This window comes from Lissotriton vulgaris, chromosome 5 (assembly GCF_964263255.1).
Source record: "Lissotriton vulgaris chromosome 5, aLisVul1.2, whole genome shotgun sequence".
In the NCBI taxonomy this organism is placed as follows: Eukaryota; Metazoa; Chordata; class Amphibia; order Caudata; family Salamandridae; genus Lissotriton; species Lissotriton vulgaris.
In genome coordinates this window covers 443,265,134-443,337,222 of record NC_141693.1, presented here as the reverse complement: position 1 = coordinate 443,337,222, position 72,089 = coordinate 443,265,134, and the positions used below count along the sequence as shown (strand labels likewise).

At 44.4% G+C, this 72,089-nt stretch overlaps 1 protein-coding gene across 1 annotated transcript; it reads left to right on the top strand.

Moving 5' to 3' along the window:
- Positions 1-27,870: 27,870 nt before the first annotated feature.
- On the top strand, positions 27,871-70,804 carry PPCS (phosphopantothenoylcysteine synthetase). Its single transcript, XM_086921872.1, has 3 exons — positions 27,871-28,426; positions 35,156-35,259; positions 68,451-70,804. Exons 1-3 carry the CDS (start codon positions 27,913-27,915, stop codon positions 68,769-68,771), a joined length of 939 nt encoding a protein of 312 aa, XP_086777998.1. The 5' UTR covers positions 27,871-27,912; the 3' UTR covers positions 68,772-70,804.
- Positions 70,805-72,089: the final 1,285 nt, after the last annotated feature.

The window sequence follows — 72,089 nt, the reverse complement described above, 5'->3', positions numbered from 1 at the left end:
AAAAGGCAAATGACGAAAAGGATAGAGTCCCTAGGTGGGCAGAACACATGGACAACACCTCGCAAAGCGAAGCTACTCCTGCTTTGTTGCTGGATTTTGAACGGAAAGGGAAACTTTGTCTCCATAGAGAAAGGACAGAATATTATAACAATGTATTCATCGGTTCCAGCGAGTGTGAACATAATTACAAGGTATTTGGAGGTTGGGGTTTCAAAAATGGGTCAGAACCTGTGTTTCCCGGAATTTATTATATATGTGGGAACAAGGCTTATTTCAAATTGCCGGATCACTGGTATGGAAGCTGCTACTTTGGCATTGTTTTCCCGAAAGTATACCATGTGAATAATGCTGCTGGAAGCAATGAAGAAACTAATGACTTAGCGCGTAGAAAACGTGAAAGTGTAGGAGAAATTATAGGTGATATTTTTAGTGCACTGATACCTGGAATGGGGGTAGTTCTGAATACTCACAGAATCTGCAAATTGTCTACAGTAGTGGATCGGTTATCAACTGACACTGCTGCTGGATTCCTGCAGGTCAATACTGAGATGGTTGCGATCAGATCAATGGTTTTACAGAATCGCCTTGCTCTTGACACCTTATTGGCAAAAGAGGGCGGAGTCTGTAGAATGCTGAAGGCGCAACATTGTTGCACCTACATGCCTGACAAAAGTATCGAACTTAAGAAATATGTAAGGAACATAACTAATTTGGAAAAAGAACTCAAACCATTAGAGGTTGACAGTGCCTGGACGAGACTGACTGGAGATCTCTCCTCTATAGGTAGTTGGTTTTCTAACTTAGGTAAAAATCTTCTATGGAAAATACTGATGCCAATAGCTGGAATAGGTGTGGTTGCACTGATCATATTCATTTGCTGTAAATGTCAAAAATGCAAAAAGTACACTGTAAATAAGAGAGGAGTAAAACGTAATATTGATGAGTTAGAATTAGAAGAATTGAGGAATCAAATCTATAAAAAGGCCAAGAATCACCACTCTCATAGAGAAGCCGAGAGAAAACTCAACAATAAGTCAGTTCAAATTGAGATGGATGATATGGAAGAATGAAGTTGGCATCTGTTTCCTTTTAGTGATGATAGTAAATATCATCAAAGAGGGGATTGATGGAGCAAGGATTCGCACGTAAAGCGACTTGCTCTGATTCAAGAACCTCGCCTAACTTGTAATCATATTAATTCAACCTGTCCGTCATTTATTTAGCATTTTCCCCAACACACGGGTGTCACCAGGAGGCTTGCCTGTGTGTCTTTTCATCCTAACAATGCTTGCACTACGGAAATGGCTGCTTTGCAGAAATCCAGTCTGCGCATGCGTCGGTCATACTCGCGTGATGTGACGCACTCGCATTCTGGAGGGATTTTGTTGCTCATGCGCATTATTGCAAACATGGCCGCTTGTCTCTCACCACGCTCTCTGCTTGCCACCGCTGCTTCTGCATATCTGTCATTTTGCACTAAACGTTAATGCTATAGATATTATAAAGTAAGGGGTGCAGTGAAGTCTATAACGGTATACAGTGTAATCATTTTTTTCGTATGATTCTAATTTGTTTTCGCTTACTTTTCATGTACCGCGTATCTATGGGCCCGGGGATGGGGAGCTGCGCCATACTTGAAGCTCTTCTGAACCCTGTCACGTGACATGGGAGAAACCCCACTGCGCAGAAGCTAAATCAAGCCAGCTGGCTCCTGAAGCACGATCGCCTGGGAACCCACCTCGAAGATGCTGCAGTCTACCTTGACCGCGCTACATTGTTGCTATATACTGTGCACTTGCATTGTCTTCTATATTCCTATGCCTGGGAACGTGAACCCAAGGGGCGGGTATGCAAAATTTAATATTAATGATGTGAACACTGAATTCTAGGAGGTGACAATGAGAAAGTCACCTCTCCTGACCAATCATAATGTGGGAAACTGTCACTTGCAACATTTGTGGGTGGTCTAGGGGTCCCCAAACCGTATAACTGGCCCAGTGTAGCTTAGAGAAATTGTCCGACTTGTCCGAGTAGCAGACCTGTCACTGACCCTACGAACTCTATAGGTGATCAATCTAGAGTGCTGCGGAGCACTCTGTCCATACTTTCCACAAGCTCCTAGGGGTGGAAATAGTCCTAAGTGCTGGCGAAGCACTTTGCTGGGGAAATTCGAAAACCCAATCGGGGTTACTGGTGGATTACTTGCAGAGAGGGGTAACGCAGGCGTTGCATCCGAAGCTGTAGGTGTTGGTCGTACCTTGGTGAGCCCAGTCCTGACCCAAATCCTGAGGGGTATCCTGTCCTGACTGTCCGTGAGCTGTACCTGCTCGCATTCTGGTATTCCAATCCTTGAGGGTCCTTGTCCCCGTCTTTCCAAACTGACCCGTGGCCAGGGTTAGTCCTCATTCCTATCTAGGTAATTATTAATCTGTGGGTTTACGTCTTTCTATCTCTCTTTCTTCTCTTCTTAATAAAGCACTCTTGCCTGTGATATTGCCCTATCACCTTTTTGAAAGCAACTTATATGCAATTGTTTATTAGAAATGTTCCACTTCTCTCCCTACCTGTAGGATATTATTAAATTGTCATATTATATTAGTTTGTTCCAATTTTTCCCTTACCTTTAGCATGGTTGCTGTGAATTTAGTAAGAATAGCATAAGTAGCCTAGTTTAAGTACTCATTTTAAGTCCCGTTCATGTCCCATGCCCTAGTTTAAACTTGTGGTGAATAGCTCATTACCTTGTAGTGTTCTCAATTACTCTAATGGTACTTGCCCTAATCCATAGTTACATTGTGGCATTAGTTTTAATAATTGATGTGTTGATTTGTCTTTGTCTCATTATCTTGGCATATTCATTCTGAAATTTCTTGATAAATCTTTAAAACTCATCAGGTGTCTGTGGTCATTTTACAGTATAAAGTGTGGATAAATGTACTAGGTTTATAAAAGTTTTTACTCCTTCTGGGAATCTTGTCACCTATCCACTGCTAGCTCCTGATCCGTCAGGAGTAATGTGCCTGTGGTAAGTCAGGTACATGAACCGTAAGTGGTGTAAGAGTCACCCCCCGAATTACTCATAGTAGCGTGCAGAGGATTTCACCCGGTTCACGCAAACACTGGCAGTCATATGCACGCCAGGGCCCAGTGCGTGGAAAATTGGTAAACTCCGTGACTCGGGTGACCTGCGCGCTCTATCAACAAAACCTAGGAATGTGATCAAGCGAGTGAGATGGAGGCAAGACTTCGACTGGTTTAGAACAAACCCCAAGGACTGTAGGAGAAGAATCGCCGACCGAAGCTAATTCGACAGGGTTTGTGGGCAATCATTCTGACTCCCTGCTCTCTTAAATTCTCCACCACCGGATGCATGACCTTGGTGAAACACCAGGGTGCCGACGACAGGCCAAAGGGAAAAGAGGTGAACTCGAAAGTTTGGCCTTGCACTGGAACTGCAGGAAACGACTGAGGGGAGGAATCATAGGGACTGTCAGGTAGGCATCATAGGGACTGTCAGGTAGGCATCCTTGAGATCCAAACAGACCATCCAGTCGTTGAGACGCAACAAGTCTCGAAGGAGGTGAATTTTTTCCATCTTGAAATGGCAGTGGACCGGTCATTCGTTGAAGTCCCGGAGGTTTATCACCGGGTGCTGACTCCCAAATGCATGTCAAATTGCTCTTTTGTGTTGTCCAAACAAAAAGAGAGGCAGGGAGAGTAGTGTGACACTCTTATTCCCCGGTAATAGTCAATAAACAAGAAAAGAGTGTCCAATGGTAGTATTCGACCACTGTCAGGAGCAAGTAAACGGCTTCACTAAAGGCGTTAAAGAAAGCCCTCACTCACCACCTAGTGATGACATGCTTCATCACTTTAGTGAAGCCGTTTACTTGCAAATTGCTCTTTTGTCCAGGAGTTCCTGGACCTCCTGATCTATCAAAACCGCTTCCCTGCCAGAGAACCTGATCGGTGTCGGGGGATAGGCCTGGACGGGAGAACCAAAACATTCTATGTGAAAACCCTGTACGGTCTGCCATATCCAAGCGTTGGATGTGAGGGACTGCCAATTGTCGATAAAGTGGGCCAGCGTGACCCCCAAGCAATGACAGGAGATGATGATTGAACTTACCATGAGCGGGGGAGGCATCTCCACCTCTTGTTCCATTACACTGGCCTCTGCGGCGGGAACGACCTCTAGAGGGGTATAATCCACTGAATCTCAAGGAGTCCTGGTACTGTCCCCTCTGTGACTGCTGTCCTCTGCTGGAGGGTGACTGGGAGATCTGGCCAGCGAGGGCCCCTGCCACGACCGGCCCCGCTGAAAACCCGCGCGTTAAAAATGCACTTGACGGTGGACTGAGCCTTATCTAAGGAATTGAACTTCGATACAAATTTGCTCAATTCCTTCACAAAATGGTCCCCGAAAAGGCCACCCTCGGCCACTTGGCCTGCCTCTGATGTGGCCAGCTCACCCAGTTTCGGGTCCAGTTTGATGAGGAGCGACCTGCGCCTCGCTGTAGAGATGGCACAGTTCATATTCCCCAGAAAATAATTGCCCTTTGGGCCCAGCTAGACAAGACCTCTAGAGGAATAAGGGCTCCCAATGCCTTGGCGTCCTCAGCCATGTTAAAAACCTTACTAAAGGATCTGTGATGTCCAGTAACTTGTCTTGGCATGCGTGCCAGGACCTGTCAATGCCCTTCTTCGGGTCTTTGATCATTTTAGTGCAGAAGGTCGCCATTTTCGCATCGATTTCTGGCGTTTCGGCTACCTTAACCTCCAGGGACGGGCGATGGCATTCCGCCCTGAGGTGGGAGCGGATCTCTTGGTCAAGGAGTTTCCGCAAACGACTCGCCACATATTTGGCCACCTTATTACATGGCACCCACTCTAAGGAGCAGGGGTGCAACAAATCCTCCGGATCCAGGAGGTCAGCCTGGGAGTCGCTCCGAGGAGTTGGGGCCAGGAGGCGTCCACCGACCGAGAGGGGGAGGGGCACCAAGATCATCCCAGATAGGAATTCCCGTCCAAAACACCCTGGTATATGTCAGATTGATGCGGTAAAGCCACAGGCTCCTGCAGGTGGAGGGTCCAAAGGGGAAGGACCCAATGGCGTAGGTGGAACCTTGGTGTCCAAAAACGCTTGCTTCAGTCTGTCAAACACGTCCAAATCCACCCCTTCGGGATGGAGGCGTTTGCATGGTTTCTCAAGAGGGGCAGCGGGGCTCAACTCAGGAGGTTGGGAGCCCAAAGGTCCCGGAGTCTCTTCCCTCGCAGGGAGGGGTTGAAGGCACCTCTGCGCCAGGTCAATTAACCTCTTCTCCAAAGGTGCCAACCATCTGAGACCGCCCTGTCAATGGAGGCATCAACCACGTCGCAGAAGTAGTCTATGAGCAGGAAATATTGGGTTTTCTCCTCCTTCTCATAATAATAGTCAAACTCCTCCATGTTGTTAAACCGGAGCAGCTGAGGATCTGAGGTAGGTGTCAGGTAAGTAAGGTCAATATGTAGGTAAGTATGTAGGTGGCCACCCACCAGGTGTAAGAGTGCTTATTAAATTGGGACAGAGCCCAGACAGAGAACAGGGAAGAACAGTGACCCCGGGGAGGTGGGAATTCAAGTGAGGGTCAGACCAACCTGAAGGTCTCTCACAGAAGGCCCAAACAGAGAGCAGCACAAAACGCCCTTATTTATCACACGGGCCTCGGAGACAACAGTGCTGCTCAGCACAGTTATGCACAAATCCCACCCCCCAGGGGGTGTAAACTCTCCACTCAATAACCGGCAGAGGCATGTGAACAGCACAGATGCTTCCCGCTGAGAAGACAATGCGCCTGAGGGGAAAAAAGGGAGGCGCGCCCCCTAACGGTCGGCGGACCATTGCGCACTCCTGCCAGTGACTCACCACACACTTGAGGCCTCGCAAGAGTGGGCAAAATGTTCCTGCGGCCTTACCTAAGGAGCGGAGGCTCCAACAACCAAAAATCCAAACAGGCACAACTTAAAGAGAAAAACAGCAAGGAGAAACTGAGCAGAGGCTCCAAAGCGCCTAATTAACCTTAACAGCAATATTAAATAAACAACACAAAACACCGGCATAAATAATGAGCTAGAGCATGAAAGGGAGCAAAGGCTCCTATTATGATCAAGAAACAATCTATAAAACTATCCAGAACCACCCAGCACAAAGTAACTGAGGGAAGTGGAAACTTATCTGAAGGAGGCTGCTAGCAGCGAAGTAAGTTCAAGTTCAAGTTCAGGAATTTGTATAGCGCACTACTCACCCAGAGGGTCTCAAGGCGCTTGAGGGAGGCAGTGCGCATTACTTATCGAAAAGCCAGGTTTTTAGCTGCTTTCTGAAGGAGAGGTGGTTCTGTGTAAGGCGGAGGTGAGTGGGGAGAGATTTCCCGGTTTTGGCCGCTAAGTAGGAGAAGGATCTTCCTCCCATGGTGGATCTATGGATGCGCGGAATTGCGGCGAGGGCTAGATTGGATGATCGTAGTTGGCGGGTGGGTGTGTAGAAGGACAGTCGTGTGTTGAGGCATTCGGGTCCTAGGTCATAGAGGGCCTTGTGTGCGTGGGTGAGGAGGCAGAACGTTATTCTCTTGTTGACGGGAAGCCAGTGGAGGTCTTTCAGGTGACCGGAAATGTGAGCTTGACGGGGGATGTCCAATATGAGTCTGGCTGAGGCGTTTTGGATGCGTTGGAGTTTTTTCTGATGTTTGGCTGTGGTTCCGGCGTAGAGGGTATTTCCATATCCAGTCGGCTAGTGACCAGAGCGTGGGTGACTGTCTTTCTTGTTTCGGTGGGGATCCAATGGAAGATTTTTTTAAGCATGCGAAGGATGTTGAAGCATGAAGATGAGACGCCGTTGACTTCATCGAGAGGGAGGAATCTAGGATGAAGCCCAGGTTACGTGCATGATCTGTAGGAATGGGTGCTGTACCCAGGGCCGGTGGCCACCATGAGTCGTTCCAGGCAGAGGGGGATGATCCTAAGATGAGGACTTCCGTTTTGTCCGAGTTTAGTTTTAGACGGCTGTTCTTCATCCATTCGGCTACTTCTTTCATTCCTTCGTGTAGATTGGTTTTGGCGGTGTTTGGGTCTTTGGTGAGGAGAGGATCAGTTGGGTGTCGTCTGCGTAGGAGATGATGTTGAGGTTGTGTTGTCGCGCGATGGAAGCGAGGGGACTCATGTAAACGTTGAAGAGGGTGGGACTGAGTGATGATCCTTGTGGTACGCCGCAGATGACTTCGGTGGCCTCTGATTTGAATGGGGGGAGGCGGACTCTCTGGGTTCTCCCGGCGAGGATCGAGATGATCCAGTCCAGAGCTTTTCCTTGTATTCCGACGTTGCTGAGGCGTTGAATGAGGGTGCTATGACACACTTTGTCGAAGGCGGCCGAGAGGTCAAGTAGGATGAGGGCAACTGTTTCTCCGTTGTCCAGTAGCGTTCGGATGTCGTCTGTAGCTGCGATAAGGGCGGTTTCGGTGCTGTGTTTGGCTCGGAAGCCGGACTGTGAGGGGTCGAGGGAATTGTTGGATTCAAGGAAGGTGGCGAGCTGGCTATTGACGGCTTTCTCAATGACTTTGGCAGGGAATGGGAGGAGTGAGATGGGGCGGTAGTTTTTGAGTTCAGAGGGGTCTGCTGTGGGTTTCTTCAGAAGGGCGCTGAGTTCGGCATGTTTCCAGCTTTCTGGGAAGGTAGCGGAGTTGAAGGAACAGTTGATGACATCGCGGAGATGGGGTGCGATGATGGAGTCTGCTTTGTTGAAAATGTGGTGGGGGCATGGGTCGGTTGGCGATCCTGAGTGGATGGAATTCATCAGGCGGATGGTGTCTTCAGTAGTGATTGGGTTCCAGGCTCAAAGGTTGTGAGGGTGTTGTTTTGGTTCGGAGGTGGGTGAAGTGGACTGTTCTTCGGACTGGTTTTCAAAGCTGTTATGTATGCCGGCGATTTTGTTGTGAAAGAAAGAGGATAGAGAGTCGCAGAGGTCTTGGGAGGGAGTGATGTCGTTGGTGCCGGCGGTGGTGTTGGTATGTTGAATAGTTCCTTGCTGTTGTGGGCGTTATTGTGGAGTCGATCCTTGAATGCTGATTTCTTGGTGGATCGGATCAATTGGTGGTGTTTGCGGGTGGAGTCCTTGAAGGTGGTCAGGTTGTCAGTGGTTGGGTTTTTTCTCCAGGTTTTCTCGAGAGTACGACATAACTTCTTGGATTTCTTAAGGTCGTCCTTGAACCAGGGGGCCTTTTTGCTACCTTGTTTGATCTGGTGGTTTTTCAAGGGTGCTAATTCGTTAGCGCTGTGGGTGATCCATTGTGTGAGTTTGGTGGCAGCTTGGTTTGGGTCTGATGACATGGCAGGAGGGTTTTGGTTAAGCAAATTGAAGAGTTGGTCGGTGGTGATTTTGTTCCAGTTTCTTCGAGGAATAGGTTGTGGGTCAAGGTCTTTTTGTAACTGAAGTGAACGCGGCTGTGGTCCGTCTAATGGAGAGCTGTGGTGTGATCGAAGGAGATGTGTTTGCTGGAGGTGAAGATAGGGTCGAGCGTGTGTCCGGCAAGGTGGGTGGGGGTGTCAACAAGTTGTTTCAGTCCGAGATTGGCCAGGTTATCCAGAAGGGAGGTGGTGTTGCAGGCGTTTTTCTTTTCCAGGTGGAAGTTGAGGTCTCCCAGTAGAATGTAGTTCTCGGAGGTGAGAGCATGTGGGCTGACGAAGTCAGTGATGTCTTCGTTAAATTGTGTGCAGGTTCCTGGTGGTCTGTAGATGAAGGTGCCTCTAAGTGTGGTCCTGGGGTCGGTGTGGATCTGGAAGTGAAGGTGTTCGGCGGTAGCGAGGTTATCGTCGGAGCTGGTCGTGATTCGGATGATGTTCTTGTGGACGATGGCGATGCCTCCTCCTGTTTGGTTGGTGCGGTCTTTTCGGATGATCTTGTAAGCGTGCGGGATGGCTATGGCGATGTCGGTCGCTGATGAAGCGTTCATCCAGGTTTCTGTAAGGAAGGCGACGTCCGGCGAAGCAGTGTCGAGTAGGTCCCAGAGTTCAGTTGCGTGTTTGTGGACCGAGCGGGTGTTCAGCAGGATACACTTCAGGTGGTTAGAGTCGGAGTTGTGTTTGGAGTTAGTGGGTTTGGTGGGGGTCCTGATGTAGGCGAACTTGCAGGAGTGGCAGGCGAAGGGTCCATGGGTGTGTCCTGGGGCAGCTTCGCAGCATTGTGGTGTGCGTCCGGGGTTAAGGGCAAAGAGGGTAGCGGCTTCATACGTTATGCGGGTGGGGTGGGTTTTGCGAGGACGAGGGGATCTGGCGCTGGGCGCGGTCCAGGCGTGGACGGGCATAGAGGGGCTTACCTTTGGCGCACCTTCAGCGTGCATGGGGCACGACCGCTGCGCATGAATGCTGCGCGTGGAATGTGGAGAGGGGAGGGGCGAGGGGGGGGATCAGCTGGGAGGCGGGAGCGGGGCGGAGAGCCGGGCTGGGGGGCACAACAACAACAACAAAATGGCTGCAAGCCAAAAGGTGACCAGGACGAGATTGGGGCACAGGTAAGGCTAATGGCGGTCAAAACACCAGTGAAATCGGCACAATCAGGCACAAATCGGCAAGCAGGCAAAGGCAGCAATGTGCAATTAATAAATAAACAATGCGCAGTCTAGCGGCACAGCGGGACTATGAGATCGAAAGGCAGAGGCAGCAATGTGTAATTAATAAATAAACAATGCGCAGTCTCGAATTAGGCAATGGCAGTGCGAGGACGATGCTTCCAGGTCACAGAGCAGAGCAGCTTAACCCAAACGAGTACAGCAGTAGCAGTGCGAGCAGCGCTACGATACCAGGTCAGGGCTGGGAGCAGCGTGGGGAGCGACCGCCTTCAAGGAGCTCAGGACGGTCAGGAAGTAAGAGGACGTTCAGCAGGGATCATGGTCTATTATTATCCCAGGAGGCGCCTGATTGGCTGATGGACTGCATTGTGAACTTGATTGTTTTTCTATAAGCTTCATGGAAAATGAAGTCCTATCTTTGGTTTACTGTTATTGTTGTTAAGGCTGCTGGTCAAATAAATGAAGAAAGAAAAGCCTAATCCTCGCCTCCGGGTCCTGACATAAAATACACATTCTATTTTTTTATTTTTTTATTAGTTTTCATGTATCACAATGAAAATGAATTAACAGTGAGGAACAAGGCTGCCTGTTTCATATTTGTGAGCACAAGACTATGCCAGTTCTTTTTGATGTGCATTGTTATTCTTATGACATATATCATACTACATTATAAATTACGCCTCTGCTCCATACTTATATATATGCTCCTTTGTGTGGCAACTCTACTGACATCCCCGTCTACCATTCAGAGTCCCAGAAGATCCTACTTAATAATATCTTCACTTAGAGATTTTCCAGACTATCCCTCATCAGCGCCATATCACTCAGTCCATGCGTCACTATCCTGTAGTTCAGTCACACTTCTCATTCGCCAGGAATGCAACCAAATGGGTGCAAATGTCTAGCGTTGTTGCTGAAATTGGCACTGTCATATTGTATAAATCAAACATTTCTCCAATATAAATAAATTCTTTATTCCAGTTTTTTACCTTCAAAACCAGCTTTATGCTTCAGCATAGCAATACCCTCCTCATTGTTAACAAGTTTACAGGTGTCCCTATTTTTCAGACCCCTACTGGAATCTTAGCCACATTATATATTTACCCTCAGACATTATTACTCAAGTGGATCACGTGCACTGCAATTCGTACATCTCTCATTCTCACACAATCCTGCGTGAGATATATTGGATAGTTAACCAACAATGGTTCTGCTACCTATATCTCTAGGAATTCTTAAACACTTGAATCTAACCCACCAACCGGGGGATAACCATTCAATTTTCAAAAGTCTCCCGATTAACTCAAATAATCATACATAAGCCAATCAAACAATTCATATGTATTATAGTATGTACACACACATAAACACAAAAATATTTACACAATCAATACAAAAAACAATACAAATACAGTGTATAAATGATTACAGATATCAATCACAACACATTGAAATACACAGAAAATAATCCCATATAAAAATTATTGGTTCATATAACGTCATGTTCCTAGAAGGCAGTCATGTGTCAAATATAGCAGTTGAATTCCACAATCTCCTATTCAACACTAACTACGACGTTTCGTTTTTCATATACGTCGACGTTTCGACCCATCCTTATCTCGCAAAATATTGATTCATCAATATGGGGCCTTCATCAGGACTATACAAAGTGTGTGCAACCGTAGAAAATCGACAGGTGACAACTAAGATGGATTGGTGTGGGCAGAGTTTAGAAACAGACGCCCCTTTTCGGGAGCGGGACTGCACAGGTACTTGTGCACATGTACAAAACATTAGCCTGAGCTGCAAGTAGTGGTTTTTTTGTTGTTCTTTTTGTGACTTGCGGTACAGTCGGTGGGGGATGCGCACTGACAGAGACACTAGATACATTACCGATTTGATAGAAGTAGAAAAAAAGCTATTTCTGAAAACTGTTATCAGTCTTTACCTCTGGGTCTCAGAGATAAACTTTCAGCGGCCTGTCGCCCCCTCTCGACACAGGCTGTTATCAATAAAGCGAGTACGCATTACAATGCCACTAAAAATAGGTTAAGTCCTGGGAACCATCAATTCGGTCATTTCTTCATTAACATTAAAACAACGGCAAACATACGGTTTGGGTTACAACAGTGGACTGGGTTATGGCTGAATGTGAGATGCAATGGAAAGCCTACTTATTTCCACCCAACGGTATCCAGCAAGTGTTATCACCACTAACATGTACCCTTAAGATGTGCTTAGCCCTACAAAAAATAAACACATAAAAATTCACCATCTTGATTCATGAAACACGGTTTGGTGTAATTTCACGCTGTTAAGGGAGCACTTACAAATACAAAAACTCATGCGGGGGCACACGAGTTCAGGGAGAGGGCATTTTCTTGGTAGAATATTTTCTTATAAGACGGTGAATACCTCAAAACTCGCACCTTTTTTGGAATTCACGTACCTCTTGCAGGACGTTTCTGCCAATTAAGACATGCAGTTCTGCCCCAGGGGGCAATAGGTAAATAGCCCTCTCATGTATAATGCTGCGTATAATATGATGGTGTATGGTCACCTTTATTTAAATTAGTTGCACTGAGGTGTATCGCATGCAAATATATCTCCTGTAAATATCCTGAAACTCTAGGGTAGATTCAGCCCACATGGACACCCCAGATCTTTGCTCATCATGGCTCAGAAACCTTCGCTATTAAATGGCACAACCATAACGGTCTGATTCCTCTAAATTTTCATCTTAAAAATTAGTTCTGGTTTAACAACCGGAGGTCCTATGTTTTACAACAGATGTCTCATATTTGATTACGATTGAATCCAGGTTAGGAAACTTGACAAATGTTATAAGGGATGGGAATGATTATATGCACATACATTAGCTTGTTTAAGTGCCATGACAGAAGAGTCAAAATTATTTATGTATTTCATGAAGCTATTATTCAAGTTTGCTCTACTGTTGACCAAACCAGAGACTAAGCAACATTTCACTGAACACTCCAAAAAACTGCTTGCATTTGCAATGCAACAGGTCTTGCAGAGAGTCTGAGGTATTGGCATTGTAAATGGCAATGCCTTTTATTTATGTGTTGGTTTTTAAAGCATAAATAAAAGGCATTGTCATTTACAATGCCAATAGCTTAAACTCTCGCAAATGCAAGGCCTATTGCTTTGCAAATGCTTGTTGTCATTTTTGCAGGTTCCTGCTTTCACCTTTTGCGACAAATTTTGCATCCTTACGATCTGTGCGTTTTTTCTTCTTCTGCACTCAGCAAATATCAGATGTGGATAAATAGGTGCCAGTGGCTGCCACTGGAACCCACAAGCTCAGATTAAGAACTGGTCATACCCAGTGCTTAATTTGAGCCAGCGGTTACTGGACGGGCCCGCCAGCACTCATTATCACCTTTTTTCACTTTTTCATCAGTCATTAACCATTGAGTGAATACTTAATGATCACAGAGTAAATAAAAAATGTTTCCCAATCCTTCCTTGAGGCTTACCACTACTTCCTGTTACATGGTATAAAACAGTAAGCATATTGACCTCAAATACAGTTTTATCCTTTCGACTCCAGGTGGGTCACCAGTATCCAAGGTAAGTAGAAAAATTGATATTAAAAAGCTTGAAGAGTGTCTGCTGAGCCGGCCTCATTTTACCCTTAGTAAGAGGTCCACCTTGAGGGGAATCCGTTATGGAGTTGACCAGGATATAAGAGCTTCTGCGGAGCAAAGCCATTTCTTTTTAAATTAGTTTTTCGTTTTTATAAATTATTTGGTGGGAAAAGGGTCCTTGTTGGCCACCTGAAAGCCTTGTTCTCTTGCAAACAGATAGAGTTCCTGACTTCTCTGGTTGTTTTAAAGCAGTGGGGCAGGGCTTTTGGGTAGCCGCTCAGCTATTTGGGCTGCACCATTGCTGTTCATGGATTATTTCATGTGTTGCCTGGCAGCGCAAGGTTGCAGAAAGCGGGTTCTCAGCTGGCTTTTCCTGCTAGGTGATTGGGAGACTGGTTACCAGGCAATGCAAAAGTTTCAGGAAGTGGAAGGAAGGGTTCCCAGATAGTCTATTTTACGCATTTTCATTGGTTGCTCGTTTCCAAGGAACCAATTATTTAAGGAAGGAAGTGCAAAGCCTTCATTTAGTGATAAGATGGAGGAAGGCAAGAGTATTTCTAAGAAGAAGAATGTAGATCAAGAAGTCGGGGAGTACTCTCAAGTTATTCCTACCATGGCAAATTTGCAGCTTATGATCAAGGAAGCTGTAGCAGCCACATCTAAAGCTACAGATTCTCCTGCTTCTCCCAAGAGACCTAAAATGGACACCCAAGACTTCAAGACTCTGATGATTAGACTTAGATGAGGAGGTCAATGGGAGATTCATCCAAGGGTCAGATCTTCAACAGGTGTTGCAACACATCCAAGACAATATGGCTTTTTCAGATGCCTCAGTTGTTTTCTAGCCAACTACTAGAGAAAGGAGGATGAATCACTACCATTAGATGAGGCAATTCAAAATGTGACTGAAGGAGAAAGGAAGGACATTTGTAAACAATGTATTCCTCGTCTTGTATCCAAATGTTATCCTTTGCAGGGATTTGGGGATGATTTCCCTACTTTGGTTGAGGTAGATTCATAAATAGCAGGATTGTCCATGCAGTGGACATTATTTCTGAAGATTTGAAGACATAGGTCCATCTAACCCCGTAGATAAGAGAAATGATATGATAATTAAGAGGTCATATGTGGCATCGAACTTTGCAATTAGAGCCGTTCAATGTAGAACCACTGGAGGGTTAGCAGGATGAGAGTGATATGGTTACATTTCGTGTGACCTCTAACAAAGTGTAACGCTTCATTTAAATCTGCTCTGAGGTAGAACAAATGAGATTTTGGAAGTCCAGAGAAAAGAGAGTTCCTGTAGTCCAGCCTGAGGAGAACGTGAGCCTGCATAAATGATTTTAGGTCTTGTTCTTGAAGGAACTATCATATGCAATTTGTTCCGCGTTTCTGGGCCCATAACTTTATTTCTCTTTAGTTGTATTTCTCGGTCTCATCTACTTACTCGTGGTCCTCAGCTGGACCTTTCATGTCGCCCTGAGGGGAAGAGAGTTAGTCTTTTCTATGTCCAATCTAATCAAATATATTTAACAGTGCAACCTATTTGGCAACACAATGAGGACCAGGAATCAGTAGTCCAGTTTAAGAATGTTTATTACAAATTAGTAATCAGCTTCAAATAAAACACTCTTAAAACTATGCTATAAAAATCCAAAATGATAACAGGCAGGCCAAGCCTTCTGAAGAAATTGAGGTGGACCAGAATTAAGCAGATACGCCACTCTGTTGTGGCCATACAGAACAATAACATTGAGATCTGATGCTCATAAAACAATCTCAAGGGGTCTTTTCTATACATTAGTAATCAAACTCTTCCAAGCACAGGCCAAGGCACAGGAATGTTTTGAGTGTCTACAGAGTTTCAGACATCTAAGAGTTCCATGTAAGAAATAGGGGCAAGGCACTGGACTATAAGTAGGACAAGCGTTTGCATCTCTGAACCTTGATCAAGGGACTTCAATAGGTCAAGAATAAATGTTAGCCTAAACCACACTCAGAGCAGATGTCAAGGGGAACATAGAAGTCTAAACCTCTCAAAGTCCATTCAACTGGCAGTTGGGTGTCCTGAAAGGGTCAGCAAGGAGTCCTAGAAAGGTTTTGCATAGAGTCTGAGGAAAGGGGATCAGCAAAGAAGTCTGCACAAAAGTCCCCAAGAAAGGTCCAAAGCAATCTGCAGTCAGCCAGGATGAATGGTATATTATAATCCATAAAGTTCGGAGGTGATGCACCTTTGGTCACATCGTTGTCAAATGCCCATTGTCTTTGTTTCAATCTCCACAGTGCAGACTGCAACAGCCATGCAAAATCCCACACTATACATGGGAACAAAAACTCTTTCTCACACTCCTGTCCGTAAAGAATAGTCCTTTCATTTGCATGTAAGTTTCCCAAGTACTCATTGTCAAGGTCTTCTTCTCAGGCTATGTATCTTTCTCTATTGAAGAAATGTATCTATTCTAAACTGACAATGCTTGTGAATACATGCAAGAAAGCCACGTTAGCAGAAAATGAAATACGCTTTATGCGGCATGGTGAAATACAGACCTAAACTATAATGTCAAGATAACTATTAAACTATATGGTTCACATTTAGCATGCATGTGTACAAATTAACATATACAAACAAAAAGTCTTTAGTACATTTTAGTTCACATTACATACATCATATTGTAAATAATCAAATTATTAAAAGGTAAGTAGGACTGAGAACTATGTTTAACTAGGCACACAAGTAACATTAGTTTATACATTACATTTTAATTATTGTTCTACTTGCAGTAGTTTTCTACACACCTTAGGATGATCATTAACAACTTTTTAAATGATTACATGTTATACAGACAACAGAAGACGTTTAGAAAATGTGGGTTTCTTTATCGATGAAAGTACATTAGTTATTAAAAGATAGTGGTTTCTACATTAATCAATCTTCATTAAAACGTCTTACTTAGCATGGGTAAACATATTTTTGTGAGTAAATTCTCTAATTTATAAAATAAATGCACTCTTTAATAATGTTGAGTGTAACTTTTTCATAAATCATTGAATTAAATAGCAAACGTGTGCAAGGTGTGTGTTTATGTCACATTTTAGCAGACACTTTCTGTCATATTTTGTGACGTGTAAAGAGTGAACAACTTAGTGTTGGACCTTAGCTGGAGCTGAGTGCACTTGTCCATTGCAGATATTTGCCCCTGAAGGTTAAGCTAGCTATCGAGGAAAAAGCCCAGCGACTTGACATTCACAACAATGGTTGGTTTGCAATCCAGCAGAGGATTCCTTCCACTTGTGTACAGGGATTTTTTTATGAGTGGGGGGGGGGGGGGGGGGGGGAGAAGTTCCGTTTTAGCACGATTAAGTTTGAGATGGACATCTATTTGTGAATTCTTGCCAGAGTGTTAGAGAGATACAGGATATCATCCTGGGATGAGAAGTTCATATAGATCTGGGCAGTGCTTGAAATGGAAAACTAGAAGTGCCGGTACTCTCCAATTAAAAGTATATTGTTTTTCTTGAGAAGTGCAGGTACTCTCCCTCTCAAAATAAAAAGGTGTTGGTACTCAGTACCGGCCCATTTAAAGCACTGGATCTAGGTGTCTTCATCAAATAGGTTTAAAAGAATCCCTGAACTATTGAGGATCCTGCAATGTGCTGGGACCCTAAGACCCCATGCATATACAATGAGGACAAGGACACTGAAATATAGTTAGTGGAACTGGCCCAGAGCACGTGCACCCGGCCCCTTTTATTACCAGGGTCACATGCCCTGTGACGCCTGTGTTGGATGGGTGTGGGGTGAAGTGTAAGCCAGCCCTTGGGGAGTGGCTGTCACAGCAAAGACAGAAACAGTGACCAGTAGGTCACTACATCCCTCCCAAACTTTATTAAAACTGAAACAACGAGTTCAACCTGTGGGAGAGCATAAAACAACAAAAGAAAACTTACAGGACGATGGTACAACTGCAGCTAGGATCACCAATTCTGCTTGGCACAGTTCATTGGTAAATGGCGGATCCAGTTCTCCCTGGACTCAAGGCGTGGACGTTTACAACCAAAGTCTATATATACACATTTTACAGAGACGGGCATGTGGAACGACAGTGAATATGGAGGATGTTACGTTTTCACAAATATGTCCTGGCTCCATGAACCTCCAGCCTCCGACGATGGATGACATCCTGGTTGTTGTTGTATCTTTCGCAGAGGCAGCAGCGTTTCCAGCTGCAGGATGGTGGAGTAATTACAGACCTCCTTCTCTCACCAAGATGCCCCTCTCACTGGTATTCCCCTCTCACAGGAATGTCCCTGAGGTCCTCTTCATCATTCTTCCACTGGACTGGGTGTACGTCACTGTGTCACTCCAACACCATAATCTAGGCTTGTTGAGGAAATGCTACGAGTTCCAGTTTCAAGTCCCACGATCCACCTAGAGGGTAGTTGTTTCCAGATCAGACTACTACTGCCATACAGGCTCTGATGCACCGGCATTGACATAATGGTCTTTGGAGGAATCAGCTTACACCAGATGATCTTCATCTCTTCCTGGGGCCAGTGGGGGAGCTGCTGTAGATTCATCTCTCGTTTCGGGACCCCGCTCTCGCTGGTCATCTCTGAGGCCCTTGCCCCTGGATTGCCACGGTCTGGTGTGGAGTGGTCACATCCTCTTCTAGACCCGAGGTAACTCAGGACGTCTGAGCAGGACAACAATCCAGTCTAATGTGCAACCCCAAAGGTGGAGGGTACCTATGGTCCAACTTGCTCTCATCTGCATGTGCCAGGTTTCCTTATGGGCAGCCAGACTCTCATGGTGCCGCAGATGTTACATAGGTACTGTGCTTCACTCCTGATGTTCTTGCACCAAGCCTTCTTCTGTAGCTTGTGGCATGCCAGATGTCTAAGCACACTCCTTGCTTCTTTCTTTCTTTAGACTCATCACATGATGGCCTCACGACACTCTTCTTCTGTTTCCTCTCCTTCAGATGCGGTCTGGTCCCATCTTATCTTACTATTCTTTTTTCTCTGACCAGGCCTCTCCATGTGACGTGCACTTCACACAGGTGTCCCTGGCCATGGCCTACCCCTAGGACAATGCATTCTCCTCATCCGGTGACCAGACCTCTTGTTGTGACCTTCTTCCTTTCACAACCTCTCCTAGGTCTTCATTGATCGACTTCAGGTCATCTTCTCTGACCTCGTGCTGATCATCTTCTCGGCCCTTGCGCTGGTCATCTTCTCTAGCCTCTTGCAGGTCATCTTCTCTGCCCTCTCGCAGGTCATCTTCTCTGACCTCTCGCAGGGCTCTCAGGCTCCAACCCTTGCAGTCAGTGCATCGGGTACGATCTTCGGCGCACTTCTATCCTTGCATTCTCAGTCGTTCATCTGAGGGTACTCCTACTTCTGGCGGCTTGCGCACTCACTTCCTCCTCTTGTGGTGGTGTCTTTTCATCACTGGGGTCGCAGTAAGAATTCTCCTGAATGCCAGGAGGTGTTCGACCTCATGAGTACTTTTCGCTCACCTTCTTCTCCTGCAGTCTTTACTGAGGTCTGGGGCCACCTTGCTCCAGCCCACAGAGTTCCAGCCTTCTCTTTAAGGAAACCAGCGTGCTGCTGTACCTGACTTCTTGTGGGGGTTTACCTTACCTCGCTTCTCACATGCCTGGCAGGATTTTGGTTAGACACTGCTGTGGTGCCATAAGTCGATGCACCAATTTCTTGGGGCAGGATACGGCACACTCTTGCCCAGACTCTTTTCTACTTTGTGCCTTCTCGGTGCTTACCAGACTGTCCCACCAGTGTCCCACCAGGGTAAGAGGCACTCTACACGCAGCTGTGCTCAGCCTCCCTGGAGCGCAAGGAACTGCTGATCATTCTCTCCCTCATTAGCTTTAGGGTCCAGCAGCCTTCCCTGTACTGCGGCATTTCACTGTGCACTAATTGTCCTTTTGTTTTCTGCTGGTGTGGTACCACAAAATGACCACTACATAGCACTGCCGCTCTTTACATTGCGGTCCAAGGCCGTCTCTCCTTCTAGATCCTCGGCGGGTTCTCTGGTGCCGTAGTTCAGCCTGCCCATGCGGGCGTTGTTGGGGCAGAGGCAGGGAGGCAACTCAACGGTGGGTGCCGCTTCTTACTTCTCCCTCATTCCCAGGAGAGTGCAGCTTCATTCTCCTTGGAGCTGTAAAGGCGCAAACCTACCTTCAGGGCAAAGAGCTGACACTTTACTTTGGCAGAAAATCTCAGGCCTTCAAATATACCGGGCGGCCGATGGAGGTCTCTGCACGTTCCCGCAGCGGTAGTCTCTTCTCCTCCTCCTCCTCCTCCTCCTCCTCCACATATGCCAAAGCCCATCACGGACGCGGGACACCCTCCTCCTCATTGCCGCCATGAATTTGACTTACAGCCTCCATCCACTGGTAGGTCCAGCAGCACTTCGCAGGTATCTGCATTTTCCAAAAGTGCAGTTTGCAGGCTCTTGACCAGGAGCCTCTTACGCTACTGTGCTATGTCATGGGGCACTCTTCCTTCGCTGACTGCCTGCAGGGCCAGTCGGTGTTAGGGCTTCAGGTATCCCTTCTCAGGCAGCTCACACATTGGATGGCAGCATACTAGCAAAAGCACCTCAGGCAAAGGCTACACTTTCCCTTTTGCCCATCTACAGGCGCACTGCACACTCGCACTTGGGACACACCCACTCGTCGCCAACGTAATGTCCTGGGGCCCTCCCAGGTCAAATAGGATTACTTTAGAAGTCATCCCACAGTCATTGGATGATCATCCAACTGCACCAGAAGTCATTTTCATGTCATTAGACATCATCAAGCTCCTCTAGTCATCAGCAACCTTTAGAAAACTCGGCCTGATGATTTGAGGATGACTTGAAAATGACTATCTCATTACTTCAGAAGGTGGGATTGTTCCAGAAGACTTGAGGATGATCTGAAACTGACTTTCTGATTACTTCACAAAACAAGATTGTTACTAATGATTTGAGGATGAGTACCTGATTACCGAAGTTTCCTAATGTAGGCAAATAAGTATATTAGTTATTATTATCCGCAGACTTTGAATTGAGGTAATTACATCGGGAGTACATTTATATTGTAGTTTGTTACAACTGGAGTGCCTTTATTTTTTCATCTGGAGAGATATTTCTTTTAAATGAGTTTTATATATTGTGTAAAGTTTTATTTTATTTATTAATTCCACCTACTGCCTAGCACAAATATATATATATATATATATATATCTATATATATATATATATATATATATAATATATATATATATATCAACACGCTTCACCCGCGTCCTCTCACTCCCGGTTTAGGAAAGAACGACACTGGAGCCGTGGCCTCAATTAATGGTGCAGTTTAATGCTGATACACCGTCCGACGCGTTTCGGAGTAAGCCTACTCCTTCATCACGGGCTGTGATGAAGGAGTAGGCTTACTCCGAAACGCGTCGGACGGTGTATCAGCATTAAACTGCACCATTAATTGAGGCCACGGCTCCAGTGTCGTTCTTTCCTAAACCGGGAGTGAGAGGACGCGGGTGAAGCGTGTTGATTTGAAGGGGGTGGCTACCCCTGCCGTGAGCCCGCCGAGATCGAGGCAAGGGTTCAGCCACAATTTTGTGTTTATATATATATGTGAATATCTATAGATAATTATATAATAGTAGTATTGATAATAGAATATTTTTAAAAATGAATCGAATATTAACTTTACACATATGATGTGCCTTTGGCTGTCCCCCCCCTGACAGTCAAGTGTGCACGTTTTCCGAGGGACACTCCCCAGGCCACAAGACGCAAACAACCCCAACTACCACGGTTGTAACAAAGTAGTCCCTGTCTTCATACAGTGGTTCTTCTGGACTTCAATGCATGACAAAAACATAATTTTTCATAACATTCTTCATAGGTCTTGCTGAATAAGATGTTTATAGTTCGTTTTCACCGTTAAGAAACGTTTGCATTTTTTTACGTGTTTAGATCTCTCTAGCATAGTGTGTAAAAATAACACGTTCATTTTTCTGAGTTTTATAGAGTGTGAACTTGACCCAAAGGTCAGAGCAATCTACATGTGCACCAGTTACAAAACACAAGGACACATTCATAGTCATAGTTTATTGTATGATTATTTAAAATCTTTACACATTTCCAAAAAAGAAAAGTATATCTTTACATTCACAATTAAAACAAGACAACATTAATGGGGTCCCATTGGCTATTTAGCTAAAGTGCGTGTGCTTAACCATCAGCATAAACTATTATGAAATGCATGGTAGAGATGTTGACTGAGTACCTCGTTATTCTTGCTAGAACCATGATAATGCTTTAGACCTTGCTGTTATATAGTCACTCCCGCTCTAATGAACGGTAACATGAGACATACTATCAGTGAGTCAACACAATGCAAAACTAAAATATGTACTACCTACTCACAATTTTCAAAAAACAATCAGCTAGCTAATTAGAAAGCCCTAAAAAAAATAGCATGATCCTGGAAGAAAGTGCAGTTATACATTAAAGTGCAATGGATTTTAAAAACCAACTTCTGTGGTCCTGCTAACTAAATAGCCACTTTATAAGTTTTACATTCAGTCCATTTATTACACAGATGAGTCAGCTAGGCCCATGCCGAGTCGGTCATACTTCTTTGTTTTCCTCCAGATTGGCTTGTTGTAAAAGTTTTCTTACCTCTGCCAGGTATTTTACTCCCCGGCAGGCCAAGACTATAGAGGAATCCTCCAACCAGCGTATCACTGCTTAACTGCATGTGCGAATATTGAGTTCGTTAAAAACAGATTTTAAGTACTGTCTCCTCAGGACCATGACTACTGGGCATACACATAGTAGATGAGTTAAAGATTCCTTGTAAAAGCCACATAGTTGACAATGCGCAGTTTGCTGGGTGTTTTTCCAAGAAGGCTGTAAGTCTTTTGAATCATGCAAGCCCATCCAATAGTCTGTGTAGCTCTTTTTTAACTGCAAGCTAAAATGAGTTGTTAAATATGCTTGCGGCTTTAAAGATTTATGAGAGTTGAGGACAGTCCACCCATGCCGACGTTTGGAAATTGCTTTTTTATCTTCCAGTAAAGATTTCTTTTTTGATGCATCATTGACAGCTTTTCTGATGCTTGCTCTATCTGCCCTATTTTCCCATGCTGATTGTATTTCCAAGTCGGCCAGTGATGTTCTCAAATAACTTCCTCAAGAATTTGGTGTTTCGTGATCCATCTGGTACTTAATTTCTTCCCAGCATAACCTGTTCATTGTGTCTGTTTATAGCATAGCTTAACAAAACCGCTCATGCCCCGGAATTTCTGATTCTGGTGACCGAATTCCAGCCGGACCTAAGCTGGGGAGGCAGACTTTGGCAGGTTGAAAACGGCCTTATAAACCTTCATCTGAAGTTTGTTTAATAAATCAGCCTCCTTGCCGCACCAAGTTACTAAGCCATATGACAGAGTGGACAGAATTTGCACAGCCATCACTTTTAAGAGGTGGTTATGGTTTGGGAAATCTACTTTTTTATTTAGTAATCTGTATGCGAAGATTAGCAATTGCGCTTTGGCTTTTATGGCCAATTTATGTTCCTTATGTGTTATGCCCTACCCTATTGTTATACCAAGAAATTTGTAGGACCCTTGCTCTTCCACTATTACCTCTTTCACCAACCATTTAAATGTAATTTCTTTTGTGTCCACTAGGCAAACGACTTTGGTTTTCTCTTTTTTTAGTTTCAAGTTTTCCTGGTCCAAATAGGTTACTAGGTTATTTATTGCTCTTTGTATTCCAATGGGGGTTTGACTCAACACTACGATGTCGCCAGCATACTGTAAAAATGAAATTGGCTCGTTGGCCATATTCGGCGGATGACAATCGGCTGCTTCCATGTATTTACTGATATCTGAGAGAAACAAATTAAATAGCCTTGGCGCTAAGAGGCAGCCTTGTTTAAGACCTTGCTGAGTGTGGATGCTCGGGGTTGTGCTGCATCTATTGCCTAATTTCACTCTTGCCCAGGTGTCACTATGTAAGGCAATTATTGCATTCAGTAATGGACTCGGCAATCCCCATACGTTTAGTTTTTCCCAGAGACGCTCTACTCACTCGGTCGAAGGCGGCTTTTATATCAACAAAACATGCGTACAGTCGGGCTTTCTTTTTTACCGCTTTTTCCTCTAAAAAGCGCCAAGATGGGCACATTTTTTTGCTGTGACCATCCCTTGCCTGAAACCCGTTTGGGACTTGGGTATTATGTTCTTTTCATCCATCCAGGGCCGGCGCTAGGCATGGGCAGCATGGGCAGCAGCCCAGGGCCTCGCGCTCAGGTGAGAGGAGGGGCCCCCCCTGCTCCACCAGGGCCCCCTCCCCACACATTACAATACACATCAGAGATGTCTGGTGTCCAAACGCGTGGTGGCATTCCTGGGGGTGCAGGGGTGGGGGGAGGGACAAACAGAGTGGGGAAGTCACAGCGGCAGGGCCATCAATTAGGGCTCAGAGTGTCAGGGCGAGGCAACACCTCTCTTAAGTACCAGCCATTCCTGCCTGCATTTTGTTGCTAGGTGACAGAAGGCCCCTTTGTTTCCAGGACCAGCCTGACACAGGTTAGGAGCAGTGGGTGAGGGGAGGAGGGAGCAGCCGGAGAAACTGGTGCTGGGGCAGTGTTTTAAGAAAGGCCTTGTTACTGCTTCAGGCCCGGGGGAGGGGGCCCCCTTTCCCTGGGCCTCGAAGCACTAGAGCAAGCTGCAAGGTCCAGGTGTGGGGCCTCCTTTCCCTGGGCCTCGAAGCACTAGAGCAAGCTGCAAGGTCCAGGTGTGGGGCCCCCTTTCCCTGGGCCTCGAAGCACTAGAGCAAGCTGCAAGGTCCAGGTGTGGGGCCCCCTTTCCCTGGGCCTCTAAGCACTATAGAAATCTGCAAGGTCAGGGTGTGGGGGCCCCCTTCCCAGCGCCTTGTAGCCACTACTCCCTCTTTCTTTTCCTTTCCTTTATTTGTTCCCCTGTGAAATGAATCCAAAAAAGAAAAACTTTTTTGCTGGAAAGGTCATCTTTTGTGTGACATTTCTCACTTCCAAAGTGCAGCCATGAGAAAGAGAGAAATAAAAAATTCAAACGTAAAAAATAACTAAAGCAAGACAGAGTGGGTCGAAAAGGGGCCAGATTGATTTTATTCACGAAGGGTGTGATTTAGAGTTTGTAAGAAGGAGTGCTCCATCACAAACATGACAGATTTTCTCTCTGCCTTATTACAAGCGTGCTTAAGCCTATGCTACTTGAAATAGGATGAATAGAATATTGTCATGTTTCTGATGGAGTCCCTCATCCTCCAGACTCTAAATCAAGCCCTAAGATATCTGTCAGTCACATGTAACAATGTAGTATACAAAAAGTGAAGTATGAAATTCTTGAATTAATCTTAGCCATAAACACCAATCACTCACCACTGCCATTTTGCATAGTCTGTTATAGCAGCCCCCAGTCACATCAACACTGAACTACAGCACCCACTTGCCAATGCGCAAGACCATTTAGAGGCTTAGGTACACCCCACACAAGACCACTTAGAGGCTTGGGTACAGATAGGCAACCACAACATACTTTTTGAGCAATCTCCTACATGTATAATGGCTCACTCAAGACCAATCCTGCATTGATGGTACTAACCTCAACACTTGTAATCACTGTTTTACATCTGCTGTCAACAAAATTACTTGACTAGAGTGACGGAGATTAACATGAAAGAATAAAGATGAGGCAGAATTAAAATGAGTGCAATATTATTATTAGTGGCTCTCTGCTTAGTGCAATAGCTTAACACACCAGTGTTAAATTGTAATAGTAAAAGTGGCACTCATAGAAAATTGAAAAGTAGTAATCATGGAATTATCTTGGAGTAACATGACCATATCCTAAAGTCCTTGCAGGTATCATTTTTTCCTGTGGTAAACTGAATTTCTAAACTTCCTTTGTAGGTTAAAGTTTACCCATTACCACTCAAGATAATTCTAGAACAATACAGCCCCATCTTGAAATGGCCATACAGTAATACAGCCAGAAACCATTCTCTGGTAAAACATATAAAGTCCTTATTGACTAGTACAGTCCCGATCTAAAGTTATCCAGGGATCATCCTTGAGTAATACATTCTCACCCTGAAGTAATCACAAGATCATTCTGTAATAATACAGCCTCAACCTGAAATATTCCTAGAATCATCCTGGAATAGTACAGCCTAATCCTGAAATCATCGTGAGAGTATCCTACAGTAGTACGAGATCATCACGTTTCCCACTGAAGTAATCAGGAACTCATCCTGGAGTAATCCAGCCTAATCCTGAAATCACCATGAGATCATCCTGCAGTAGTAGATGATCGTCAAATGTTTTCCACTGAAGTAATCAGGAAGGAATCCTGGTGTAGTTTCTCTGATGACTCGAGGAGTCAACTCATTTAAATTTTCTACCCTACAGGTATACTTCAGGATGGCTTCCCCGGATAATACAGATATAGACTGGCTGTAGTCATCAGATGACTCCAGGATGATCTTCCTTTTAGACTTGGGCTAGCAGCCTTGCCAAGCATCACGCATCAGCCGTGACTCTAACGCATTTCAGTGTGGTGATCGGCATCACCGCACTGAAATGCAAAGTCACGCATTATAGTGCCTGTGCATCTGTAAAGTCGGAGGCTGTTATAACCAAATACTGCCTGTGAAAGTTGTGGCAGCACGCAGTGCGCACTGTTCCCGGCAGGCTAAGGGGGGGGGGTGACTAAACTGCTGCGCACCTACAATGTTACACATTACACCCGACAGCGCGGAAATTATGTCAGGAGACAGTGCCCAATGAGAGAGTGTCAGCTGGAGAGATGCACTTTATAGGCGGGTTTGCCCTGCCGCGCCTGCAGCGCGAGAGCTCAGCGGGCGGAAGTTGCGATCAGTTCATTTTGGCGGTAATGGTGACTAGATTCGAGCCCCCAATATAGGCGGCTGACTTGAACTTGCAGTGAGTAGCAGCGCAGAGCTGCTGTGCTTGCACCGAAGTAAAGTGGTTCCGTGACGGGAACGAACCCGAGCGGTTCCTTAGCAGCCCAGAGGCACATACAGCTGAGCAAGACTGCGGCCGGGCGTTACCGAGGAAGTCCACAAGTGTTTGTGGCCACGGCCAGCCAATTGCTGTCGGCTCAGGCTCGCCTCAGTGAGGTAAAGGCCTAAATTTCGAATCCTGCATGTCTAAATAAGGCTTAACAGAGTGAAAGAGTGTTAGAGCAGACGCCGTCAGCAGTGATCATTTTGCATATTTGTATGATGTTCTATACGTGTCCATTTATAATCCCCAATTGGGGCAGCCACATGACCTTCATGTTTGTGTATGTTGTCTTAAATACACGTCTGCCATGGTCGACGGTGCATCGGTATATTCCGACGAACCACACTGGTGACCTGTGTGTAAAGTTCTATTACAGTTTCACTTTAAAGCGCGTTGTTATTTAAGCTGTTTAACTTGACGAGGCAGTGTTATTAATCATCCTATAAAAATGTCCTTCAGCAGCAAGCACGGTGACAGTCTCGATCTTCTTCTGAGCTGCCGCCTGCTTGCCCTTAGAGTGGGGAACTGATCTGATCACTGACAGTTTTAGGCTAGACCATGGCGGACTGCTCGGTCAGCTAATTTGTTTGATGAGCTTATTTTCTTTTGGAATAATACACCATGTGGCATATGATGTAACTCTTGGAGTTTCTCATTGCTGAGATGGGTGTAACTGATTTTATATATTTCCCTTGTCTTTATTGCTTGGTGTTGCTCGCCAAAAAGTGTCACTCATAGTCTTTGAAATGTCACTCATATTTACACTGTAATTTTGGAAATGTCACACATAGCAATCTGAAACCTTGGCAGCTATGGGCTAGGCCCCCGTGCATATATAATGAGGACACAGACACTGGAATATAGTTAGTGGAACTGGCCCAGGGCATGTGTGCCTGCCCTCTTTCATTACCAGGGTCACGTGTCCTGTGACGCCTGTGTTGGATGGGTGTGAGGTGGAGTCTTAGCCAGCCCTCTGGAAGTGGCTGGCACAGTAAAGACTAGAACAGTGACCAGCAGGTCACAGATCCTACAGAGTGGTTCTAAATATTGGTTGAAAAGGGATGCTGAGAGGGCCGTGAGCCTTGCAGAACTCCATGTAGTTGGAGGCTCTGGCATGATTTAGGCCTTTGCTAAGCGTTAAACTTAAATGGATTATGTGGTGAAAAATAACAGTATAAGAAAAAGAAACTAGCAATATGAAACCAAAGTTCTTGTGTAACATAACTGGTGCTCATGTAAATCGCTCCATTATATTTGGGTCGAGTTTGCCCGCATAAATCTGCAACAACAACAACAAAAAAGTTGGGAAACATATTTCTTCTTTAAAGTCATATGTGAAAAAAGATCGATGCATTTTTCAGTGTCTAAAACATTAGATCATCCTAAAGCCAGTGTTAGCTTTCATTTAAAAATTTCATAACACCAACTCTGACTTCCTCCATGGCTCTTCGACAGTCCACAGCGGCAATGTTAGCTCCTTGCCCACAACTAAGATGGCTTCCATTTTAACCCATTTGCCCGTACCTAAAATGACAGAGCCAGGCCCCGCCTCTCAATCATTTCTACCGTTGCTGTCTGAGTACAAGCAGCCAGAGTTATCTCGCCATGGCGGAAGCGGCCGGATCCCTGGGGATGGATTTCCCTCCGCCACCTGCCGGGATCAAATGTTCCGCCCAACTGATGAGGGACTTTACGGCTCGACACGGGGCCGAGGGCAGGCGGGTGGTACTGGTGACCTCCGGCGGTACCAAAGTGCCCCTGGAGTCCCGCACTGTCAGATTCTTGGATAACTTCAGCAGCGGCTGGCGAGGCGCTGTGTCTGCAGAGAGTTTCTTGGAAGACGGTTATGCCGTGATTTTTCTGCACCGCCAGCGCTCCATGAGCCCCTACAGCCGGCGCTTCGCGACGCTCAGCTGGCTGGATGCGCTGCGGGTGGTGCCGGGGGACGATTGCTGCAGCAGGGTGGAGGCCGAGCAGAGCCTGCTGCCGGGGATCGTGCCGGTCCTGGAGCGCTACCAGCAGGTGCGGCAGGAGGGCACTCTGCTGGCCGTGGACTTCGGCACTCTGTCCGACTACTTGCACCTGCTGCGGGCCGCAGCCGAGGCGCTCAACCCCCTGGGTAACTACGTGCGCTGCATGCCATGCTACACAGTTAGTCTGTTACTGACCCATTCACAATACCACCCGCCTCAGGACACGGGATAACCACCAGCCCTGCGCCAGTCTAGGGGTCCCACTTTTCTGTAAAAGAAAAAAAAGTACTGGCAGGTTGTTTACGTTTTCCAGTTCAGGAACAGCCATGAGTTGGTATGTGAAAGATAATTTGTGTAACAATGTCAGGGTTGTTTTGTAATATTGCAGTTGTCAGTTTCCTTTAAAGATCATTATGAAACTATTTAGACAGTTTTCAAATACTTTTCCAACGATTTGTTTGGTAATTAGGTGTATGTTGTGGGCGCGCAAAAAATGCCGTATTTTACATTTTTTTCCTATATTTCTACTGGTCTGGAATTACCCCTAAAAGTAGTGCAAGAATCTTATTTACTGCTACACCTCTAGTAACTAGATCTGGAAGCTTTAACGTTACCTCGCACGTTCATCATAGTGCTATTATAGTACTTGCTTGTTTTTAATCTAGCCAGTATGATCATCATTAAATAATGGAAACCTGGTTGCAGTCGCGATCATTTTCTCTTCCGTCATCCCTCAATGTCTAAAAGTTCCCAGATCTCTCGTTGAGCCCACCCAAATGTACAGTCATTCATAGGATGTAGGTCCAACATGAAGCATGCCCCAGACGTTCGCGAATAAGGACCCTTTGTAGCATCACTGGTTATGTATGCAGGGTTTTGGAACTAGAGTCTTTTGAGGCATTCATTTTAGGGAGACCATACCATGTTAAACTAATGACTTAAGTTGGGAGATGGTAAAACTCCTCAGTACTAGCTTCTCCTCCTCTCCTTTGTTGAAGTCGAAACTAAGTTGATATCTTACAGCCTTTCCTTTCACAACCCCATTTACACCATGAAGTTTGACACATTTAATTTAAAAAAAAAACTTTTGCTGTGCAGTCAGCAAAAGAAAAGTAAACACTAGTCTCCATGTTAAAAGAATAAGAAAAGAAAAAAATTGTCAGACGACATAGCCTGATATTTGACCTGTCTTTGAATGCACAATAAATGTGACAAGATAAAAACAAAATTTAAAGGCATCTTTACTGCTCATCCACCTTCTGAGCTTCAGCATTGCTATCTTGGAGGCACTGCTTTGGGATTACTGCAGCACCCTTGCATCCTGACTTCCAGTACTTGTGGATAGATATATATGCAGTGTACATCGATAACTATGTATTCACTCACTGTGAGGAATGAAATCTCCTGCATATCAAGTAGACGGTATGAGAAGATAGAGGAATCTCCATTTTAAGTTGTACTGCTAGTTTAGAAAAGCTTAATTTCTAGCCCACCAGAAAAAGTCACACTGATAGCAGCAAGGATCCTTCCATTGAGTGGTTGAGGGAGATGGAATGCCCTTTCTGGTCGGGAGCCGTTGGCTGCTGTTCTCTTAATGTTGTGTCTTAATATCATAAAATGATGGATGCAAGCAAGGTGGCTTTAAGTAAATGCTTTATATTTTTTCAATTATCTGAGACAGAAAGCCACAAGACCCAATTTATATCTGACAATCTCCCAGCATCATTTAATATATTTAGGAAACAGGTCTGCCCGCAGAATGAGGACACCTGGAACCTGGGGCAATCGGCAAACATGCAGCAAGGATTCCATGTGATAAAAGTTAACTTATTTAAAGGACCGATCACCTTGTCAATTGTCGTTCCACTGGCTATTCAAGTAAGGAAAACACCTATAATCTTCAGACGACCCACATTTCTAGAATCGTTTCCTCTATTTTGCTAATACTTGTTCCAGGCACTGGTTAATACTTGGTGTATATACACTGCACCAGAATGCAGTGAAAAGGAGCTGGAAACCATTGCGGAGGGTGAAAAGAAAATCCTTCAGGCTAAGTCACTCTTCAATTCTAAGGTTGCATTGTAGGAACAAAATAAAGCCATTCAAGAATTTTAACACCATTAAGCAAAATAAGAAAATTAACAACATTTCAGAAAGACCTCACCAGTTTCAAAAAAGGAAAGGTGTGTATATATATACTTAATGGATGTCTTTTACACACAATAGAAACACTAGGACATTTAGATTGTGGGGCAGATAAACAATAATGTGTGACCTTTTCTGAATCCTATGGCTGTTATGTGGTGGTTTCTGACCATAGTGAACTTTCCAGCTTTGTTCAGACTTCAAACTCTGGGTACCATATATATTTTTAGGTCAGACCAACCACGAATTAAGGCACAGAATGGGGGAGGGGGCGGGGGGGGGGTCACATAAATTCCCTCGAAAGACAGATGAGTTACAAGTTCTACAAATGTGGCTAAATACAATAAAAAGCGTAACTCTTCCCCCCCCCTCCCTCACACACATGCATATTACTGCAAGACTGTCCCTATATTTAATCTCTTATTCTGTATTTAAAAAATAAAAGGACACATATCAGGGGTGTGCTTTTGAGACTTTCTTTAATAACTGGGCCCCTAATTTGGTCTTGTGTTGACTACCTTTTTGTGTTTATTAAAATGTTCTCTTTCTCTCTTCCTCTCTCTCTCCCTTCACTGTGAGTGACAGCATTCTGCTCTTTTATAAGGAGCATATTGGCACACAAAGTAGGTGTTTAGTGCCAGTAACTATTGTTGCAGTGTGTGCTTTTTGAGACCAAAAACAATTTTTGCTTTTGCCAATGTTTGTTATGATGAGGGCCCGGCAGCTCCCACACTAATAAGGTTTTACAAAAACCATGCCAAAATTAAGTCACACACTGACAAAACTAAAAAGCTGACCTCCAATCACAGACCTACTGGCTTTGCCAATGCTTGTTTATTTTTGTTTCCCATAATCTTATTGAAACTTGTTACACAGATTATCCCCAATTAGCATGCCCACACACTCCATGTTTTCGAATAGTCGTACACTTTTTATTTAAAGTGGATATGAAATGAGCCAAGATGCGTTGGAGATGAATGGGCATTTCTATGCACTAGTAAACAGTAATCATCAGCTTAGCGCCTTGAACTCTGGAAGGAGGGCTGTCTTCAAGGCACCTCTTACCTTATTTTCCTACACTTCCTGACGCCTTATATCATGCCTGCATGTCCCATGTCATGCCTGCTTCCCACATTTGTCAGTGTTTACCTTTCCATCCCTCCCTTTTCTGCTGGTCTCTCTTTTGCCCTGGGTCAAAGTCTGACAATGAAAAGCACAAGCCTCGGTCTTCAATGATGAGTGCTGCTGCCTGTCATCTGCGCCCACCAGCCCTGCACAAATTAAGCACTGGACTAAACCCATACATCCTACCTTCTGGCGTGCTTTGGGGCACCAGAGGCTTTCTCAAGCTCGAGGCTTAATTACTATCATCTATACATGTCTCCAGATTCCTCCTACTTTTGCATTGCCCATAGCTTCTACTGGCACAAAAATACGAGGCCATGTTGTATCCTTTGTGTGGCAAGTTAACCTTTGATGCAAGGTCCTTAATGCCTTCTCTTTATAAGGAGTGAATATGTAGAATCGCTTTTGTCTGACACTTCTGGAGTGGATAGATGATCGTAACTGCAATTGAAACATCATGCTCGAATCATCTTTGTGAAAATTTGATAGGTTATTTTTTTTATAATTGTGAGAATGGATTTAGAGGTATGTGCATTTAATGAAAAGATGCATTTTTCGAAAAGTGGTAAATAATTGCTGAATAATAAGCTTCTGACGAGAATTATGGTTGAGCACCAGTCATTAAAAACAGTAGAATTATACCAGGAAGTATCTGCAACATAACCATCTGTTCCATGCCTCGGCTATCTGCAGAGAAACGTTTGAGAAATGTACAGATGCTAGAACACAAGTCACAGCACTATAAACCTGTGAGTGGGGAAATGTGGCATCCTACTCACAGACTTACCCTTCAAACACTTTGTGTGGAGCTTACTCTCACTGGCCAGTAACCTCTGGAAAGATAAACACTGAGCTGAATGTCAATCCTCCTATTGGTACCAGATGACTTGTTCATGACAGAACCACTTGTAAAGATCCAGAGATGGGCCACAACTCACTCAGTAGTAAAAGGCTGTTTGACATCTGCAGCTCCTCCGATACTGTTAGGTAAAGTCTATCTCGTCAACTGACCAAGGAGGCCAGGCAGCTGCTGCATTGTGCAAACAAGTGTCCTTAAAACTTGCATGGGTGGTGAAGCTGTCTTCCTTCCTTCCTGACTGACCAAGCCACTATCCACTCCAGTGGTTCAGCGGAATTGTAGGGCGAGGAGGAGCACAGCTCTACTCTGATTGCCTAACATTTTGCGTTCCATTCTAACAAGTGTCATCTTGCTGCTTAGTTGCTTTCCTCACCATAATAAATCCTCACTCCAGTTTTATGCAAATGTAATCTTCCTCAATTTATTGCCTCTGAAAGATAAAAAGTTAAATTTCCCTTTCTAGGGTTCAACAACTAGAATATTAAACCATATGTTGGCTCGTCAACAAGAACTTAACTCATTAAGTCTTTTCACCAGTAGTTATAGCCTTCTGTTACCATTGAAACAATTGTTTTGTGTCCCATCTGAAACAAAATTGTGGTCGTGAATTGTAACTATAATAGGAGTGACTCATTGAGCCAGAACCACAGCAAGTTTCGTTTGTAAGCGTTTTATAGTAAACCGTTCAGACGCAAGCATTTAAGATGAACTCAACTTTGCATTGCCTTTAGGGCATTGCACAACCAGGGTCCTGCATATCTGATTGGCCTTTTTCACTGGTATACACCAATCAGAATGCTGCGGTCCTCCTCACTTATGTTGGTGGAGGTTCCCAAAGCAAGACTGTCTAACTGGGGTGGTAAAAGCTTTTTAAATATCACTACCAGATTGTGGAATCTGCTGCCTCTTACTCTTAGAAACTCCCCCTGACCTGCTCTCTTTTAGGAAGGGTCTAAAGACCTGGCTCTTTAAGGCATAACCATAGTATATTTCTGTCACTGTAATTATTCAGCACTTTTTACCTCATGGCTGCTGGGAGGGGGGGGGGTCTTCAAGCGCCTATAGGCCTTCTGGTATTAGTTGTGCTATATAAACCTAAGTAAATAAAGAAAGTGTATTTGCAGGTTACAATTTTTTTTCATCAAGAAAGCAACAGGTCTATCTGTACTGTTCATTTGAGGCTCTCTATAATTATGTGCTGCTTTACAGGACCTAAAGCAAGTTGAAAAAAGTAGCAAACATGAGAGTAAAAAACATTTCTGTAAACGGTGAAAGTAAAACGAGAAAATCTGTTTTCACTGTTGGCATCTGTCTAGCATTGATGCCAAATAAGCAGAGATTAGAATGTCGGGAGGCAGAGAATTTAGCCCATAACTCTCCAGCCGGAGAGTTAAACCTGCACACTTTACCAGCCAACAAAGTACAGGTGGAGTCAGTTTGGAAGTTCAGTTCAAAATGGGATAGGCATGAGAAAAATCAAAGTTCAATCCAACAGCAGGCCAGGCAGGGAAATCGAAAATGATAGCTAGCCTCAACTCCTCCTCCATGGTGGCAATTATACTCCCAAAAGTTCTCAGTTTCCGCCCACAAAGTGTCAATTCAATCATACTTTATGCTTTTTATTGGTTGTCCACAATGGGCTGCTCATGGCGTGATCAATACTTCACTATGAAATCCGGAAGCATTAAGTAATCCTTTGTCGAATCATCAATTTTACCCACGTTATAATTTTGCATCCTTTCCTTTGAAGTTAGGTAACACATTGGTTCTCTGTCTGTTCGTTCCCAGACACGCTCTCTGGGTTTGGAATTGTATTGATACATTTTCTGTCAAAAGTGTTGCTGAATCAGAAAAGGCACTTGTTCATAAGCATGAAAAGAAACGCACAAACGTTCTCATTGCATCTTAAATGACGACTAGTTAGTTTCTGCTTTTCGAATGAAGGAAATAAACTATTTTAAGACCTACACGAGAACTTGTGAATACAATTTACCACTTTAGGATTAATATTAAAAGAAACATTCACATATATAACTTAGTTTTCTTTGTATATTCACTAATTCTTATTTTCAAAGGTTACATGTCAATATTAAGCACTACTATACGAAACACTTCACACATTTACATTTTTAAACAGATTAATAATCGTCACATTCTCTTTGTTTCTAATTCATATAATTCTAATTGTGGCAAAACTCTTACTATTATTAATCTTTAAACTAAACATTTTAATCGCATTTATGTTGTCACTATTGTAACTATTCTTTTCCATATATACCATTGGGTAATCAGCACCACATTTCTAAGTTAACCACATTTTATTTCTTAAACACTTGTCTACGTTTCATGAACATTCAACTATTTCTCTGCTCTCTTATTCGACGTTCGGGCACATTTTATGTCTCAGAATATTTCTGCATGCTTTTACGATGCAGTTAAGGATCTCATGTTTTTCGTCATTATTCTATTTGGCATATTTTGTTAAAAGTAGTACCGTAAATCTAATAGAGAGAATTGATAGAGGAAATTGTCTTTAAACTTTTACACTCGATCAGCATTGGTCAAGAATTGATGACATTTATCTTCTTTGATCTTTAAATCTAACTTCTAACGTAATTTTACCAAGCCCTAAAGAATTAGTGATGTAACAGTGGAATATCTGTATAAAGCATGTCTAATGCAATTTGCCTGTTAAAAAAAATTAACTGTAATGCACCCTTTCATGTCCTTATACTTTTGATTACAGGTTCCTGTGCAATGGTTTACCTGGCGGCAGCTGTGTCAGATTTTTACATTCCTGCATCTGAGATGCCAGAGCATAAAATTCAGTCATCCAGTGGACCTTTGCAGGTACTTTTTTTTTGCTGCCAAAACTGTGTCGCATATTGTATTTCCTTTTGTAAAAGATGGTTTTGATTTCCAGAAGTCAAGAGAAACTAGGAATATTCTTAATGCAATAATCTGACTCCCCCTGCTTTCAAAATTCATGATGTCCTAGTGCCTCGAGTTATTCTATATTTTAATGGAGCAATTAAAATCCTTACTTCGTTTCTTACTTTGTAGTGTATTACCATCTCCCTTGCGAACATCTGCGGTTTTCTCTATCGACTGGGGTCAAAAATTGTGCACTTCATTGAGGGTCTGTCTACCTCGCATGCAATCTTGAACCACATCTCTGGCTGCTGAAATTCAGTCAATGGGAAGTTTGCCATCTTGCACTGTCACTATTCCTCCTGCACATGAAATCCTTCGAAGAATGGCAGGAAATAAGGAGTTTGGAAAGCAAATTGATCGTACCCTCTTTAGCTGATAGCAGAAGAAAACACAGAGAGAGTTCTAGGCCAAAAGCATCTTTCCACTCAAGTAATCATGATGCTTGGATGTGATGTGCGCATAGACCATAGACTGCAGAGGGAATGTGGTCTCAGAAGGAGCAATCATAGAACATCAGTATATTTGAGCTTATTACTGTTTACATTTCTCTAAAGAGTATTTTTTGGGGAAATTATCATAATACAGAGCGGCATCAAAACAGACATGCCTGATTTCAGGAAACAATTAAGTGTGAAGTCCAGGCTGTGCTCAATACAAAATAAGTGCAAGGACCTTGCTGCACAATGTCGATTTGTGGAATACCAGGGCAGCGCAATCTTGATTTTATTTCATGTCTCTTACTGTGACCTACGTAAGTTTCCTGTTGTCCTACTTTTCTTTTCTTTTTCTCTTCCTCTTGCTGTGGGTCAAAGTCTACTAGTTAAAAATACGCACTGGTCTGCAAAAATGAATGCTGATGCCCACCACCTACACCCATAGGCACAAACTAAATACTGGAGCCAGGATCCTCTTGATGGAAACGTATAGATTATAGCTGCAGATCTCTCATGTGCAGGGTCGAATTGGTAAGGTGGGCACTCGGGCAATGGGCTGTTATGTGGGTTGCAGCTGTGGGCTGCTTTTTGGCCAGCGTGGTAGCCAATTTGGGTTTTGCCTGTGCCGTTCGGATGACACCAGTGGCCCAATGTGGGCCGGAGTGGCCTTTCTGGAGGCTGATGGGCCTCTGCTACCTCCCTTTTACCAATGGGGTGAACGTGTCATTCCGGGTCTCTCGCTGAGCAGGCCCAATAATGTATGCAGTTTGAGAAGGGGCAGGAGTACCTGAGCAGAAGTGACCTCACTTATATGGAGGTGAGGGTCACAAGTGTAAACTAATCCGTGCACAAAGAGTGCAGGCAAAATTTGCATTTTGTTTTATCTCCGTAAGGTTAAGAAAACATGCCTCCTTTAGAGAACCACCCCCCCCTCCTTCTATTCATAAAACTTAAAACACTGGAGTGGTGGTTTGCAAAAAAGCACTATCCGCAAATATGGGCCCCTTTTTTTAGCGTGCGGTGCCTGTTTGTGATCCCAATTCAACCCTGCTCATGTGTGTCAGTTGTAAAAACAGGCAACATATACAGCACAGGACCTGTTCCTATGGTGGGTGTACCTCTCCTGATCAGAGCCGACCAATAATTTTGTTTAATTGGACCGGTGGCTGCGACATCTAGCCATCTTGTGTTCCTGGATCCGGGTCACCCCATTTTTTTATTTTATTTAAAACATTGATTAAAAAGATGCGCTGTTTTCTCTGTGACTCTATCTCACTCTACTATCCCCAAAGAACTATCTGGAGTGAAAGGTGAGTAAGACGGGAGAGAAAAAAGTGTGAAAAAGGAGTGATGGAGCCTCACGGGAGTAACACCATGGAGGCTGGCAGGATGGTACTCGCCTGCTGCCTAGGTTCTCATCATCAGCATCCACCACTCCAACCAAGAAGTGATAGTGTATAAAGAAAACAAAAATAATAGTGAAAGTAAAGGTGCTGGGGAAACAGTGCCTGCCTGTACACCAAACTTGGTGTATTGCAGGCCTGGGCCCAAAGTACGGAAAAGCGTGTCAAATGGCACCCCAATCCTGTGATTATAAGACCGAGCTAGATCACACTGGCCAACTGTCCTTTATTCTGTGCTGTGTGTCTGCCCCATTTAAAAAGCCGACCTGTTTCGTTGCCTTTGGAAACTTAAGGCAACTTCTTCAGGGCTTGAGTCTGTCGCTCCACCCTGCACCAAATTTCAAATATGCCGTTTTCTCAGCGCTCGAAAGGCATACCTATACCTCGAGAATGGATGTGCCTCTGTCAATGTTTTACAGGGTTGTCTCTACACCGTCTGTTCACGGTGTAGAGACAACGCTCGACTAACCGCAAGGCCCCAGCTGACAGTTGCAGCACGAGGATAAAACCCTGTAAAATAATGACAGAGGCACATCCATTCTCGAGGTATAGGTATGCCTTTCGAGCGCTGAGAAAACAACAGCATATTTGAAATTTGGTGCAGGGTGGAGCGACAGGCCCAAGCCCTGAAGAAGTTGCAGTAAGGTTCCAAAGGCAACGAAACATGTTGGCTTTTTAAATGGGTCAGACACACAGCACAGAATAAAGGACAGTTGGCCAGTGTGATCTAGCTCGGTCTTATAATCACAGGATTGGGGTGCCATTTGACACGCTTTTCCGTGCTTTGGGTCCAGGCCTGCAGTACACCAAGTTTAGTATACAGGCAGGCACTGTTTCCCCAGCACCTTTACTTTCACTATTATCTTTGTTTTCTTTATACACTATCACTTCTTGGTTGGAGTGGTGGATGCTGATGATGAGAACCTAGGCAGCAGGCGAGTACCATCCTGCCAGCCTCCATGATGTTTCTCCCGTGAGGCTCCATCACTCCTTTTTCACACTTTTTTTCTCTCCTGTCTTACTCACCTTTCACTCCAGATAGTTCTTGGGGGATAGTAGAGTGAGATAGGAGTCACAGAGAAAACAGCGCATCTTTTTAATCCATGTTTAAAAAAAAAAAAGGGGTGACCCTGATCTAGGAACACAAGATGGCTAGATGTTGCAGCCACCGGTCCAATTAAATAAAATTATTGGTTGGCTCTGATCAGGAGAGGTACACCCACCATAGGAACAGGTCCTGTGTTGTATATGTTGCGGTGAGAGGGGGACGATCTGTTCCTGATCCCCTTAGCTCCCTGTTGTAACCAGTAAAAACAGGCAAACCAAATGGAACTCTTTGTGCAAAAGCAATACTGGGATATCACTGTGGCATGGCACCAATAGGTTCACAACTACTGAGGACCCAAAAATGAAGCATGTTCATAGAGGCGGAAAATGTAAAATGCCAAAGCTTCACATGGTAATATACACAAAAATCTCAAGAGGGGATACTTATTTAATTACTTGGCCAGATACCTTTTTCTATGGCTTCTCCAATTCCTGGAAACCATCATGCAGCTCAGACCAGTCGAACAATGTTTTTCGGTACTCTGGACTATTCTCACTTACTTCACACGTTGTGGCAACCTCACATGATTTTTGTGTTAAGTGTATCTCTTGTTGAAAGTATCCGACAGATGCCGCATCACAACCTGCGATCGTCAATTCAGACGGGAGACTACCGATATCAAGGCTAGTCTCCCGTCTCTTGATTCCTGCAAACAGAAACCCAATTCGGTTTGCTAAAGAATGATCTGTTGGAAACAAGGATAAGTGAAATGTCAATGCCTGTCGCACACGCTCCAATCTCCCTCTGCAAGAATTACCTCTGACATCAAAGGTTAACGCTTTATAATTCATTCTTGTAGGAGATTAGAGCGTGCTATAGGCCCCAATAATTAACTTTTGGGATTTACATAGCGTATACAAAAACAGATTTAAGAACTCTGTTTTTGTTTGTGCTTGGTTATAAAACTGCAAAAAAATAAAATGCTGATTGTTTGTCACCATACATAAACCCGATTCAGGCAGGTTGCCTCTGCTTCAATCTAAGTCAATAGGGAAAATGCATTCTCCCGGCTATTTTTTAAAATTCATTTAAATCTCCCACTTGCGTGTTCTAAAATGTTGGCATGTATGGAACTAGTCTCTTGACTCTGTTACTTTCAGTATGATAGTTTGAGTTTACCTCGTGACTTGAGAAATATTCTGGAATAGTCTACTGCATGGCATCTGTATTAGCACTAGCGACGAATCATCTGTTGGCAATAACTTTAAAACGAGCATTGGAAATGCAATAGGTCTCACATTAGAAAAGTTGGAGCTATTGGTATTGTAAATACAATTTATTTTTTAAGTTATGTTTAGGTTTTTAAAATCTTAAAATTATGAATATTGTTCTTTGAAATGCCAATAGTTATAAAATTAGCTAATGTGACACCTATAGCATTAGTAAAGATAAATGTTTAGTTTTTCCCTGACTTACATGTATTGATATTACAAATCCCAATGGCTTTGGTCTTTGCTTTGAGTGTTGCTGTGGTGGTGCTGATTTGTGTTGTTGTGGTGTAGAGTGGTGCTGTGGTGTTGATGGCGTTGCGCTGAGTGTTAATGTGTTGCTGCCTAGTGATAATGTGGTGGCGCAGAGCGGTGCTTTGTTGCTGCTGAGTGATGCTGTGTTGTAGCTGACTGATGCTGGTGTGGCGCTGAGTGATGTTGGGGTGTCGTTGAGTGGTGCTGCGCTGAGTGATGCTGGTGTGCTTATTGCTGCTGAGTGGTGCTGCTGAGTGGTGCTGCTGAGTGGTGCTGCTGAGTGGTGCTGCTGAGTGGTGCTGCTGAGTGGTGCTGCTGAGTGGTGCTGCTGAGTGGTGCTGCTGAGTGGTGCTGCTGAGTGGTGGTGCTGGGGTGGCGCTGAGTGATGCTGGAGTGGTGCTGAGTGATGCTGCTGAGTGATGCTGTGGTGGTGCTGAGTGATGCTGTGGTGGTGCTGCTGAGTGGTGCTGTGGTGGTGCTGAGTGGTGCTGTGGTGGTGCTGTGGTGGTGCTGTAGTGGTGCTGTGGTGGTGCTGAGTGGTGCTGTGGTGGTGCTGAGTGGTGCTGTGGTGGTGCTGAGTGGTGCTGTGGTGGTGCTGAGTGGTGCTGTGGTGGTGCTGAGTGATGCTGTGGTGGTAATATTACTGACTATTATTAGAATCATTGAAGTTTACTCCCACGGATAGGAAACGGAGGCGGCTGACAGGGGACAGTGACGGCTATTAGAGGTGACGCTGGCTGCCTCCTGCACAGACACGGTGCCCCTTTATCCTGCAGCTGTGATGCTGTTTTGGAATCAGTGGAGACACCCTGGTAGAAAGGAAGTGCTTTGTAAATACCTCAATGAACAACACGCGCATTAGAGGATGTCTTTCGAGTCCAAAAGGGGCGCCAGAGTCGGTGTCTTTATTTTATCTCTTATCTCTAGTATCGGAGACAAGAGAGAAATTACAGGAGCATCCGCGCAATGGGAAACCAAAAGTGTTTGCTTTTAAAAGCCCAGAAAGTGCATGTTCAGATGCTTGGCCGCGCGTTAGAAGCCGGTGATATCCGCAGTTGTTCCTATCTTTGAAATGGTGTAATGTGGAGAACTGCCGCCATTACGCACCAATGCCTTTCGCGCCCACATCTTTCTCTTTAGTGCTGTTAATTGCCCTTCTTGATGCACAATGACCACATGAAGTGTTGACGCCACCCACCGTCCCCGTTCAATTATCATTTGTAATAAATTGAACACCTTGGCCCGCCGGCTTGGGAGTAAATTATATGAGGTGTGTGTAAGTGCGCGTGGACCATGGTGTTAAAAAGAAATGATTAGATTAGGCTTGTTTGCCAGTCAGCTGGAAGCCCACGTTTTCTAAAAAATACAAGTTCTTATTAACTCAGATCAAATGTGCTTTGCAAATGTTCTGCTGCAGGGGGTTAAGCGCTGTCGGGTCATCGCAGAGCTGCACAATGGTGCTTCAATGCTGGGTTCGGCCTGATGCTGGGGGGGGGGGGGGCCTCGCAAGTGAGCGTGACAAAAGTTTCCTAAAGGGTGACCGAATGAGGCGGGCATCAAGTTGGTCGGAGGGGTGGGATCTGGGGGAGGCAGGGAGCTGCGGCAGGTAGCGGGAGAAGGAGGTTGCCGGGTGGCTGGTATTGCAAATAGAATAAGAAGTCCTCTTATGGTGCACCAAGCCAATGAAACTTTTCGCTCCACAGGGGTTAACACCATAGTTTTCTAAATACTCTATTTGTGGCTCTATAATTCAAAATGACCTTCGTTATGCAGGGCCAGCATTTTAATTTTGGTTTAGGACAAAAATACATATACTATGCATTGGTAGGAGGTTGCAGGTCTGGTGGATGGGGACGGGTTGTGGTCTTGGGGATGTACGGGGCATCATTGGGGGCGTAAAAGAAATACTGCGGGGAAAGCGAGGCTCGGGAGATGGCGGGTAATGCATGAGAGGTGGGCTGCTGTTAGAGGCTGTCGGGCGAGAGCATTTGGATTCCGAAGCACGGGAAATGCGGGCGATGGTCGCGTGTAAGCACCACTTGGCACGGAGGTGCCGACCGAGTCCTTGGCCGGTGGACGGGGGGCTTTCTGGGGGTCGGGGTGGCGAGACTTGTGACACATGGGTATAAGGTCCTGGGTGTAAGATGCTGGATACAAGTGGGCTGTCGAGGTACAGCATGTTGGAGGCGAGTATTGTAGGGTGTGCTGACTTCTAGGCGTGCGACCGATGCTTCATCCAACTAGGGGGGGGGAGGCAGTGCGGGGGCAGCCATGGTGGAGTTCGGTTTCCTGCTAGACAAGCGAAAGAAGCATGGCCCCAGGGCTGCAAGAATGGGCTATGACCCCCCTCGCCCCCCCTTCTTGTCTGTCTCCCCTTCAAACCATGCTGCCACACCATTAACTAAGAAGATAAGAACGACAAGTGGGAGGCGGCGGGGAGGGAGAGGGGGGGACACGCAAGCCAGGTTTGCAGGAGAGGTGTGGCGAGGGTGCATCTGTCTGCCGGGGGGCGGGCGAGGGTTGGGGGCTCTGTTTCAGAGGGCGGTCTTGGGAGGGAACAAATGGTGGTGGGGTGCGGGGCGGGCGTCTAAGCAAAGGGGACAGAATTGCGAAGAGGTATTGTAGGCATGACAACAACATATCGGGTGGTGGTACTAGTGGATGACCCAAAGGGCATAGTGCAGGAATTAGGCCTTGTTAGTTGGTGCGATACGGAATTAGTGGGCCACAAAGGGCGCCCAGCAAGTGAGACAGTTCACCTTGCCGAGACAGTAGGACCATAGTAGAGCTACGGGGCAGAGGAAGTCATTGGGCGCTGTCTCAGGTAAAGGGTAGTGAGTTTGGGCTGGGGGGGAGGGGGCGGGTGCCAGGGTGCAAAAAAGTTTAAAAGGGTTGGCAGACAGAAAGGGCGCTAAAGGGAGTGCGGGGGATGGATCACAAACTCCCCCCCCCCCCCCCCCCCCCAAAAAGAGGGGGGCGTCGGCCAAGGAAGACACTGCGTAGGGGCAGGGACAAGGAGGAGGGGGTCATCAGAAGGAGGGATTTGTAAGAGGAGGAGAACAAGGAGGACTGCCGATGGTAAGGGCAGGCGAATGGGGATGGGGAGGGGCGGGGGCTGAGCATGGAGAAGCGACGGCAGGGAGTGGGACACCTCATCCACCCCTCTCCGCCCCCACCCCGGGAAGATTAATAAGGAGGCAAGGATCATCACAACGATTTCTGATGTCCAAACGGGGGTTGGGCGGGGGATGGGGTCAGGCGCAGAGAGAGGAGGAGGATGCCCAATGAGCAAGAATAAGACGTTGGGCGAGTTGGATCAAGGCTGCCACGGTGCACACAAGGGCATGTGTATGGGTATCGGTGTTAAATGGAGGCAGGGGTTAGGGCCCTAAAGAATTGCCGTGGCCAGTGGAGTGGTTGAAGCAGTGCGAGTGGGGCTACACTGCGAGGAGGGAGTCCTAGGAGGGGGAGCCCTGGCGGGGCCGCATCTCTACCAAGTTGGCCGAGGGGACAGGTGGGGGCGGGAAGGAGGTTGCGGAGGCCGAGAGTACAGTGAGTAATGCGCAGGGAGACGGGGGTGATAGTTACTTATTTATGCGATTTTTATATAGCGCAGACTTTACCCGAAGGTGTCAGAGCGCTTCACAATAGGAGCAGAACTGATGCATGAGGATAAGGTTACAAGTAAACAAATTACAAAAGCAAACGTTAAGTTACATGAATTAAAAGTGATAATAGGGAGAAACGAAAATACATGAGGTAACAATGATACATTACAGGAGGGAAAAGTGATATGTGTGCACGTTACAAAAGCGTACAATGGACAAGTAGAGGAATAATACTGCAATCAACGGCGGACACTCAAACACAGGAACAAACATTACGTAGGCAATGGTGGCACTTGGGAAAGTATATAAAAAAAGAAAAAACATAATGAGAGGTAGCAAACAGTGTGTTACAAGAGAAAAGTGACGTGTGCAAGTTACAAAAGAGTAGCAAAATGAAAGCCTTTGATGCAGCAGGGGGCGGAGCGGATCCCTTTGAAGAGCAGCTGGCGTGAAGTGGCAGAGGGGGGCAGAGCATTCCTTTGAAGAGCGCACGCTGGGGGATGCCTGTTGGAGGGAGGCATGTTTATTTATTTTATTTATTTTAGGTTTTTCTAAAGCGCGTAGTCACCCAGAAGGTATCCCACGCGCTTTTTATGTCAATGCGCTTGCGCATTGAGCTCGCTTTCACGGGCACTGCATGGAATCGCCCGATCTCGGTAAGCTCTGTTTAAGCCCCTTTATCTTTCGCTCCGCTCAATGCGCATTGATAGGTCACGAGACCTAACAATATATATATTTTAATAAAATATTACAAGTTTGGCCCTTTAGGCAGTAAACATCGTTGATCTAAATATCCCTCCTGCAACTAAACTGTAAATAACAGCTCCTTGTCATCGCTACTCCATGAATTGGCACATTTCACCTCATTTATACTTCCTTATTTGGTGCCCAACGCGTATTTGGAGGAAAACAATACGGTTTAGAATCACATTTATTCCCTCCTATTCATAGCCTGTCCGCTATTGTGTTAAAATTGTAGTATTTTCCTACTAAAAAAAATTCGAAAATGGGATAACGAGCGGAGAAAAGATGCATCCTATTTATGGAAGCTGGAATGGCTACCATACATTTGTCGGACTACTTTTTCAGCTTTCTGCTGGCAGTTAGGTAAGACAACTGTAGTTTGACAGGAGAAATATAGTAAATATCCCAAATGGCTTTCTCCTTCATCTGAGTCAGAAAGTAGAAAAGATTGAAATACACACTTCCATGATCTCAGGGCAACCTGGGGAATAAAGAAAGGAGAGACCTGCCTAGCCTAGGAGACACTGGCAGGGTATATCCAGTCTGCAGCAGTAGTTTTATTTTTCAGCTGTATGATGAAGTGACAGTGACAGGCACCTAAATTCTGTTTGTATAAAGCACACCACCTCTCTCTTATACCCTGTCCTGGATGGATCTGATCTATCCATATACTTCAGAGATCCACCACAAGAGCTATTTTAGAGTAAGAGGTGCCTAGGCCAGCTTGACCTGATCTAGAAGTATCAGGCGCAAGGCACATTACAGTGGTAGAAAACACCAATAACAAAATAAATAAAAACTAAATTAATGGTACTTTATACAACGGACTGTTTCACAACAGTTTCGTAGTAGTGTAGCTTATGCAAGCAGGAAGTGGGGGTGGCATCATACTAATGACTAGGAACTTTGTTCCTTATTGCAGCACCCAAAGACTGAATTTTGACAGCGGGTGTTTCAGACCACTGAGCTATGAACTTTGTGCCCATCTTATCTAGGTCTGACGTATGGGATGTCCAATCTGTTCAACTTTCTTCTGGGAGCGTGTTTATTTAATGTCTGCCCTGAGGGGCTGCTTTTAGTAAACATAGGAAAAGGTAGAACTAGCATTTAAAGAAACAGTGTCGCTTTACCGCAATCTAACAAGACGTATTGAGCTGCTCCTCAGTTTTGCTATTGTTTACTATTTGGTATCCATAGCATTGCCCTTGCTACCCATTCTTAAAGGGGTCATGACTGCAGTAGCAGGATCAAAAAGTAAGCAGCACTCTAGAGACCCTGTTTATTTTATTTAGTTTACTCTCCACTCCCCCTCCCCCTTCCCACCTAGACACTGGGCAGCAAATATCCAGATGCTGAACAGCTAGGTGTGTATCAAACGCCCAGCCAATGCTGCCATTGGTTGTGAAAGGAGGGCGCAGTCACTTCAACTACTTCTGGCATTTAAGTGCAAGAACGTCAATGACTGTAAAGAACTGACACACAAACCTAGGAATCCTATTTGGAGCAAATTGTAAAATAGTAAAACCTTTAATTAAATTGTATTGCCACAGTGCATAAAGAATAACTGAAGCCGGTGTATATAGATCGCATGGTTAATGTATTTCTATAGATTCTTGTCAAAAGCAAATGGAGGTTGAGTATCATTGGGGGGTGGGGGGATGTTCAGTAGTTGCATGACAAAGTCATTCTGGAAAGAGGTGTGAATAATGAGTGGCATCTAACAGGATAACTATGAAAATGTTTTGGACAAACGGGACTATTTACAGTGTGGGGAAAAAATACTGGTACTAGACAAAGTACTATGTGCTGTGTTGTGGTTAACAGTTAATTGGGCCCCATAACTAAGCCATACAAATCGAATTCCACCCTTATTCTATTATTGGAGGTATAGTACTGTCTAATCTGACAAGAAAACAATTAATTCAAGACAGAAAATACCTACACTCAGTATTACCTATTTTAAACACTTCCTCTCCTGCTAACCTCATCTTCTCTCCCCCCCCCCACCTTAAACATTGTTACAGACCATGTGCTCGGCTCAGCGTCCCACCCTGTGCCCACAACACTCCACACCTCCAAGACCTCAATTAGCACCTAGGCCAAAAACGAACACTCTTCAAACTCCTCACGCACTCTTACACAACTTTAGCACCATGTACCTCAAACGGCGTAAACTTCCACAAACCTACCAGACACCTCTGCCCAGCCGGAATCCTACTTGCACGCTCCCCTCATATGCAGAACCAGACCCGGCGGTTATGCCTTCTCCTAGCTTGTTACTAAACCCCAGCATAATCTGTCCCTGCACATCAGAGCTTCCTCCTCAGTTTTTGAACTCTACAAGAAAATGAAGACCTGGCGCTTCACCTGGCCCCAGCCCGCCCCATACAGCTCCTGCTTTAGCGCCATGTTACACTCTCAGGTGAGCCATGTGGTATACAAATCGCAATATTTCTAACCCTGTTGGCCTCAGTTTTCAAAGCAGCCAATCTTTCCCTCCCACTTGCCCCCTCTTCAGCTAAATGTAACTATTACATGGATGCTCATGAAAATTCTGCCTTTAGATATTATGAAGTGGCCAGTTCCTGCTTCCAAGGGGCTCTCCTTGGCCTGCCAAGTTATCGCTGCCCTTATTTCTAACCACTATGCCACTATGTGGCAGTGGGACACACAAAATATGTCTGTATGATGATGTCCTTTTTAACACTTATGAACCCAGTCCGTTCTTTCCCCACTCTCTTAGTACCACTACACAAATTCAAAGAAGTATCTGTATTCAAGATCAGTCATCAGAAATCCCACCTTCTGAACATATTGCTTCAGAGTCAAACCGTGTAGTATGGTCACAATTACCGCTGATTTTGGCAGAGAAATCCATTGACTATATGGGGGTAAAAATCTCCCCCTCATTAGAAGATACAAACCTGGTAAACTACGTAGAACTGCTGCAATCAATGGAAACCGAACTCCGCAAGTGGCAAAGTGGAAATTTATCATGGCTTGGCAGCATAGCCCCAGTCAAAATGACACTGTACCTAAATCTTTATATCTGGCCCAATCTCTTCACCTAAGACCGCCAAGCAGGATCCTGAGGGATCCTCAAGGTTCAATCAATGCCTTTTTCTGATTGGAAGGGTGGTGGTGGGGTTAAAAAGCTAGGCTACCTTCGACATTTTGGAGGCAAGCCCTGCGTCGAATGGGGTGGTGGCGGACCCTGACCGAAGAAACTCCTCTTTGGCATAACGGCCGCCTGCCTGGCAACACTGAAGGGCTTTACGGGGTGATGTAGTGTAGTTCCTATATTCCCAATAGGCTCTGCGCATTGGAATAACATAAACGGCAGTTTAGACGTAGGACTGAGGTCGACTAGGTCTCTACTGAATATGTTAGACTTAATTAGGTATGCTAACTAGCTCAGAGGTCACTAGAAACTTTCTCGAATGAACAGGGAGGAGTTAACTTCCCTGATTAGACAAGAAGGGATTAGCTTCTGACAACAGCATAAACATGACAACTTTGCTCTCTCCAGAATAAGGAGTATATCTCCAGAGTTGTGTGAAAACAATAGATAGCTATTTCACTCAGTCAATCGTGCATGCTTAGTTTCACCACAGTGCAGAGAAATAGAGAGACAGGCGTTTTCAATAAAAGGTGTTATTTATTGAGCAGTCTTCTTTCTCATGCAAGAGAAGTGAATTGCCACAATTGCAATACTTCTTATTAAGTAAAGTGCGTACAGTAAAAGGAGTATTATGAAATAATACTGTAAAAGCATTGATATGGTTTCTGAGCCATATGATACTTAAAATGGACAAAATATATACAATTACATACAATGATAAAAGTTGACTAAATGTTCTCAACTGGTGCTTCTAAATACGCCTACCCTGGTGTACCTAACCTAAGCCTAGTATGTGGGAAGGAGTAAGGGAGTTGCAGTTTAAGTTAAGTTAGTTTTGCCAAGAATCTGAATCAAGAATTCTCTAAGGGTCTAATCAGCTCCGTACCTTGGTTTTAGAATGAAGGAGGTCTTGTATCTCGTTCTCAGGACTCGATCTCCCAGTAACCCGCAAGGTTGACTGGAAACACTGGAGCTGGATTTTCTCGGCAGGAGAAAAGACAGTGTCTTTCTCAGTGCGTCAAATGGGAGGGTCGGCTTCCTTCGGCACTCACATCAGCTGGGCTTCTGGTAAGGAGATAGCCGCTCTGCTCCAAACCACCTTTTGTTGCTTAAGGCAAATGCTGATATATTTATACCTGGAAGGTGCCATGTTTGACGTAAGATTGGACATAAGACGTCAATAAGAACCGTCACTAGGAACTGGCAGTTCTTTCAGGACTCGCAGGAGTTTTAGGACATATCAAAACAAAAGCAGGGGGAATTCCCAGGTTGCTGGAGGTTTGGTTTGTTTAAAGAACTTGTACTTTCTAGGAGTCTAAGGAAGTAGCCTTGCCGTATTTGGACTGCATTGGCTATTACTAAATATGGATATGATTCTTATGCCTTTATAAGGATATGATTTTTTATAACCACATACGGGCATAAATCGGGGATATTTAATTAGGGTCCTAGATACGTTTACAACAGTGGGACGACATAGGGATATCTAAATTGGGGGATGTTATGTCAGGGACGTCACTTAAGTCATTCCAGGAGCTGAGTACAGAATATAATATGCCCCGCACCCAATTTTTCAGATACCTACAGTTCCGCCATGCTCTTGCCCCACACACCTGGAGGGGTTGACCTCCCTTCCCGAGTTTAGCCCCTTAGAAGCTAGGGTTTTCATGGGCGATATAGAGACTAAGAAAATATCACGCATATACCAGTCCCTGATCATACACTGCTCCTCCACATTACAGAAGCTGAGGGAGACTTGGGAGGAAGACATTGGAACACTGGAGGAAGAGGACTGGACTGAGGCTCTCACAAGCCCTAGAGGCGCTGCAATTTCTGTCCGCCTTAGACATCCAATTTAAATACCTACATAGGGTGTATTTTACTAGGCGGAGGCTGTGGCAGGCGGGCCTCATTGCATCTCCGGACTGTACTAGATGTGGTCGGGAGGTGGGAGCATTCCTGCACACGGTGTGGAGTTGTCGCCACTTAGACCGGTTCTGTAGCTGGGTATGGAATGGATTAGATGAAGCACTGGGGTGGGTGCTCCCACGTACACCACAATTAGGCATCTTGCATGTGATGGATGGGGTGGGCGGTAACATCTACAAGAGACACTTACTGCTGCTGGAGTCTCACAGTAGCCAAAAGGGATATAGTCAGGGCATGGAAGGACCCGAGGGCCCCGTCACTAGTGGCATGGAAGAGAGGACTTGACTTTTGCATGGGGATGGAGAAGCCCATATTTCTTGCCCGGGGATGCCCACCAAAGCACTATAACATTTGGAAGCGCTGGGCTGACTTCAGGGGTCTATGGCTCGAACCTCCCCCAGAACAGGACCCAATACTGGACATCTAAAAGCGCTGTGTTGATGGATGTGTGTGTACTGATTGCCGAAAGTTGGTAACCGTGCGGGGGATCCGGGTGGGGTGGAGGGGGGGGGAGGGGGGGTTGTACATTGTATTGATGATGTTCTCTTGTTACCTAAGTAAAAAGTCAAGATGGATTGTGATGTCGTTCATGTATACATTTGACTGGCAGATACCTCTGGGGTACAGAGCTCTGCGATTTGTTTATCTGGCAATAAAATCTGTTCTAAAAAATAAATTAAAAAAAGCTAGGCTACCTAAGCATACAATGTAGGGCCAAATGGCACAGGGTGGCCTTGGATTTTCCCATATTGCTAATTACATCCATGCCTCCCAGCTTCGCTATATGGTGGAATCTGGAAGAGCAGTCTCTGAAAAGGCATGGTACTTTATGGGGAAAATGATAGTCTGTTATCATATGTGGAAAGCAACCCAGACATGTTGGCTATGTTCTTTCCCAGTTACATGAGTCACGCTGGCCTCCTGGGATTCGGTTATTTGATCAAGACATGTTTGTCCTCTTTCCCCTTACCTCTCTCTCCTGTTATAGAGAACCCCGACTTCACTCCGGGTGTGGCCAGCATGCAATTTGCTGAATGGCAAAAATCTGGCTATAAGCAACTGATGGATCTGTTTTACCTCCAAAAAACTCAAACAAGATTATGGCTTTCGCGAAACTGAGAGGCTGTGGTACTTTTATAGTAAGGCACTGGGTGACTCTCAATCGAATGCAACCCGCAACATATTGTCCTTTGACTGCCTTGGAAAAATGGTTCCTCCTCAAACAGGATGATAGATGGTAAACTTCAATATGTATAATGCTATTAAATTGGACCTCTCTCAAACCTGCGTGGCTGGTCGGCTCCGAAGGAAGGCCAAGGTGTAGAGGTCATTCACAGACAAAGAATGGTCCGAGATACCAGCACAACCCTTTTCAAGTGCGACTAGTTTCTTGATGATAGAGACTTATGAAAATCATGCATTACTGGTATTATACGCCTAAAAGGGTTCACAAATGGGCCCCAAGCAAAAGTGACCTGCTGTATAGGGTGACCAACTGGCATTGGTGCAAATTCAGGACGGGGAGTGTAAAAATTCAGGACAAAGGGTCGAAATTCAGGACACAAATTCAGGACAGGAGGTCAAAATTCAGGACAAAACTTCAGGACAATTGGATACGTTTTACAGACACATCAGAGGTCGCGCAATAGTATAGAAGTAAGCCCAGCCATATCCAAACATATTCAACAATTTGCAAACCTATCCATCATGTATCCTTCCATCTATCATTTCACTCGTCCATCCCCTCATCCATCCTTTCACTCATCCATCCATTATCCATCCATCCACCCTTTCACCCTATCCATCTGTACACTCATCTATCCACTCTATCCGTCTGTACACTCCTCCATCCACTCTATCCATCTGTACACTCATCCATCCACTCTTCTACCCATCCATCCATTCACTCATCCATCCAGCCATTTACCCTTTCACCCATCCAGCCATCATTTCACTTACTCATCCATCCACCCAGTCTCTCATCCTTCCACCCTTCCACTCTATCAGTCATCCATCCTCCCTTCCTCTCTCCATCGACCCTTTCACTTAGCAATCCTTCCTTGCACCCATCCACCCACCCATCCATCTACTAATCCACTCACTCATCCATCCATTGACCCTATCACTCATCCATCCTTTCTCTCATCCATTTATCCTTTCACTCCTTCACTCATCTATTCATCCTTTAGTTCATCTACCCTCCCTTTCACTCACTCATCCATCCTTACATCCACCTTTTCACTCGTTCGTCCATCCATTCAACCTTGCATTTATCAATTCATCAATCCATCCATCATTTCACTTATCCATACACCCACTCACTCACTCATCATCCACCTTTTCACTCATCTATCCTTCCACTCATCCATTCACCCGTTCACTCATCCAGCTACCCTTCCACCCACACATCCAGCCATTTACCTTTTCTCTCTTCCATCCTTCCACTCACTCATCAATCCATCCAACCTCTCTCATTATCCATCTATTTAATCTTTCATTCATCCATTCGCCCTTTCACTAATTCATCCAGCCATCCATTCATCCCTTCACTTACTCACTCGCCCACCTTTTCATTTTCATTTTGAGCAGAGCCTTTTTGACAAGAGGCCCATCAAGAACTTCACCCTCGCTGCATGAGCCATTCCAGGACTGGGACAGAAGCCACCCAAGGCAGAGACAGGATCCACCACAGGAGGGGGACAGGAGCCATCACAGGCGGCGGGGGGGGGGAAGCCATCACTGGGGCGGGTAAGGAGCCATCACAGGAGGGGGGAACAGGATCCACCAGGGTGGGCACAGGGGTGGGCATGCAGTATTCTAATATAATCTTGGTCTCTTCCAGGGTGGGGTAGGGTTCCTCACCCCCTCCTGGACAAGACAACGAGAAGACAGGCTCTTTCCAAAATGTTAGTTTTGCCATCCCCCGCTGTGATGTACAGTACTTACAGGAGATGCTCCAAGAGAACTGATTTAACTGATTGTCCTCCATACTTTGTTAATTAGTGTGGGTGCGATTGTGCCATTTCTTAATTTTATTACATTAAGACTGCATGTTAGAAGAACCCAGGTTTGTTTACAATTTAGTGACAGTATTTAAGCTCTGTGAAGAGAACCAGTGCTGCGCAGTGTAATCAGGGCCGGTTCTAGGATGTTTGGGGCCCTGGGCAGAAATGAAATGTGTGAAGTCCTCCTAAATCTCAGAGGCATGGCGCATTCGAGGCTGTTTGCATCTGAATGGATGCCCCTGCTCCTGAAGCTGCCGCCCCTCCCTCTCATTCACCTTCACGCACCTCTTAACAGCTCATCAAGGGCTGGAGGTTTGAGGGTTGCCATCCCGCTGTGCCTCTCCAATGCTGCGGGGTATTTGAGCTTTGCATCCGAGTCAAGAAGGGAGGAGGGTGGAAGCTGTAACGGCTTTAGGGTAGTGCGACCGGTGCCCGAGGTTAAAATTACGGACAAATGGCGTCCGTTAAAGAATCCTTCACGGACAACGGACAGACGGCCGAAATTACGGACTGTCCGTGAAATTTACGGACGGTTGGTCACCCTACTGCTGTAGGCACTGTGGTAATGCAGGGACGCTGTTGCACCTGCACTGGCATTTACCCCAAACTTATATATTTGGAGGGGGTCCTAAACGAGCTCGAACGTAAGTTTGAGATCCAAATGCTAAGGTTCCCAACGTATGTCATTCTGGGGGCAAAAGATTGTCTCTCGTACACAGTGAAATGACACCAGGGACGCCAAATGACACTATTGCTAGGTGCAGCCAAACAAACTATATTGAACCTCTTGGGAAAAGAAGAGGGATTTTAGTGCATTTCAGCACTGTGTTGTTTTCCTTCATACCGTCATCTTAAACCTGGACATTGCCGTTTAATTAGCTTTGTTCTTTATACTTTTCATAGAAAATGTTTGCAGTCGTCCCTGCCGGCCTTGTTATGCAGATGGGTGGTGTTCTTTAGAATGAATACAGAAAGTTAACCCTAAAAAAATGTGGCATAGCTGAATGTGGCATAACCTGCAGCTTTTGGTGCTTTCCTCACCAAATCTCCATTTTCCGCCTTGTCAATTTCAACAGGTTTCCCTTCTGAAATTGATCTAAGGAAAATTGTGAGATTGTGGTGCTTGGCACCAAACTTGTAAATCTATTGTCACTGCACATATCAGAATTAACTGGGCCAATTGTAATCAGGGACTTAATCGCTGAAAGTCACTCATTGCAAAGTTTCACCTCAGATTTAGGGATACAGTGGTGTACACTGCAACATTTAATGAATATATATTGCAATGATTTTGAAGTGCATAAATGTATCTAAATCTAAACAGTCACCATTACTTCGAAACACGTCATAACTCTATCCATTTTTGAGAATTGTTAAAATACTTGAAAAGAGCTTTGATTTTCAAAAGAACTTAACAGATCCCTTTAAATACGTTTGAGACTTGCAATGTTTGCATGTTGTATTCAGCTTTAACTTTTCTTGAAACCTGTTTTTTCATTTGACTAATTACATAATTTGTATGCTGCACAGCACTTCCTACACAATATTTCATTTTTTTAGGACTGTTAGGGCCCGATGTAGGTAATTCATATTTACCGACTCTTAAATACCGAATTTTACCGATTCGGTACATATGAAGGGGGGAGATGTAGGTAAATCGATTTTCAGAATTACCGAATCGGTAGGATTCGGTATTTACCGATTCGGTAAATACCGAATCGGTATTGCCCATTGATTCCTATGGGCCATGAAGCCCCTAGGAATCAATGGCCAATACCGATTCGGTATTTACCGAATCGGTAAATACCGAATCCTGCAAGGGTGCAGGGGGTGTCACTTTGACACCATCTAGCACCCCAATTCCGGACTTGTGTGCCATGTGGCATGTCTGTGTGTCACATTGCACAGGTGTGCATGCACATATGTGCATGCACACCTGAATTCGGTATATTACCACCCAATTGGATTGGGTGGTAAAATACCGATTCTTAAGGGCCTGTGACACTCTTTGGGGTGTCACCTACTTGTGAATTTACCGAATCGGTAAAAATACCGATTCGGTATTTTACAGAATCGGTAAATTTACAGAATCTGTAAATTTACCGATTCTGTAAAATGATGGCCCCTACATGCCAAATCCTAAATACCGGTCGGTAACTGCCGAAATCGGCCGTTACCGACCGGTATTTTCTCTCCTACATCTGGCCCTTAATGTTCTGCATTGTATCAGTCCTTTAAGGATGAAAAGCAGAGCTGCCCCTGCTGAAATTAGAACTGGAGTTTTAAATTCGTAGAAAAGACGAATGCCAAACAGATGCATGTTTTGTAATTGCATTTATCTAGTGCTTTAAACTCCTTACATCAAGATGTTATTTTTATTTTTCCACTTGTGTAGTTTTGCACCTTATGAGTCACTAGCTCGCAACTAAAATATAAAACAAAGGGCTTCTAATATTGTTACTTTAACGTCATGCACTTGTGAGACTTCAAACATTTCTTCCTTGAAACCCAACATCTTTCAGACAAACAACTGTTTGTGTGTTTTATTACCCCAATGATGGGGCTCATTATTGTCTCGCTTTTGTTGCTCTGGAAGTGTTAGAGTACTCTTGAGGGTGGGGTGAGATCTGACAACCGGAGCTTTAATCCCCGACTGCTACTTTCTCACTTGTGCAATGGACACGTTTTCGTTGAAATAGAAAAGATTATGCGGAGTGTGTGGCACGGACACCTTATGTGGCGGTTAGCTTCCCCGTTATAAACCTGCTTGAGAGGCAAGCAGAACACTTTACAGTTAGTGCCCTGGCCAGGCCGTGCTGGCAGCCCCAGCCCTGCCACGGTAGCTGATGGGGAGCGGTGAGGCCCTTTCAGCCCAATGGGCATTGCACACCTGACTGCTCAACAGTAGTATACGTAGTCTTCACTTCCTCCCAAACTTTCCCTCGAACAACCAGCAACACACCTTCTGTGAAAAATCTTGTGGTCTCATTGAGTTGCTTAAATCTTTGCTGGATATCTAATTGTCATTTGAATTTGGCATTTTTTTTTAAAAGGCTGCAATTTCATTTCCTGGATTCAAGATGAGAAACATAAACTTGCAATTACCTCCTAGCAAAATCTTAACAACAAGCCTAATGGAGTCTTTGTATTCTGTGGACTTCAGAACCGTCCTGAAACTTATTTCAGGCCTGCCTGTTAAGCTTTCAGGGGACCTCTAGTTGGAAGGTTGAAGGCTTTTATCTTTGCTTGGTTTTCTAAATCCACTGGATTTTTTTAGCGTTTTAACTGCCAGATCCTCCTATGTCCCTGGGTGATTCTTCTCCATAATGTTAGGTGGCATGCCTATTGCTCCGATTTGTAAAGCTGTGCACAAGTTCTCAAAAGTGCTACGGAAACAAATGATGGACGGAATGATGAATACATCATACATTCACCCCCAGTCAAGGGATCTGAGTTAAATCCATCGTTCTTTTGCTCACCATGCCACCCCAGTTTAGACCCAGCCATATGCAAATCAGTCTTGACCCTGTGCCTCATGGGAACTGTCCAGACCGAACTGCCAAGCCAGGTCCTCCCTGGACTGGAAACCAGCATCCTGGGACCGGTTTCGGGTATTACCCTTCATCTCCTGGGGCGAGCTCTACCACGAGTCGAGGTACCGACGGACAGAGCGGGGCCTCCTTCCTGAGCAGTCTGTCAGGTTGAGGTGAGGCAGGGCTATCCTACTTCTGAGGATACCTTGAGTATAACCTGACAAAAGGATAAGCAGGAATACTTGTGTTGTATATACTTTATTACTTTCACTTTTTGCAGCAGCAATATCACTGTTAGATCTGGTCCTGAAGAAAGCCGCTGATACAATGGTTTGATCAATAGGCTGAAACATACTGACCACAATGTGACAGTGGTTATATATCCATACCACTGTGCTGTTTCATTTTAATCCTGCCAGGTAGAACACATCAATAAAACGTATGTTAGTGATCTCTATCTAGACCGTTTTAACTCACTTCTCTATATTTGTTCACACAGCGCTGCAAACCTCACTACACCCATCATTCTCACATATGGGATTAGTATCCATCCTTACAAAACAAAACATATCTGACCTCCTTCCTTAAACATCGAAGTAGTAGCTCCCAGTAGCGACTAGGTTTTCCCCACTGGTAAAGAGGACCCATATGATGAAGCATGTCACTCTCGGGTGAGTGAGGGTTCAAATCCTTAAGGGATGTCTTCCCCTTATTGACTAAATAACACGTGAGTTAGGTGTGAGAGAGGAAGGGCCTTAAAGAATGTGTAGCTTTTAAAACACATGATTGAGACTGTAGGTGTGAATTTTGGTATATGTAATTACCCTTCATCAGCCAGGCTAGCTTGAGTCCAGTGGCACAGTGAGCAAGGGACCCACGTCTGGGCATACCCATCCCACTTAACGCGTTAACTGCTTCGAACGTTCAGCGCCAATGCTGAACGTTCGAATAACGGGTGGGGCCGCCTCGGACGTTGGACGTGCCCAGCACTACGAAGGTAGTGCTTGCTACGTCCAACGGCCGACAGAAGCACTAAAGGGGTTAAGGTGAAAAAGTGCTACTCAAACAAATGATGGACGGAATGATGAATAAATCCTACATTCACCCCCAGTCAAGTTCTCAAAAGAACATCTGTTCACGGCACACTGCTGAAAACAAGCACCAACCTCCACGGGGGAATCCTATAGTCTCATGAGCTCTCAACTCTCTTCTTCATCTTTATCAAGACCTTCCTTTTACCCTCATCACTTTGAGTCGGGTGCCCCAAATTAAGCCTTCGCTGTTCTTAAGGGAAGAGACAGTTTGGTCAGTTTTGGCATTCAGTTCTTTGTACTTGGTGGTGATAGATTTCGTCCATGTTCTCTCCTATCTGTTCATACCTGATTTCTCAGATACCTTGCCTTACGTACACATGTTGTGTTGGGGGACTTGATCTGAAGGAGTTGTTTGAAACTCAGCCTCCCGTTCTGTTTCTCTGTGACGTGTGTGTGTGTGTATATGTGTGTGTGTGTAAAGACAGTCACATACATAGCCGAATACCACCTTTCTTACATGCACTTTGGCTTCCTGCTGTGTAAGATGCTAAGCCTCTACATTGTTAGCCATCAGGTAGGAGCACAGGGTTATTCAGCCTCTTTTTCGCATTCACTTCTAGGAAGCTTGGGGAGATGTGATTGCTCTGGCTGGATTCGTTTTCCACAACCCACTCTGCTCCCTCAGTACTTTCACCATCCGCTCAGCTGTCCAGGTTATTTTTAGCCACATCCTCTGTGGTCCATTAATGTTTTGCGGGGTCCTAGTTAAACTACAGCCTCAGGAGGAGCCAGGCAGTCTGCACTCTGTGTGTCAGTCTGCCACTGAATTGCGGTTGCTGGCCCTGGAGGATCCTGGCCTTCTGTAATAGGGAGACTGCAACAGGCCACAACAAGTGTTGCGAACTTAACATTCTCCTTACATTGATTTGTGGGGATTTGGACTCTCACCTTTGCACTGAAAATGGCTTAAGGAATTATCCTCATGAGATTATATGTTACCACTGTTATCTAAATCGGTCTATTAAAGCAGGTTCCCCATGTCACCAGACGCTTAAGTGCCTTGTGAAAAAAATTGATCTTAATGTGTCAAGAAGAGAGTACTACTTTATTGGGTTAAACGTGACTTGATCTGTTCTTTCACAAATTTCGCTTAGTAGCCATTGCAGCTTAAATAGAATGTATTATTTTGTTATCCTAGTAGTGATTAGTAATTTCTTGGAGAGTTTTGAGTAAAAGTACTTCTCAAGTGAGACCATCTGCTCCCTCGCAAATGAAGTTAAATAGAATGTATTATTTTGTTATCCTAGTAGTGATTAGTAATTTCTTGGAGAGTTTTGAGTAAAAGTACTTCTCAAGTGAGACCATCTGCTCCCCCGCAAATGAAGGTAGTTCTCTCCAAAAGAAAGAACTTTCAATTTTAATCCATGCATAAATAGAACATCTGCCTTGGAGGGTAGCATTTTTAGTTGCTTTGTATCAGCCACATGAATGAGCGAAATAAAAGCTTTTTGTTCTTGCCAGACCTCTGTGGTATTTTGGTCTCGCCTACAGACCGCATTAGCTGTCTGCTGTTGAAGACCTATTGTCACAAACACATTAAACTATATATTTATATAGTGGGATGTGGACCATCACACTGCTATTGATTTGATGTTTTTGCTGGTTTCTCTCTTTTCCCTGCTTCTTACTTTGCGGCTTTTCTCGATATTTCTTGTTTGTTTCACCTCTGGAGTATTTCTTCTTTACAGTTTTCTGAATTGATTACTTGTTGGAGGGGACTCATTTTTTTGTTTTCTTCTAGCACTGTTTGTGAGTGCACGTGGTTTCTTGCTCTCTCCATCGTTAACTTCACCAGTCCTCAGACCCCTCATCCACACTCTCTGTGCTGGTCCTCCTGCCAGGTTGGATTTGCTTTTAACCTTGAAGTACTGCTGTTGGTCCTCCGCACCCATCCCCAAGAGCTCATGCTCTAATGAAATTCACTTATTTTATCCACTCCCACCAGATTCTCTTTAATGGGCCTTCACTCACTCTTCCCATTTGTTTTTTTTTGTCTTCATTTTGTTGGTTTTTGGGCGATGCCAGCAACAGCAGTTTGCAGCTGGGCCGCTCGTTTTATTAATGTTTTTATTATATAGCTCTTTATTTTACTGCTCCAGATAGGCGTCCACCATTACAGAACGGTAAAAACAAAAATTGAATGGCTAAGCTGCAAACGTAATCCTGCTAAGTCATCATAGTATCTTGGTCCACACGAAAGCATGTGTTGTGCATGTAAACATCAGACTTTTTTTTTTTTTTAGATGCTGTTCAACATTGGCAAAGAAGCATTTTTTCTTCTTGCCATTACAGAAAAGCATCAGAAAAAAGATTTAGCAAAGTCAATAGTCCGAAATGCTTTTTAAAAGGTGAGACCAATTGGCTTTGCCAGGTATTGTTCCACAGTGATCTTTGATTCCAAAGGTTGTTTCCAATATCTATATAAACAAAACAGTATCTCAAACATTGTTTTTAACTAGGCCTCTCTCTCCGTCGGAACAACATTGTTGTATCCTAGATCTAACCGAGGTCTTGGATACTACCCTACAGGGTTCTCCAAACCGGTCCTGGAGGGCTGGATCCTGGCCAGATTATTTGTATATCCCCATTTAGATACATGTAGTTAGTTTAAAAATCTGCATGGATCCGGCCCTCCAGGACCGGCTTGGAGAACCCTGACACCATGAAAAACAGAAAAATGTAAGAAGCTAATATAAGTCAAAGTCTTGAAGCTCTGCATATACTCTGATGAGGAGATTACTGATAGACCTTGTTTTATTTGATACACCCCCATTCCCCCACCTATCAAGGCTGGTGCATCAATTAGGTCTATGGATCTAAAAAAAACAAGACCACTGCTTTAAGTCAGTGTCTGAGGAGGTCATGGCCATCATAGCAGCATCACAGAAACCAGTGAAAGTTGGAATGACACTCACATCAGCACTTGCCAGTGCATCACGATTTTGATGTGAAATCCAATTCCTTAAAATATCTGCCTGTTGATTAGTGATAAACACACTACACTACTCCTTTTCCACCACCCTCTCTCTGACAACTACAAAGAAGCATTTGACATCTGATTATCATTGTTGGTGAAGTGAACTTAAACTCCCTTTTGCGGCTACATAACAAAACCTGGTCCCCGACACAAAAACTCTGTTTTTTGCACTTTTCTTAGCATCCTTTTCCCTTGCTTACTTAGAACCCTCGCATGCTTCACATTCGTTACAACCATAGAGCCAGGTCCAGAAAAATATATTTAACCACTCTGACACATACATGGTATTTAGGCTCCCTACCTCAGTAACCAGAAAGGCGAAATGCCTCTCATAGAATGTTGAGATTCCAGACCTTTTCTTAAGATAGTGATCCAGCGGGTCAAGAGAAATTCAGTCTCATATCGACAACTCTACACCACATTACTCACCATTTTTATAAATTTTATCACTAGGCCCATGAATGAATGAGACATGAATTTTGACCTTCTGAATCTTATGACCTAATTAATCAAACAGGATAAAAACATTTAATTAAATCACAATCATAGGCAATGGATTAACTAATGGTAACTCAAGGAAACAAACAAGACCAGCTTGTCATTTCAAAAACTATTTTATTAACTTTATTTTAAGCAAAATGCATTTTAATACGAAAACTCTTTTATTAGCATTAAGCAGAATTATTTATTAAAGGCACATTTGTCTTAGCAGTTCGAACCAAAGTCAGCATGAGAAAATGCTCAAACATTTAAAGTATTTCTCCATAGTCCTAATTCCCTAACTTAGCTAATAGAAACCTAAAGGGAAAAAGTAAAGTCTCAAAGGGTCTTACGTGAAACGAAAATCTGGCAGCGTCTCTGGAGCACAGGAAACAAACGAACAGTGCTCTTAGCAAGGGGGCAATTCTTATACTATTTTCCTATCTAAAACTAACTAAAAGAATACAAATATTCGAACAAGACATAATATGATTGGTCAAAGGACGTCTCCTGATGCGGTCATCCGACTCTCGCATAGCAAGAGTCACGTTCTTTCAAGAGCGGCATTGTTCATTATTTTTACGTGTCACTAGCTTCCGAAGGTAGTTACATTTGACAAAACTCTATACGACTTCCTTCGTCCGTCCAAGCTTTTCCGCCGCTGAACGTCAAAAACGTCCTTGACCATGAAGAAATCTGAACCAAATGTCCTTAGCTTCCACACAGCCTTGTTTACGAACCATTCTCCAAGAATTAATGTAGAAAAACTTTTCCACATTCAATCGTTGCTGTGCAAGGCCCACTTTTGACAAAAGCTTCGGAGATCCATTTTAGAAATAAGCCGCAGGCCTTTTTAGCATGAGTCTAGTATGCAAGGAAACACAAGACAATAATTAATTCAAGAAATGATAATTATTCAGTTACCCACCCCTTTACTAAAATTAACCCATTAGACTATGTTAGCTAGTTTTGCATACGAACGAATAAACAGACACATGAGACGACAAAACATAAACCGAAGCACATTTTAAAGAATGCACATGCTATTATTTTAAAAACAACCGCAGTTAATATATGACAAAACAAAGGACAAAGTAAATGTATTATTCAAAGCAGAATGACGAACATGACAAGAGCACAAATGATTAAACCCGCGTGTTGGTGTTGGTGCATATTACTTCTAGGTTGAGTCAGTACAAACGTGCAAATCATGCAACACTCATTAGTAAAATAAAATCATGGGAGTTTCATTTGCCACAGGCTTTAATTCAGAATTAATTCTAAAAGTCCACTTCATCAATAGTTATCCACATCAACACCAGCTGCTAAGGCTGTATAAAACCTCTTTCAGAAGGAAGCAATTTCACCTTTCCCGCAAACTGTTGCAAGATGGACTGTATATGGCAACTTGCACATGCTTTATATCATGCAGACGTCGAAAATCTGCACACCTCCCTTGAGAAAAATTACTGCCACAGTTTGTAAAAATTAATTTACGTGTTCCTTTAATACAAACAAAATTGTGGACCAAGATTTGATTACACTTGTTGTATTAGCGAATTCCACAAAAGAGTAATTGAGCCACTTGGAAACAAGAGCTTCTTATCAGCTTCCATGATTTCTACCCGCAGCTGTATATTGTCGGACCGAGCAACAACCCCATACTCTCACTGCCTTGGATTATCAAATTTCTTGCAGACCTACCTCTGCCCAGCCCCTCCCCTCCCCCACCCGCCACACAGGCTCAAGTTGATACAGATACACTCTTTTCTATATAGGCAGTTGAAGAGGCCATCCGTGAACTTGCTGGTGGCACAATATCATGAACTGATGGCTTGCTGGTGGACTTATTGTTCGTATGTAGACTTCCTGACCTCCACATTTTTCAAATTACATATACCATTGGTGGAGGACTGATGCCTCCCTCAATCACTCTGGGAAGAAAGACCCTTTGGTCCCCCTCCCAAATCGGGGGCACCCACCAGACGACCCATCGTCATTTTGACCAATAGCCATCCTTAATTCAGATTCTAAGATACCGAACAGGTTCACCCGGACCAAAATGGCTTCATTCATAAAAGTAAGCCTTCATTGAACCTGAGGTGCCTCTGTAGCAGGGGTCTCATCAGTTGCTTACAGGCTGCCACCAAGTAGCTCACACATGATAATTGTCTGCCAGCAGGCTTCAGAATAATCCGCTGCCCACCTGATAAGGCAGCTATTTAAAATGCTATGTCTGTTTCCATCATGGCTCCAAAGTAGACAGTGCAGGCTGATGCACATACCCTCTACTGAAAAGGTATTTCTTTACTTCTTCCTTTTTTTCTTGTATACACAAAAGAAGCTACCCAAAATAAATCTCTGCTTCTATACACAAAAACAAGCACACTACACCTGATTACGTGAGGTGCAGGGCATCTAAAAAATGTGAAGGACTGTCCTCACACACCACCAGGTGTCTTGCTTCATCATTGGCAGTCCTCGCTCTCTAGAAGCTGCTTTTGATAGAAAGCGGGCCTACACCTGGAGACAGGGAGGCACTTCTAAAACATAAGTGGGGGGCCCGTGATGGAGTGAGAGGTTAAAAAGCCATGTGAACACCAAATGCAATTTATTTGTTAGGTGTTTGCTTGATATTAAAAATCAAGTGTGGAGAAATGGGGAACTAGTACCCCATTGCCATCAATGTCGTGAACATGTTTCTGCCGTGTTCGCCCAGAGGGTCCATGGCATTCATCAGGTCGAGAATACTAGGGCTCCTATCTAATCTCTTCTGATTTAGATACTGCTACCATGTGGAATGACCTTTGTCAATTTATACCTAGAATTTGAGTTTCCTTGAAACCCCAGGTCGGGGGCCCATGGGAAGAGGGGGCTGAGGGACCCCTGTAGTCACACTTCCCTCAAGGTGCGTCCTTCGATATGTTTTCCTAGAGACATCCTCTTCTCTTGCCCACTAGCCCAGCCAGGAAGAGGAGAGGATGCCTTTAGGAAAACACTAAGGGCCCGATGTAGGTAAATGGCATTTACCGATTCATAAATACCAAATTTTACCTATTCGGTATTTACAAATCGGTAAATGCTATGTAGGTAATTTTTACCGTTTATTTATTTTTTTCTTTTTTTTCTTTTCTTTTTTTTAAATTTATTTATTTTATTTATTTTTTACAGAATCTGTAACATTCGGAAATTACCGAATCGATATTTCCCATTGATTCCTATGGGCCTTGAGGCCCATAGGAACCAATGGTTATTACAGAATCGGTAAAATTACCAAATTTACAAGGGGGGCAGGGTGTCACTTTGACACCCTGTTGCACCCCTGTTTCAGGCTTGTGTGCCTTGTGACACACATACATGCCCTCATGGCATGTATGTGTGCCACATGGCACAGGTGTACATGCAAAGATGTGCATATACACAGGAATTAGTTACTTACCATGCAATAGTATTACATGGTAAATAACGAATTCTTAGGGGCCTGTGGCACTGTTTCCAGTGCCACCTACATATAGATTTACCGAATCAGTAAATTTACCGATTCGGTATTTTACAGAATCGGTAAATTTACCTGATGGGTAAATTTACCGATTCTGTAAAATATAGGCCCCAACATCTCAATCACCAAATACCGGTCGGTAACGGCCGAAATCGGCCGTTACCGACCGGTATTTGGTGACCTACATCTGCCCCCTAGTACTAAGGTGCTTTGGATCCTGCTTTATCTGTCTAATATGCAGTCTATACATCCACCCTACAGTGAGTGTGCATGGGGAAGTTATTTTCTCTCTCTCTCCTTCCTAGTTGGCAGGGGGGCTTGGTTGGATTGCTCCCTATTCACCCTCCTCTTGGCCTTGTTAAATGGAACCACGTACCATGCGACTGAGACCTGAGGGTGCAACAGGTTAAATCCCCCCCTAGAGGGCAGGACACGGTATTTCCCTATAAGCTGACAATCTCTTCATTTGTCTTAAAGACCTTCGGGCAGATCATTGCTTAATTTCCCAGATCTTCGAGGAATTTGGTGCCTCAGGCCTTTGTGTTAACTGTCTAGCTGAAGTCGTGCATCTTTCTTTTCGTTCCAAATACCCCATAAAGGGTTAAGGATTTAAGTGCAAGCCCCCTTCTGTAGAGAGGAAACTACATTTTCGTTATATGGTCATCATGGTGTCTCACTCGGATCAAATTACCTTCCTCACTTTGCCACTTGATTGAAGCTAGCCTGGCTGATGAGGGGTGTTACCCTAGAACCAGTCCCAGGATGCTTGTTTCCGGTCCAGGGAAGACCTTGCTTGGCAGTTCGGACTGGACTGTTCCCACAAGACACAGTGTCAAGACTGATTTGCTTATGGCCTGGGCTGAACTGGGGTGGTGAAGTGAGCTAAATGACAATGATGGACTCAACCCAGATTGGTGAGTCTCTAAAAAGTTTTAGTGCTCTCTCCATCATCTCCTTGTGTTTGCTCTAACTGGGATCAAGACCTTCTGGATGGTAACCTTGCCAGAGCAATATCTACACATCGTAGGTTTTTGGGAACCACTCTTGTTCCTTCTGATGGGCTGCATTGCCCTTTCGAAGATGGAGGTCTTACCCAGGTTTCTATATTACTATGAAAATATCCCCATCACTCTGCCGAGTAAGTTCTTTCACTCGCAAAACATAATTCTATGAGAGCTCATTTTGAACAGAGGGTGGCCTTAGCCAAGCTGTGTCTCCTGGCTGCAGCAAGCCACTTCTGGACCCCTGACTTTGAGATGTATTTCCTTTCAGCCCAACTGCAATGGCTAAGCAGATGGCTTGCGGGCCTGTCCCTCGAAGAAACATGAGCTGAGGCACATCCACTGCACCCTGACAAATTAAACTGACTGTTGGTTGCTTGCCCCTTTGGGGCTGATGCTCGTACCCCAAGAAGCCTTGTGGTATTATGCCAGAGTTTTGAACCTCATCAAGAGGATCAGACCTTAAGCCCCGGCGGGCTCCACTTGTGTGCCTTCCTAGGCATCAGGGTCTCTTTCAGTGGATTGATCTGCAGCATTGGCATAGCTCTAGTGTCTTGACCTTCTAGGGATCTGTTTAACAGGTGTGGTCTTCTTTCTTTTGGTGCTTTACAGGAGCAGTTCTGTTCTGCACTCTGTCAGTCAATACTGGTCTATTGAAGATGCTGAATTGGAAACGTATGCATTAATGCAGTCCTTTTACACCATGGGTTCAGACGACAACATACCTTCTGGTTCCATAAAGCTTCTCAGTCATTTGAATATAGTGCTGTTGCAGCTGAAAAATAAATGGGAACCAGAAGTGGATAGAGTGCTCCACGAAAAGGAGTGGTTCGATGCCCTGTTCTTTCCACATTTGGTTTCTAGCAGTGCCAAATTTAAGCTCAAGTAATAGTTTATTTTACAGGGTCTACCTCTCCCCTGATGCTGTTAAGAAGTATTTTCCTCAGGAGAATGCTAGCTGTCCTACCCCACCCCCTGCTCTGAGGATACAGCGAACTTGCTTATCCCTTGTGGAAGATTATTAGCCCAAGGTGGTATACACTTTCTTTCCTCATTACAAAACACATTCCCCTGGACTGGACAGCACTGTATCTTGGTGCTTAAAATGTGATTGAAAAAAAGACAAAATGGCGTTACGGTTTGCCAACCTTGCTTTTCTGATAGCAAAGCAAACTATGTCCTCAAACTGGAAGGCTAGAGCCCCTCTTTCTTTTTAAACCTCACGAAATGCCATCATCAAGTAGGCAGCTGCTGAAAGTAAGGCCTATCGAAGGAAGGAATAAAGATGCCTGTGTAGATGCCCATAGCTAGGACCTGTAATGCATTATTCGAAAGTTTGACTGCACCCTACATACTAAGTCCGCATCCGTCATAAACTCCCCTTCCTCTTTATTACACAGTGTATCTCCCCCTTCATTTTGCCTAATGTAGTGGCAAGAGTTGTGCTGTCTCCCTTCTGCTGCTGGATCACTCGTACCACAGAAATTGTCTAGAGACTTCCTGATTGCCCATCTTCTTCCCTTCTATCTTGGCCAGCTCAAACTTGGCCGAATCCACCTTCCTCCTTTCCCTATTTCATGTTCCTTTCCAATTTGTTGCTCTGAACTTGATCCTAGCCAGTGGAAGACAACGGTGAAACTGGATTCGGTCTGGTGGCCACTGCCTTGAGTATCAAAATGGCCATGAACGCATGAACCACCTGTCTGCAGCACTGTTTACCTTAGCTCGAGCATCTAACAACTCTAGATGCATCTTTCCTGGCTCTGCAGTATCATTGTTTGTCTGAGCCAGTACCAAGCCCAGTTTCATATGCTTGTACACTGAATAATGAAATCCCAATAAAGGTAGTAAATCCAATGCAAGTTTTCCTAAGGTTCCTCAAGAAGTGAAACAAGAAGCAAAGGTTATTTTTTTTTTACTATTTCTCTGACCGCATTCTCAACAGCAGTTAGCCATGGTACATACTTGTCCATCTATTGAAGACAACCAATAGTATTGTCTGAGTTTTATTTTTACAGATGGCTGAGACACCCGAATGGTCTTCATGAGTGAATTTAATTAAGCCAGCAGGCAACTTTAACCCCTCCCATGCTCTTGACGGAACCGTTCCGTCTCGAGCCTTGGGTGGGCTGTGCTGTTGACGGAACGGTTCCGTCACGGCCCGCTTGCCGCGCCTACGCGGCGCGAATTCCGCGCCTGCGCTGACGTTCTGAAGAGCGGGCGTGGCCGTGACGGAACCGTTCCGTCACAAGCACAGATCAACCGTGGCTCGTGACGGAGCGGTTCCGTCAAGAGCATGGGATGGGTTAAAGTTGCCTGCTGGCTTAGCGATGCGGCGGATTAGCTGCCGCAGCGAAGGGGTTAAAGGAGTTAAATAAAAAACTGTTTTGTCTGCATACAATACCCGCGGAAAAAGGTATGTACGAGGCAATTTGTGCAAAGGCCTTCAGATCTCACAAGGCACCTATTTCTGGGCCATCTGTCTTTGTTTCTTACCACTTGCTGCAAAAATTAAATCCTTTTGGAACGCATCCAACCCATCGGATTAAGAAAAACCCCATTGCATTCTTGAATCGCATCCACAAGTGCCTCCACTCCTCATTTAGCAGGGGCATTCTTGGCAATCACCTCTAAAATGTGTTCATTCTTGTACATAATTTGTCAGGTTGTACTCTTGCAGTTTGAATACGAAGACCAACCTAGCCAAAGTGTTGCCCAACCATTCCCACTAGAAAGGCTAATTATTTGTGGTCTGTGTAGATATCAAATGTTGAACTCCTCAAGTGTAGATTTTGAATATTCAGACAGTCAACACAGAGCCTCACATTCTATAGTACTGGAATTCATTTTAGGATCCTTCTAGGTCCTCGGTGTGAAAGCAACACTATGTTCCTTGCCTTTAATCCATTGTGCCAACACTGCCACTAGACCACGTAGACTAACATCGACATTGAAGATGCATTTTTTTTTTCCAGAAATGAAAAGACTCAAAGCCAGGGCTTCAGTCACAAGTGTTTTTTAACCACGATAAAAACTTTATTGGTCTGTGGAGACCAATCAAACATTAAGCCCTTATTAAGTTAAAGCCTCAATGGTTATTCAGACAAAGCATAAACCGCAACAAAATGGGCATGATAATCACAAAGTCCAAGAAACGACCAAAAGGCCTCCTTACCTGAGTGTGGTGAGGCTCTCGGGATCGCTTCAGTGAAACAAAATTATGGGCTGATTCCAGTAGGCTAAATAGTATTCCAGATATTCTCTTTACTGGGTGAGTAGTTTGCACTTTCCAGTCTGACCGTTCTACCTCTGTCTCTTAATCCACTTAGAACTTGTTACAGGACCACAAGCTCCACAGGATTTTCTGTGAAAATCAAAATGTTGTCCTGGAACACTAGGATCCTTTATAAGGATTTAGTTACGGTCAGTCTGAGGACGTGCACTTGTTTTCCAACAGCATTGACGTAGTACGTTGAGATATTTTCCCCTCTAACAATGGTGTCTCTCAAGACTACTTTTCCACAGGGTTCTCTTTGTTCAATAGCGAATGGGTGTAGCCAGTAATCGTGCAAAAACATCCTCATGCTTGTGGGTTGAAGGGTTATGGGGAGTGGCAAACCGTATACTGTTTATCCATCACAGTTACGTGGATAGTTATGTGACATACATTTTTGATTTTGTATTAAGAATTATATTTTCTTTCTGCAGATAACCATGAAATTGGTACCAAAAATGCTTGCCCCATTGGTTAAAGACTGGGCTCCTGAAGCTTTTGTTATCTCTTTCAAATTGGAAACGGATGCCACGCTTTTGATACCTCGTGCAAGAAAAGCTTTGGAAACATACAATCACCAGGTTGTTGTGGCAAACCTCCTTGATACACGAAGATCTTCTGTTGTTGTGGTGACTAGCAACTCAGAGTCCTGCATTTCCATTTCTGAAGGTGAAGCAGAAGACGGCGTGGAAATAGAGCAGAGGATTGTGGAGGATCTTAAGTCACGCCACACACATTTTATAGAGAAACAATAAACCTAACGAAAGTCAGTTCAGACGAGTTAGAAGAATACCACTGCTTAGTATGTATAAATAATGTGTATGTGCTTTAAAGAGAACCCTTTTTTTCAGGATCTGATGATATGCAGAAATTTTTCATGGGTGACCAGTTTGATGGGGTGTGCTACTTTTGTATGAACAGGTTTTGCAGAAAGGCATTCCTTGGTTTTGTTGTATGTTAAAAATTAATATTCATACATTAACCTAGGCTTGAGTTCAGCCATCTTAGAGCAATCTTTAGAAGTAGGTGATCCAAGCAACTGGGAAATCAATTACCTTCGCAGATCCCGCGGACACCATATTTAGTCTGCATATGGCTGACAAGTGAAGTAATTTGTTCTTGTATCTTGCTCTTCTGACTCCTCAGCTGCCTTGGCGTTTTCCTGTTTTGTAGGAGGGAAAAAGAGAATGCTGGCTTGTTTGAAATTCTTTGACCTCTGGTATCACTGCATAATTCATGGATTGGCTTTTTCCAGTACTTCTCCCATTCTGGGAGGAGTGGTTGCATACTTTTTCTGCCTTCCCTAGCTGCTAGCTAGGCATTTTTGTTGTTTGGTTTTCCGTTGAACATCAAATAGCCTGCCCCACTCTGTCCCAAATGCTCATCACACCTGGTTGAAAGTAGTGCATGAAATGTTGCAGGTAGTACTTGGTTACTTGGTGGTTAACCCACACTTAGCCTGCATGTTAAATCAACATCTGGTCAGTCAATTTTAGGTCTCACCTACTAGACAGCACATGCTGCCTGGTTGTAAAAGACCTATAGTGAACTTACAGTGATGTTACCGCCCAACCATCGCTAACCATTGGTTGGCTCAACTGTCACTCCCATTTGTTTCTTATTTGATGGCTGTCATCCTCTACTTATGTTTGTCCAACCCTTAAAGCATAGCCCCTTTACCATCTGTTTGATTGCCTGAGTTGTATCCTTTCACTGTTTACTTTTAGGGAACGACTTTGTTTTCTTTTTAGTAAAGCAGCCTTTTAGAGTGCATGTGTTTTCCACTTCTCTCCATTGTATGCTTCTGCCCTGCTAAATACTTACCCTATGCTGTGTTGCTCTCACTCCCGTGTACTGCTCGTTCTCTGTCTCATGCTTCCACCCCAACTCTCCCACCTCTGCCCTCAGTATTGTGCTCTTCTGCCCATGTTGCTCTCTCCCTCATGTGCTGCTTTTCTGTTTCACCCCATCCTCTTCCCCGTTGCCCACTCTACTCTGTAGTCCTTTTTTCTTTCTCTTGTGCTACCAATGTATAATATATATTTTTTACGAATCCAAGAAGCTGCCGCCGTATTGAATCGGCCACAAAAAAAAATGAAAAATGGCCTGTCATTATTGAAGCAGGCGCATGCCTGGTGATGCATGTGCACACCTACAGAATAACTGGATCAGCAAAAGCAGTTGTCATTGCACCTCCCCCCCACCCACCCACCACCACCAAACCCCTTTCTGCATGTCAATGCCAAACTTCATTGGCAAACTGCTTTGGCAAGACCAATAGTTCCAAAGGGCACGACCAACTAACTTTGCCAATTTGTTGTTTGTTTTCTGCAAAGTAAATATCCATACTGGTCTTGGTAAGATGGATTTAGTACTGGGCACAGAATCCCAGTATACAGCATCTTTGGTACCAAGAAGATTAGTGTTTTTCTATTTAAGGTGCACTCTGTCAGGAGTTCTTTGGGGATACAGAGTGCCAGTACTTTGGGTTTTGTTGCAACAACCATTTTAAACCTGATCTGGTTCAAAATACATCACTGAAGGTTGCCCCTGTTTCGGAACGCCCCAGAAATTCCTGGAGCATTTAACAGGCTTCAGCAGCCACATCCCAGAGAAGTTAGTAGGACTTTGGCCAAATAGCTAATTTCAGAGGTTAAGCTTGAACCCTCCTGGATCCTGTAAGCTATGCATAGATACAAGACATGCATGGTTATGGAAATTTTACATTAATGTTACGAAAAGCACCCGATGCTATCCTTCATTTAATAAAGGTGCTTCTCAAAAAGAAGAAGAGCAGGGCTTCTTATTCAATATCTCTTTCGTCACGTTTTCCCCAGGAGGTTGTTATTCTGGTAAAATGTCTTCATCATAAAAGTCAGCTAAGCAGTGAGGAGAATAGAAAAGAAGTGAACTACTGAACATACTGGTACCTGTACCAATGGCTTACACCATTGGTCTGGATTCCACAATTCAACCTGAGGTCTTTGCACTGGGGATATTTCGGAACCTACAACACATTCGGTTAAAAGAGGTATGCAAATCTATAGCTGAGTGAAGTTGGTATTTTTCGGTTCCACCAAAGAAGTATTTTACTACTCCTGAGAAGAGAGCTTTTTCAAGTATAATCCTTATCTGATCTAGGTTCCCCACAATGGACCTACATTTTATTGCCCATTAGAAAATATACGTGTCCTGCTTCCTCCTGCTTCCTCCAGCTCTGGCGTGTTTTATCCGGACAACCATACAGATTTTCAGATGTGTGGTTTTTAATATCGTCCAGTGCATGTTTTGCATAGTACTTCAGGGATGTTTTTGCTTCCTCCTCTGCTTTAAGTTATAGAATGTTAGCTCTACATCTACAGTGCCTTCATCAGAACAGTAAAAATAACTTTGTTTAAATGGGTACTGTAGCAGAGGACATCCCGTAAGCATCATGAAAACCCTGTTTTTCTCTCATATCTTACAGAGTTGGCCTCACTATCATAAGGTAAAATGTAAGTTCTAGAGCCCTGCCCCATACCTTGCTCCATTTGGAGTTGATGCCTTATCAATAGTTCCTGCAGTTTAAGGCTCATCTTTGCTACCAAAAAACAGATGACTGACAGGCTCCTGAAACAGATACTAAATGAAATTGTAAGTCTCCTGTTAGTCATTTTCATACAATGATGTTGAATACAAAGCAGTAATTTAATGTACTGTCCCCTAAACTTGGCTCTTCAGGCCTCTTCTGACTATAGGCCCCTACCCCTCTACTTCATTTCTTACTCCATTTTTGGTGAACCGGCCTAAGGCACATGGACTAGGACAAACTTACTGTGGTCGTTGATAACCTGATTGCTCAGTTAGCTCTAAAAACTGCAGCCTTAGGAAAATTGAACATGCCTTCTTCCTCTATCCCTCCCAGGCCATAGGTTTAGAATGAGTTGAAGGTGTAAACCTACCAAAATGCCTCTGTTTTTAGCAGCTTTTTTGTCTGAGGACGGCGGAAATCATGAGAACCTAGACAAATTTTCAGTTTGCCCTAATGATTCTGCTGAATAGTTCTTTTGCTCTGTGGTGGAGGCAAAGAGGCA

Excerpts from the sequence above, each read along its gene's own strand:
- PPCS (XM_086921872.1), top strand. The coding sequence starts at position 27,913 with ATGGCGGAAGCGGCCGGATCCCTGGGGATGGATTTCCCTCCGCCACCT. Across the intron at positions 28,427-35,155 it reads CGAGGCGCTCAACCCCCTGG|GTTCCTGTGCAATGGTTTAC; the intron begins GTAACTACGTGC and ends TTTTGATTACAG. Across the intron at positions 35,260-68,450 it reads CATCCAGTGGACCTTTGCAG|ATAACCATGAAATTGGTACC; the intron begins GTACTTTTTTTT and ends TTCTTTCTGCAG.